Here is a 72089-nt window from a genome sequence, read left to right as displayed (position 1 = left end):
TTTTGTGAAGGGGAAGTCCATCTGCAACATGAAATGGGTAGAACTGAAGGACATTAAGCTAAGTAACATAATACAGACACGGGAATACAGATAGTTGTAAACCCTCTCTGTGTGGAATGAAAACCATACTACAAGGCATGGGATACCTCTCTGTGCATTATTGTTTAAGGATTCCTATGGGTCTTCAAAACAAGCCAGATTACTGCCATTGTCCTAGGCCCCTAGGTCATTCAACTGTGTGATAAGATCCTGTTGATGAAGACACTGCATACCTTGTCCAAAGAGCATTAGAGAAATCAATCTTAAAGGGACCAGAAATGTAGAGGTGAGGTACTAATGCTCAGCGCCCCACACACAGGGTCCTCCAAGAAATGCTTCCAGGAGAGAGGGAAAAGTGAAAGATTTCTCTAAAAATGTCATGCACAAGAGCATATGATTTTCATTCTATATTCTTTTTATTGTTGTGTCCTTATTTCTGATTCTCTTATCCTAATTGTCTATACTTTCTTAGCTCTAATTCTCGTTTCCTATTCTAATTCTTCTTTTCTTCTTCATCTTTATTTTTCTTCTTTATTCTTCTACATCTTTAGTCTACTACCTATTACAAATTTCCAAGCATATATATACTTCCAAGCATATATATATATATATATATATATATATATATATATATATATGCATTCATTAGCAACTTGTTAGTAAAGCCTACAAAGCAAACTCTCAGGGACAAGCATTCTGATAAGGGTCACACTTGGCAAAGACTTGGTTAGCTTAATTGGTGACTGTCAACATCTGTAGGTTGTAAAATGTTCTGGTTAAAGGGATAGCTACAAGGGTACAAGGAAGAAACTAAACCAATGAGATATTTAAGGAAAAGGCAAATAATACATGTACTATTTTATATGATTAATAATATCCAGATATGGTTAATCAGCTAACAGTCTTTTTCTGTTAAGCACCTGAATCTCAGGATCTAAATGCAGTTAATCTACTGAGTCTAAAATCTTGCATTAAAAACTGGTGTCAAATAAATACAAAGTGTTAATTGTTTTTTTTGGGGGGGGAATCAGAGTGGGGAGGTGCTGGTAGAAGAAGCAATAGGTGCTATTGATCTCCTGAAGGACTATGATATACCAAGGCCGCACACCTGCACTATCACTTTTAGTTCACTATAATTCTTTGAAGGGATTATATTCAACAAGGCCAGGCACCTGCAAGTCCTCTATGAAAGTTCCACAGGACATTTTGTTTGGCCAATTTACCTTGTCAGTAACTAAAGATAGAGCACAGACCTCTAACAGTCACACGGGACAATAGATCTAGTTATGAAGCATATTTTAGCATATTTTCTATATATCAAAATTATACAGTTAAATGAGAAACCATCCTCTTGACCATCCACAATTATGTGTGCCCATAAAATTGAGATGTAATCATGAGATTATATGTACACATGACATGGAAATGCATGGTAAATGGGGAGACATCAAAGCTGCTCTTAAGGAAGGAATGCAGTTCTTAGGGAAGAAATGAGGTGACACACGAGAGAAATACAGAGAAGGAGCAACTGGTCATTTATAGTCAGTAACCTCATGGCCTTGTAGGGTGGGGCTTCCCATCAAAGAGTCATTCATTTGGTGGGTATACTCTCACGGCCCTTGACACAAAAACGTTCTTTCTTGATGCCTTCCTTTCATAGTGTCAGAAGGTATATGAAGGTTTCTGGGGAAGAAATAACATCAGTGGTCTTACCTAGCACTGGACCAAGCATGCTACAACACCAACCTACTAGGAAAGACGTGCCCAGTGGTACAATAGTGGCAGGACTGTTATGGGTAACTGAGAGCTTTCTGATTAGATTTGAAGCCTTCTCAACAAGGAAGAATTTAAAGTCTTGTATTGTGACCTTGTACTAAAACACATGGCTGTGAAGTCATAGACCCCAGGGTAGAATCTGCTAATCTTATTGTGCTAAGTAGTCACATTATCAAACTTCCTTCAAAAACTTATGTATACCCATAAATTTGGGCTTCTGTCGACTTTGGTCAGAGAAAGTTCTTTTTGAGATAGGTAGCCATCAATGGAGAGATACATAACAGAAACTGACTGTGCACCCCTACATGGAACATCTATCTATATTACATCCACCCACACCAACACTTACGGGATACAAAAGAAGAGGAAGCGAAACAAATATAAGAGGGTAAGAATGGCCATCCCATCACCAGAGTAGGTCAGTCCCGGCTGTCTCTCGACCATTGCCAGCAGTCTTTTGTGGGGATATCTTTGTGGATTTCTGTGGGCCTCTTTAGCATTTTGTTTCTTCCTTTTCTCATGTGGTCTTCATTTACCATGGTCTCCAATTCCTTGTTCTCCCTCTCTGTTCTTGATCCAGCTGGGATCTCCTGCTCTCTTTCCCTCGACCCTTGCCTTTCATTGCCCCCACTCATGTCCAGGTTGTTCATGTAGATCTCAGCCATTTCTCCGTCATTGTGCCAGAGACCCCATCCAAGAACTGAGGAATCTGGATGCAGACATCCAAGGCTAGGCCCCGGGTGGAGCGCCAGGAGTCTAATTATCGAGAAAGAGGAGGGTTTATATGAGTGAGAATTGTTGAAACCAAGGTTGCATAAAGCACAGGGACAAATAGCCAAATGATGGAAACACATGAACTATGAACCAAAGGCTGAGGGGCCCCCAACTGGATCAGGCCCTCTGAATAGGTGAGACAATTGATTGGTTTGATCTGTTTGGGAGGCATCTAGGCAGTGGTACCAGGCCCTGGGCTCATTACATGAGTTAGCTGTTTGAAACCTGGGACTTATGCAGGGACGCTTGGCTCAATCTGGGAGGAGAGGACTGGACCTGCCTGGACTGAGTCTACCAGGTCGATCTCAGTCCTTGGGGGAGGCTTTGCCCTGGAGGAGGTGGGAATGGGGGGTGGGCTGGGGGAAGGGGAGGGGGCAGGAAGGGGGAGAACAAGGGAATCTGTGGCTGTTATGTAAAACTGAATGGTATTGTAAAATAAAATTTAAAAAAAGAAAGAAAATTTAAAAAAAAAAGAGGGTAAGAATGGGGAATTACGGTCTTCTGGACATGGCTGTCAAACTCTTGAACTCACAACAGCTGTGGCAATAAGTACAAGATCAAACTAATCAAAATTCTGATATATTAGGGATAGATGGTCTGTAGGCTGTACTTCTTCCTGGAGAGCTATTGGCAATGGATAGATTCTGGGGAAGGAGAATTTTCTGTTTTGAGGATATGGCCACTAGTAGGAATCCCATGTTCCAATGATGGCCCAACACCCATGCACACATGGGCAGCAAGGAAAGACTCAGTGGTTACCCCAAAATAAATGATACAGAGTTGGGAGGGGACATTTTGGAGGCCATAGTAGGAGTTGTATCAGGGAAATAGGAATATATATATATATATATATAATATATATATATATATATATAATATATACACACATATATAATTCACACACATATAATTTCATTGTAAAAACTTAACAAAAATAAAAAATGGCAATGTATAATTAATAAAAACTAAGATTAGAAAAAGATTGGGAGAATGAAGATTGAAGAAAGCAGAGAAAATGGGCAATAGGCAGATATTGAATTTTTGTTAGTCTGAAAAATAAGTTTGGTAATATAGTGATATGCATGGTGACCATAGTTAATATATTCTACAGTAAATTATGGTAATATATTTTATATTTATAATATATAATAAAATACTATATAAGCAATTTTCAAATTTTTATATATGTTTTAATATATTCATGTGGAAAAAGTGATAAAATTATGAAGTTAAAGAATATGTTAATTCATTTTGGAGGAGGGGATGGGAGGTGGGTCAGGGGAGGAAGCTGGGGGAGCAGGGGGAGAGATGAGAGGAAATCTGTGGTTGATATGTAAATTGAATAAAATTTTTTCAATAAAAAAAGAATGTTAATTAAGCCTACAGTAATGGCACATGCCTTTAATCCCAGCACTTATGAGGTGGAGGCAGAAAGATCTCTGTAAGTTCAAAGCCAACCTGATCTACACAGTGAGTTCCAAGACAATCAGAGCTATAAAGTTAGACCCTATTTCAAAACAAACAAAATAATATGCTAATTAGATTACTCTTTATGTAATGTAAATGTAGACCAAAACATCACATTTTATCCCATTCTATACAATTATTTTTTATTTGATACAAAAATAAGTGTACTGGAACATCTAAGAAGAGATTTCAATAATAGTGTTTGGAAATATTTATGGTTAAAAATTTAAGTAAAAGATCAAGGACAGAGAAATGATTTTGAGAACTTTCATATATGATTCTTCTCAAATATTTGCTATAATAATTAAATTGAATGGGTTACTATTATCTAACTGAATTTTACCATTAAGAAAGTAGTATGAAATTCTTAAAAGAAAAATGAAAGATCCCTCTCAACTCAAATAATAATTTACCCTGAAATTGTTCCTATCTTTGAAAGCATCGATTCCCAAAAATTTCCAAGAAAGTGTAATTCCATATATCCACACATATACGCACACAATCATACACACACATATAATCACATACAAACATATATACATAGTAAGAGAGACTCACACACACTGCATGTCCATATATTCTTGTATATATATTCATCTACATATTTGTATATGTTTTCATAGATTTATGTAATTTTTTTCCATGAAATTCTGAACTTCATGTTCAAAAGAGTTATATTTAAAAACCTTTAAGGATCTGTGACTAATCAAAGCACATTCTTTTCTCACTTAGATCTGTTTTCTTTTCATAAAACACACGCTTGTTGCATTTCCAAGATTGGTTGGAGGCAAGTGTAACCCCCTTTCCACTCTGCCTCCTTTCTTTTGCCTCAAAAAACAACTAAGGAGAGCAACAGAATCTTGGCAACTTGCTGCAGGATTTAACTTGGAGAATGAATTACGTTTTGTTCTCAGATGAGCTGCTCTGTCAGTGTCCATTGCATCAAACAGATGGTATGGATAACCCAAGGAGGGGAGTTTGCATACAGAATCCCAATTCTGTATTTACCCCGATTACTACAAAGAAACTATGTCCCACGTGTCCTGCATTTGAATGTTCGTGGAGGGTGGGGGCACTGGAATAGAGTTCCAAGATGACTGTTGCTGCTTCTGCCCCTTCCTCTTTGGGAAGCACCCAAAGGCTGCAAAGATACCCCACAGCTGCAGGTTTTACAGCTGCAGGTTTTAAATGGTATTTTGCAGAGAGCCATAAACACTAACTTGTTAGAAAACACAACACAAGCTTCTCTTCATCTGGTCATCAAATCTGAACACAGTTAGTGTAGAGAGATATTAGAATGCATACAAAGGTGCCTTGTCACATCCACTCTCAGTCAGCTTTTCTGGCTCTGCTAGCTCCAAATGCTTTAGGCATTCTGCCTGCCTTTGCCATTCCCTTCCCAAATACCAAATGGCAAGGGGGCACCTACCAATTGATATCTGCACTTAAAATAGACAAACTCTGTGTCCTTATCACTGCCCACTCCTCTCCACTGAATCCTTTATTTAATGGAACATAGAATAGCATTTTCAGAGTTTCATTTTTAAAGTCCTAGGTAGAGACTCCAGCCTTTCCAAATGGAGAGTGAATTCACATAAAAGAAGCAGGTTGCTAGGAGGCTCTTAGGAAAAGGAAGAGGTAATGCGTAGGTCAGGTGGGAATGCTGGCATGGCAAGAAGAGGATTCAGAGAAAAGAACCACAGGACCCAACAGAGAGAGATGGATGGTCAATCTAGAGTAAGTTGTGGTGATACATTGTGTACCCCAATAAAGCTTGCCTGGGGTTTAGAGGACAAAGACACCCATTACATTAAACATAGAGGTCAGACAGTGGTAGTACACACTTTTAATCCATGTGGATCTCTATGAGTTCAAGGCCACACTGGGAACAGAATCAGGTGTGGTGGCACACGCTTTTAATCCCAGCACTAGAAAGGAAGTAAGATGGCAGGGCACAGAAAGGTATATAAGGCATGAGTAAAGAGGAAGTATCTCTCTTGAGGCTGAGGATTTCTTAGAGATAAGAATGTGGCTGGCTTATTCTGTTTCTCTGATCTTTCAGCTTTCACCTGAATATCTGGCTCTGGGTTTTTTTCTTTTCTTTTCTTTTTTATTTATTAATAAGACCATTTAGCAATTTGTGTTACCATAAGTAGTTCAAGGAGAGCCAGATGTTAACTGCATCCAGTGTTTTCTATTTAATGGCACCTGTTACAACGTCTGACAAAAAGCTCAAAGAGCCAGGGAAGTCCTTAATGACATGCATTCAGCATAAGCGCAGGGCTCAAAAATCGTCAAAAGCAGAGGAGTGTGTGAGTATGGAGATAGACAGACTAGGTGTCTGTCTTGACTAGGACAGGGGGTAATGAAGCTCAATTGCACTTGTCCTTGTACTAGACCTGGTGGAATTAAGGCAGAGTCTCCATAGAGGGCAATGATCATTCTGCCACAGATATGCATGCACAGCTCATGCTTGAGCCGGTAGGTACACAGGATTTCCCTTCACGATGCTCCCCTTCCTGAGTTGGCATCCTCTCTTTGCATTGAATGCTCTCCACAGCTGCTAGCTGGTGGATGACACCGAGAAGGCCCTAGTTGAGTCCAGCCCCAGCCTGGCTGTAATTGAATCTGGCTGGCCAGCAGCCTTTCTCTCTTGAATGAGTTTTAAAATGAGATTTAGCTCAGAAGTACATCCTAGAAGAGAAGGCAGAAATCTCCACCTGGCTGCATCTAGGGAACAATATTTCACTCCATGCTGACAGTGTTCTGAAGACACATAAAGCTGAGCTGGGAAAGGAAGTGACCACAGGGCTCTAATTAGGACACTCCTCCATCTGTCAGGGACAGCCACCTTGGTGAGTCATGCCTGCTGGATGTTATTATTTTAGGGCTATTGGGACTCATTGTCTAGATAGGTCCATAGCAAGGGTGAAAGTGAGATAATTAAACAGTAAACTAAAGGTATGTATGCTTTGCCCATGTGCATCTGCTAATTAAAAATGCAGAATTCAATACCTATCTTATTGTACATAATTAAGTTAAAAAACAGGCTCAGCAAAATACTATTTAATACTCAGCAAATAATTGTTTTTTTAATGAGATAGAAGGATGCAAAAAATGTTTGTGAGGGAAATATATAAAATCATTTAAAATGAAAAAAATGTAATTTTTAATGGTTAATTAGTGAATGCAACATGAATAGTGGATTTTCCCATGCCTGGGAATTTTTCCCATAGTCAGACAAAGTAACAGAACCTTTTTCAGTAGCCAGGCCTGAGTTTGGCTTGTGAGTAGCTATACTTATTAAACTTGTGTCTCTAGGTAATACATTATGATGATAATTGAGATTCTCTGATTTTCCTTACATGTGTGATAGAGATTTCAACAATTGTGTCTGTTTGTTTGTTTAGCAAAAGGAGCTATAACTCTCTATATGTGGACTAAAATAATGTTTTGCTACCATATAAAGACATTGAACAAAACCCAACAAGCTGTTTTTCCTGTGTGATCAAGTAATAACCATTTAGGTTGCAAAATCCATTCTGCTTTCATATTGTCTTCTGTGTTTATTACTTATGTTGATTTTTATTTTTTTTCTATAAATGAAAATAAGCAGCATAACCACTCATATTTTAAAACAGGTTTCAACAGAGCCCAGCACACTGAGCCTAGGCAGGTCCAAGCCCCTTCCCACTACACCAAGGCTGTGCAAGGTGTCACAACACAGACACCGGATTCCAGATGCCTGCCCATAGACCAGGGACAGTTCCCGATCCCCCTGCCTTAGTGCCCCCCAAACAGTTTGAGCAAAACAACCGTCTTCCGTATCCAGAAGGCCTCGATTTGGGGAATGTGGAGTTGTGGGGTGGCTTGGAAAAGAGGGCTGAGGAGTGGGAGGAGGGAGGAGGGGGGTTGTGGATAGTATGTGGAGTGAGTAGAAAATTTCTTAATAAAGAAAAATGAAAAATAAATAAAAATAAATAAATAAACAAAACAGATTTCAAGCATTCTGGAAGGCTTGGCCCTGAGACCTAACTGGGGAGCCATAGGAATGAAGCAAGGACAGACATATGGACACATAAAGAAAAGCTGGGATAGGTGGGCTATGCTTGTTCCAATGAAAGGCACTTACTATGCTACACAGAAATTCAAGACCTTTATTATGGACAAGCCTAGATGAGCGATCTCTGTAGGGGAGCAGGCTCTGGTTGTCATCATCTGGTAAGGAGGGTTCTGTGGTCACTAGTTTTTTAAGCACATTGCTCAGTCATTCACAAGAACTCTTGTTTGGACTGGAGGAAAGCTTTGCCATGCTGCTGACCCTCACTTGGGAAAGGTTTTGCCATTTTTATGGATCTGAGGCACTGGCATCCTTGACATGGCTGTGCCCATTTCAACAACACACATGCACTCAGGACTCCCTTTGTTCCCCTAAAAGGAAGTGATTTGGACCCTAGATTGCAATTAATTAAATTTTGAATCAGGAGGTTTTGTCTGAAAAAGTGGAAATCTTTAAATACCTAAGCTGATCATATTTACCATCAAAGACTGTGTGTGTGTGTGTGTGTGTGTGTGTGTGTTTGTATGTGCACATACATATATCTATGCTTGACATAATAAAAATTGATAATTAACACAAATCAGGTATGTACAGTACTGTTTCAGTCTGATAGGACTGATTTCTACAGATCAAAAGGCACATTGACACCAGGCAGTTGAAATTTCAGGAACAATTCCAAGTTCTCAAACACTACACATTCACATACTAGACCTTGTACCCTCAGGAACTTCCATCAAGGCAACTATAAACTAGATAAAATTAAAACATGAGACTCATTTTTCTGACAGATTCTGTATTCCTGCTTCAGATTCTATTGTTGCAGAGTGGCTAAGGAGGGCTAAACATGCTTCCCCTTCACCTCTAGAGCTTGTTCTTCAATCATTAATACATCCAGAATAAGTATTGTGAGACCTTTGAAAAATGTGTTCAGCAATCTTAAAACTGGGATTTATTTATTTACTTCATGTAGGCAGGCGTTCTGCCGCATGTGTCTGTGCACCACTCGTGTGCATGGCCTGCCAATCCCCGGAGTAGCCATTGGATGCCCTGATGCTGTGATTACAGAGGGTTGTGACCTGCCACATTCAGGTGCTAGGAATTTAAGTCCAAACCTCTGGAAGAGCAATCAGTGCTCTTAACTGCTGAGCCATCTCTCCAGACCCTGTCCAATAATTTCATTCATATCCTTCTCCTCCTGACATTGTGGAAAATCAATCACATCATAGGCTGAATCATAGGATTTATAATAAAAATAAGAATGATTGTATTATGGATCTTACAAGGCATCCCCATTGCCAATATAGAGTAACATTTTACTATTACATATCACATAAGGAGATCCAACTTAGAAGAAGAATAGGAAAAGAAAAAAACAAAGTCAAAGACAAAAAGACCCTACACGAGATTCTCTAGTATCACCATTTTCTCATCAGTCACACAAACAACTTCATTTAGACTAACCCAAAATGCACATTGAAAACTTTAAAAGGAACAAGAGAAAAATCACTTTCCTTCCTTCTTAAATTGGAAAAACTCCTAAGTCACAAAATAAAACCAACAGAAAATTAGATAAAGCTGTCACAATAGAAAAAGAAAGTGTTAACACCCTTGGGATGCAGCAGTGTCTGAGTAATGATGCAAAAGGCAAAAGATAGCAGAAAAGTACAAAATAAGGAACTGCTAACTAACATTAGTAGTAATCACCTACACATGAAGAAAAGTCGTGTTGATGCCAACAGTGGTTAGTAACAGCATAGAAATAGAGCAGGATTGTATCCTCACACATTTGCAAACTTTTCTGCAGTTGGATATTTAATATTTGACTTTGTAGCAGAAGATAGACTCAGTAAACACTGAAACAAAATTGACGATTTTCTTTTCCCTTTTCCATGAAGATCTCATGAATATACAATTTGTGAGTATGGGTACAGTTCTATTCAGTGAGGGACCCTCAGGTTCTAGCCGATACCAGCTCTTGATGTCACCATTCTTAGGGAATAGCTGTCCTCAGAGTGCAAGGGGGAATTCCAAACCATGCATTGCAGAGAAGATAGTGGGAGCATGATGAGGAGCCTATGTCCTAGCTGTTCTTTCTAGATGATGTCCAGAACTCAGCAGGGGACCAGAATCTGAACATCACTAACTTGTCTGAAGTCTAGGGTTAAGTGGGTAAAACACAACAAATTCAAGGGAAGCCTACCTGATAATCAGTTGTTGTGTTCAAATTATGATGTGACAAATAATCTTACTTATTTTCATCTTGGAGAAAATAATACAGATTTAGTAAAGACCAGAGGAGATGAGATAGTTGGCACAAATGAAAGTTTTTCCATAGATTGTCCCCAAAACTCTCAAGTTCTGGAATTTCATTCTTATGAAAAAAATGCAGATTTCTTACTCAACAATTAAAGAAATATTGTTGGGATAGCAGGGAACACAAGACAACATAAATGCCCCTTAGCAGAATGTTGACTAGTGATGTAACTTGTCCTTTCTGAAATTTAGCAATGCCTTACAAACAAGATAAACACATGTTATAAAAATTAATATGTAATATGTGGCCAGGAACACTTTGATATGTGTAGAAAATTCCATTCCAAAATGTCTGCATATATATATTTAAGAATAATATGTAGTTTTAGTGCCAATTTTATAATTGAAATACATAATTTATAAATTTTATATATTAGGATTAGGTTACTAGATTGATGGACAACTTTTCGAATGATGTCTGTTGTGCAATAAATACATGTTATATATCTATATCCTCAGAATATTATTTCATATCACAGTTCTTCAATTCTTTGATACACTTTGTCTCATGATACCCTATAGCAAATAGCTGATTTTTAAAATTAAATGTAAACTAGCATGACTAGAATATTGTACATTGGAATCTGTAATATACCATTCTTATATAGACAATGACTAGAAATGAGCACAATAAAGAATCCTTGTTTGCAGAAAAACAAGAGGACTATATTAACATTAATTGTGATGAATTGACAAGGAAGTTAAATGATAATCTTCTCCTATGATGTTTGAAGAATAACCAATGAAAGAAAACCAATAAACATGCATAAACACTAAGATATATCACTGGAAGGGATCACAATTCAAAAACTTACTGTTTGCTAAGTATAATCTTTATGTTGAGCATCTTTGGATGCAGTCTAATATGACCTTCACAGTACTTTACTGAAGTAGATTTCTTTCTCCACATTGTGTTGATGATGAAAAGTGAAGGTCATGATTGTCAAATATGTCAGCATGGGTGAATACTGAAAAGAAACTGCAAACAGAGACAACTTTAAAAATATTTTAGCATATTTTAAGTTTTTTCTATTACATTTAAACAAAAAATGACCAATATTTATCAAGTCAGGAAGCATTTCTCTCAGTAATGGCATTGGGATACAAACTGTTGCTATTTTCAGACCTAAGACCGTGAGAAAATTCTCAAAGATAAAATACAGATGCAACTCATTAGAGATCCTTTAAAGCCAGAAGCACATTCATTGATCAACCACATGAGAGTACCTAGTACTAGTTGTATATCTAAATGGATATAGATAGTGGACACAATCAACATGTTACAGATGATCCTAATATCTGAACTCAGCATATTCAGTTCAGTATTTGTTTTAGAAAAAACAGAATTGTCTTAAGTGGCAATGATAGACATCAAACATTTTTTAGGTTTATTTTTGTGCTAAGTAATGGGAATGGGGAATCTCAATATTCCTCATCACTCATGTTTTTTGGCACTAGACACTTGAGAATATCTTCTGTGTGTACTTACTGTTTAAAATTCATTTGACATTATCTGTCAAAAAGCTTTAAATCAAAGACTGTGGGATATTTTTCAACATTGTCATAAGAACAAAGTTAAATACCCTATTGTGATTCAAAACTATAAAGGTATGGTTAAAAATTTTAAACTGTGAAATGAAGAGTAGAACTTGGGTTTTGAGTATAGATGTTAAAATGTTTGATGGACCAAGGAATTAAATTTGACGGTAGTATGTTCAAAGAGTGCATAGTGAATTAGTGTTGTAATCAATTGCCACCTGGTGACTGCTTATAAGATGAATTGTGCAGGGATTTATGACTTTCTGTTGGGATTTGATGAGTTGGAAGAACTAAGTATCCATAAACTCTTCTCCACAATGATTATAGTTAGATAGGCTTCCAATTCCATGCATAAATAACACTGACATGTAGATAGCATGAATTGGAATGTCAGATCCAATATTATTAACAAATTGTATCTGTTTGAAGGTAGGAGAATTGAGTAGGTGGATTGCTTATTTGAATAATGAAAAACCAATCCTACATCTTTGAAAAATTCTGTTTTATATATATAATGCTCTAAAAGTTAAATTAATTATTTTAGAAATCTGTTATATCAAGGTCATGAGAGGGAAATCTACAGAGACAATTGAACCAAGCTAGTGGGAACTCATGAACTTTAGACCAACAGCTTTAGAGCTTTCATGGGACTGGACTAGGCCCTCTGCATATCAAGACAGTTGTTTAACATGATCTGCTTAAGGAGCCCCTGGTAGTAAGATCAGGAGCTATCCCTGGTGCATGAGCTGGCTCTTTGGAGCCTACTACTTATGGTCGAACACCTTACACAGCCTTGATGCAGGGGGAGGAGCTTGGACCTGCCTCAACTGAATGCACCAGACTTTGCCGACTCCCTGTGGGAGACCATACTTTTTCAGAGGAAAGAATTGGGGGTGTGTTGGAGGGAGGAAGGCTGGGAGAGGGGCAGGAGGAGGGAAGAGAAGGGATCTGTGGTTGGTATGTAAAATGAATAAAAAATTCTTAATAAAGAAAAAAACAAAAATGAGTTTTAGTATTAAAAACAAACTGTGTGAATGCTTTTAATATCAAAACATAATTGTAACTATTGGCATTAACATTCATTTTCTAAAATGTAATTTAGAGAATTACAGAGTAAGAGCACATGCTGCTCTTGCAGAGGACCTGGGTTCAGTTCCTACCACCCACACTGTAGCTCACAACCTTTTATTATACTTGAAGGGTTCCAACACCCTCTTCTGGTCTCCTCAGGGACCACTTCTGTATGTAGTGGACATGCATACAGCACGCACTCACACTTACACATATAATTAAATAAACCAATTAAAACCCATTGTTTTTCTTAACTCTACCAGTGGCCAGTATAATACATCTCAACACTCAGTTGTACATTAGTCAGAAGTTGTCACAGCTCTTAGTTTTCCTGTTGTCTGTTATGCACTATGCTTAGGCACTCTTACACTCTGTTGTCTCTCACTTCACAATTACTCATAGATTCTGTCTTTTTTGTTGCAGGGTTTAACTTCCACCTTTTTCTGGATTAAGTTGAACAATAACTTGCTAAACAGACTTTAGGAGGGCAGCAAGGCATCCTCTTTGAGGGAGTTTTCTCTTTCATATATACATATTGTGAGAAACATCTTTCTGCTGAAATTCTTTGGAGAGTGTTGGTACTGTTGACCATGTGCAAGTTGTTGATTTCTGCCACCCTTGACCTTTTATTCATCTTTTAAATGGACATATTCAGGTGTAAGACAACCATCTACTCTTACATGAGAAGACTATATATGGGAACGTATTAAGCATTGTCACAGATATCTGACTGTCAAAGTGATTCTGAAAAATGATTTCTCCTTTTAGTCAAAACATTTTCATGTTCATCTATTAGAGTGCAATACGTTTACCCCAGTTTCATCTGGAATTGTTAAACACCTTCTTACTTAGAAATAACATTTTATTAATTAAATTTGCATCCAAAGCTTTTAAATGGTATTTCTTTAGATTATATTTATAGTCCATGCAGTTGCCATGAAATTTTTGTGAACCTGCATCATCTGTGATCAATAAGTATGACATTGAGATCTGAGATGGCTGCAACTAACCACCATTGTTACTGAAGTGGAACTCCACCTGTCCCAATCTTCAAATGCTTCTTTGGTGAACATGCTATTTGGGACTTTACCATCCACTGATGAGATCAGACAGCAGTAAACTTAATAGAACTTGTGGTAACAACAGATGGGGTCTCAAAGGAAAAAGAACCGTGAACTTGAATCACTCCTGCATATTTCTCAGAATCCTACAAATAGCTTATAAAATTGAGCTGCCTGTAGCCTTTGATCAGAATCAAAAAACCTCTTTCTCTGGAGGTCAGCAATCTGATATCCTGAGGTCATTTGTACAGTCTTAAGCTCCATCAAAGTCTGAATTTCTGCCAGAGCACTTTAGGGGGAAAATGACATTATTTTTATATTTTAGAAAGAGTTCCAGTCTGGACTATTACAGAAATAGGTTTCTAACTATTTTCAGTTAATTCTATGGTAATTTTGTAATCATCCAGGCTCTCTCTCAGATTTTAGCATTTCACAAAGTTGTCTGTATTGAATTCTTTTCCCACACCAGAATGCTAATTGGAACTGTAGAATTTGTCGATAGTACATTGTATGTGATTCACTGCTAATTTTTTAAAAGTGATTTCTCTTCCCCAGTCCCTCTGCTAATGTATGTCCTTTACCTACTGTCTCACTCAACTTTGTGACGAACACACAATAAAGGAAATCCGGTCTCTGCTGCTACCTCCCAGCCCTCCCATACTTTTCAATCAGTGCTTTATGTCTCTAGACCATAACGGAATATTTGACGAATCTCTTGCCATGTAAACTTCTATTTGATAATTTACTTATTAAACTCTAACAATTTGTGAGAATATTCTTAAAAGTTGGTTTTAAACACGTTCTGTTTTCTTCCCTATTTCACATGACTGAAACACATTGCAGTGGAATACGATTTATTCAGAGGAGATAAACATCGGTATTTGTGGCAATAATGGCCACAGGTTTTCTTAAAATTGTGCCATCATTCCATAGGGTGAACAGTACTTAATCAAAATGGACAATGAGGGATAAAATTTAGATGTAGACCCTGGATTTAAATTATGATAAATGCTATAGGTTCTTTGACAGAAGTAGTGAAAATCGATAAGAGATACAAAATTAGACACACCAGCATTAGTAACTTACATTAAAACTGTAAATAGCATTTTTCTAGATAGGTTTCTGTTTCTGAACTAAAATCATGAACAAAAGCAACCTGGGGGAGAGAAAGGTTTATTTGGCTATCAGGTGATAGTCCATCATCAAGGTAAGTCAAGGCAGGAACTGAAGCAGAGACTGTTGTGGAATTTTTTAACTAGGCAAAGACGTGTTATATTTGTTTATACTGAATTTGTTTAATTATGAAAAAATGTCTTGCTATTTCACCTTGCCTACCTAAGGCACCCAGTTGGTCTAATGAAAAGCTGAATGGCCAATAAGTAGGGAGAGAGGGATAGGCAGGGTTGGTAGGCAGAGAGAATAAGTAAGAAGCGAAATTTAGGCTTGAGAGAGAAGAACAAAGAGACCAAAGGGGAAAGAAAGGGACATACCTGGGGTCAGAAGCCAGCCAGCCACCAGCCAGCCAGACAAGTAAGGCAGGAGAGTAGGACATACAGAAAGAACGGTAAAAAGCCATGAGGTAAAATGTAGATGAATAGAAACATTAAAATCAGAGCTAAGCTAAGGCTGAGCATGCATAACTAATATTAAGTGTCTATATCATGATTTGGTAGCTGGTTGGTGGCTCAAAGGAAAAGCCTGTTATAAGAATATTACTTACTGGCTTGCCCTATATGGCTTGTTCATCCTTCTTTATTACATAACTCAAGACCGCCTGCCAAAGTCAGTTAAAGTAAATCATGAATCAATCAAATGCTCCAACAGACATGACAACATGCCAATCTGATGGAGGCAATTCTACATTTGTGGTTCCATCTGCCCAGGTAACTCTAATTGTGTCAAGTTGACAAAACTAATTAGCACATGTAGGCAATATTCTGTACCATCAAAATGGAGGTCAATAGCTCTCATTTTGCTAATATTAATTGAAGCTGGGCAGGATGTACGTTTAAATCATGTTTATAAAGATATAAACAAGGTGTAGAGAGGATGCATTTGAATGGCTTCAACTTTATATTACTGTCTATGATATGATTATCACATTGTTATGACTGAAATTGCCTCTATGCATGCACAAAGTGTCAAATTACTAAGATCTGTCCTGGGGCTGAGTTTGTGGCTCAATGGCAGAAAACTTGTTTTAGATACATTTGAGAAACAGTATGATTAATGCACAATGCTACAAAATTTTTTTAAATGCCTGAATTGAAAAAGATGACCAGTGAGCCCAGCATTGATGAAATGTCATAATATGCATGAGCTTATGTATTATTTTTCTGCCTCTCCTGTAGTGGTCTGTTCATTGTCCAAACTGACTTCCCAAATGCCAACCCCTAGGATTCACTTCTACATGACAAAGTAACCAGACATAAAAGGGTAGAACTGCCACTTTGGGCTATGGTATCTCTGCCTCTGTTCTGGTAAACTGAGCTTAGTAACAGGTGGACATTCAGCTCATGGATCTTTGGGAAGTTTTTTCTTCCTTAAAGATAAAAATGTATTTAGATCATTTGACGTGGTATTAAAGAAACTATAAAAATAAATCTTTTGGAAAAGCACATGGGTTCTACAGCACCAGGACTTTCCTAGCAAACAGATTTCATACGCTTTGCTGCCAGGTTCATGAGCCACCACATGACTGATTAATCTTTCATTAGACATTGTTGAAGTTCAGTCCCTAGAAAATCATATTTGCTACTCAAAGAAGTCAATTAATATTCTTTCAACCAATAGTCTTCCCTGAGATGGGAAATAGCAAACAAACACACAACAACAAAAAATCCAAATGCTTAGTTACTAAAATAACATTTAATTAAAAATAAGTCATTCTCTAGTAAATTCTTAAAAAAAAAATTTTATAATTTTTAACTCTTTAATGCCACCCCCACACACATTTTTGACATGCTGTAATGTTATAGCTCTTTTTGTATTCACCCACTGTCCATCATGCTGTTTTTATTATTAAATTATTGGAATATATTCTATACGACACATCCAGTATTTCTCTGTCCATTTTACTTTTCTTTTCTCTACCCAGAAAAGAGAAAATTTCTCTTGTGGACTAAGTGAGGGAAATAGATTCATGAATAAATACTTAATTCAAGTTTGCACTTCTCTTTCTGGGTCACTGATTGTGTTTCAACAGGTTGAATTGCTTCTTTGTCTGCTCTCACTATGACAGACCTTATCTGTTCTAGGCTCATCTCTTCCCACTATGACAGGCCTTGTTCATACGTATTCGTTTCATTTCTTCCCACTATGACAGACCTTATCCATACTGGGTTCATTTCTTCCCACTATGACAGGCCTTATCCATATTGAGTTTATCTCCTTTAACTATGACAGACCGTATCCATATCACTTGTGGGACTTTTCTACTTTACTTGACACCATTTGGAAGATTTCAGTCATGGGGCATGCAAAAGAATGTAAGAAGGATATTTTGAACAATTTCCAAGAAAGTGTCTCCAACTTCCTTTATGGTGACTACACTTAACCTTAGATTGTATCTCTTTTCTCTCTCAACCCATTCTAGGCTTGAAGAATAGGAAAATTTATTAATTTATCTTACATTGAAATGCAGTTAAAAAGAAATATTGGTTATTCCTTAAACAATTTACAGTTTCCATTATGTTTTTAAACATTCCTTAATTCCAAATGCTATATTTCTAGTGAAAATATGAAACAACTTGCATGTTTTCTGCAGTTGAAATATGATAACATATAAAAAAGAGTTAATTTATCAAATTATATTCACACTACACCCCCCCATATATATATATATATATATATATATATATATATATATATATATATATATATATATATATATATTGAGCCATATAAAGTTAAAATGTTTGGATTTATTGACAAAACAGTCATTACAGTTTGATATAATTTATACAAATAATCATAAAAAAGCTTATAAAAGGATCATTTTGAAAAATGCTTCTTCTTTAACTAGCATTCAAATGATGTTATATTTTATTATAAGTCACAAATGTGGAGTTAAGAACTTTCTCTGTCTTTTATTGTGCAAATTGCAGATATCTCCTTGTCCACACTGCAAATGCTTACTATTTAGCACATAACTCCAGAAATTATAGGAATGTATAATTTGCTCCAAGGTTTTTTTGAGGGAACTATAGGCAATGATTTGTCTATCAGATTCTCTACAACTTCTGCTTAATCTCCTGGTTGATGGAGAATTTTTTTTACATTCTTCTTAATGTGTCAAATACATTAGCAAAATGATAGAATATTTTAGTTGCAACTGCAGTGAAATTACCTGAAGTACTTGCTGTTAATTGGCTCTCCTTTAGTATGACATCTATACAACTTTAAGGGAAGTAAAATATTTTGGTGAATATAAACATTTGTAAATATGTGATTCATCCTGGCTTGACTTAAGGGACCCTGAATGCTAAGCTGCTTTGATTTGAATAGGATTTGCAGCAAACAATAAAAAATGAAAAACATGTTTAATGAAAGGACTTCTATACTATTCCACAAATGAAGACTTATTTGCAAATAAATAGATTAAAATATAAAAGGCTTATTATTAGTAACTATAGTACTGTCCTCTAGCCACCTTGTCAAATTTCTATAAACCTATAGGTTTAAAATTAGGGGAAATTATTTTCTCATATTCTTGGGTCACATATTTCAAAATCAAGTTTTCCTCAGGCTTCAGACCCACTGAAGGTTCAAGAACAATACCTCTCTTCTTCTTCCAAAATTCTGACATCACCTGGAGTCTGTTGTTTACTGCGTAACCTCACATCTCTGCCTGTACCATGTTATGGTCTTTTCCTTGTCTTGTTCTGTCTTCTATTTCACTCTAAAATTCCTTTCAATTTTATGTAATGCCCATCTAGAAAACTAAGCCCCAATATTTTAAAATGTAACCATGTTTATAAATGTTTCTTAAGTAAGAGTGTATTCATATTAATGCCTCATATTTTTCTGGATTTTACTTTTCTTCTCAATACACTAAGGGAAATATGAAATTCAGGGTTATTAAAGAATAATTATCTTACAAAGCTTACTTTTTATGTATTTACAAATTTGTGTGAAAATATGATTGTTCTATGCCCATGATAATGAATAGCTCAGAGTGTTTATTAGTTTATTTGATCAGGTGACGACTAGCTTTTTTAAACACGATTTTAAGGCAGGACACCTGGAGTCTGCTTGCTAGTCCTAATATGGAACAATTACCCATCGATAAACATGTCTAACACATAAGCCAATGATAATGATCCCCTTCAGCAATATGTCTCTAGAGGGTGATAGAAAATTACATCGCTGTATGTCCTTGAATTCTTAACTCCATTCTTCCAAAGACTGTGTCTATGATGGGTGGTTTGTCCTGAATATAGATGACTTTCCTGGTCAGCCTGGATTTCTTATAGTGGAGTTCACAGCAAACTCAACACTGTCCATGTATTTCCAACATTCATTGTTGTGTTCAACATCCTTTAGCACAACCATTCTTACAACTTTACATTTTCTCATACCCTATCTTACTGATCAGCAAATTCTTTATTAAATGCTTTATTTTTATCATTATATTAATTATGGCAATTTCCTAATTATTCATTATATATATATATATATATATTTAATATATTCAAATATTACATATTATTTCATGTTTCTCTCTTATATAAACCATGTATTGCTTACCTCTCATTTTTACTCTTATGTTCTCCCAAAATGAAATCTCAAAAGCTTAGTCACATTGCATAATATTTAAACTGTACTATTTGCTATGTACTGATCAGAGAATTTATCATTTTACCTTTATTTTCAATGAGATAAATTTTACTTCTAGACAGGAAGAATTTTGTAGTGAAATTAGAGAGGTTAATGCAAAATCTAATCATATACAGCTCCTCTCACATTCTCTCAGAACAGACAGCATTTGGCAACCATTTTTCTTGTCTTCCTGCACATAGAGTATACTCTGACCTTGCAGAAAATAAAACGCCAGAGGTTTCAGTACAATTTTTTTGTTGCCTAAAGTCAAATGTATAGTGTGATCTTTCTATATGATAGAACTCAATCAAAATCTAAATGATTGTGTTAAAGGCAGAAGCAAGAACAGCTGCAATATTAGGTAAGATGCATAAATGGGTGTGTGTGATATGTGTGTATATACGGCAGGAAAACATTTTACTTTCTTGTGGAAAAGTGTATTTTATATCTTCAGAGAAAATGTTTTGTGTACCATAAAGGTATTTTCATATTGCAAAAGAATTTTTTTCACAAAATTCGTGCATACATGTTTTCAAGGCATTCTAAATATATAATTTAATGTAGTTACTGTTTTATGTATGAAGTGATATTCGTTGTTTCTCAAACTGAAAATTGATAAAGAAATAAAAGCATTTCCAATAATAAAATAGATATATTTTCAGCTGTGTTTTTGCTTTAATTATCTTTTCTTTTACTCAACTATAACTGTAGGCATTTTTGTACCAGGGATTTCCAAGTTTCTTCATTTTTCTTTTTTTTTCCTGTTTTGTTTTTCGAGATAGGGTTTCTTTGTGTAGGCTTGTTGTATACCATGTGCCAATATTCTGGTCAATTATACACTTACAGGTTTTTGAAGCTAATTTTGTATATATGATATACTGACAATTAAAATGTGTAAGCTAAAAATTACATAAGGACTCTGTTCTCCGTGGTGGAAGAGAGATTAAACTGATAACATTGTCCCAGAATATTGCTAAGCTATGTGGTTAATACTGTATTCAGTTCATTAAATCATGACAAGATTGTCATGGGGATACTAATTATTCATTATATATACATATTTAATATATTCAAATATTACATATTACTTCATGTTTCTCTCTTATATAAATCATGTATTGCTTACCTCTCATTTTTACTCTTATGTTCTCCCAAAATGAAATCTCAAAAGCTTAGTCACATTGCATAATATAGACAATTTCAGTGAGGACTTGACCATAAGAATACAGCACCCTTTATCAGCACGAAGTAGCCTAGAACACTACGCCCACATTCCCAAAAAATGAATTATGTATGTTTGTCTTTGTTTAGGTTGTTAGTTACAAATTGTTATTGGTAATAGTCAATATCTTCCTAAAAGAAGAAAGGGGGATATGATATAGATATATAGGATATAAATATGATAGGATAAAAGGGTAGATTACTGAACCTACTCTTAAAAAGCAACAACTTGTTTGAAATGTTTTACATTGCTGTGGATTTTAGTTTATTGATACAAATTTAAAGTTAATTTTGTTATACTGTATGTATATTTATACTCTTGTTTAATGTATTATGTATATACAACTCATTTAAAATTGTAACGTATCATTAAGAAATATAGATTAATAGTTAATCATCTATGATAATCAAACTTATATTTATGATAAGTTTTTTAGGTATGCATCGATAGATTTCAGTTAGGTAGGTAATCTTCAAACTCTTCAAAGACAAACAGAATATGGCATTTAAAATGTTTTAAAAATTTAGACTTTCCTAGACAATGAGACATGTCTGCTCTTGGCAGCACAGATTTACTTCAAAGAGAAAAATGGGCATCAAAGACACTCCATGTGGACTTTATCTTCTTCTTGGCAAAAATAGCAATTTGGACAAGAAACTGTTCTTGCCTGGACTGCTTGACAAAACGTTATGTTGACTGGACATACAAGACCCACTGAAAGGTGATCACTGAACTTTGTAAGGCAAAAGATCATCCTTTAGGTTCCTGCTTTGCAGAGGAGACTACCAGACATTCTACAGGACACAGGAAAAAGTGACTGAGAGACTAGGCCTATGGGCTGAAGATGGATGCCCCAACATTTCAGAGGTACCTTAGATAACTGTCCAGGCAGGCAGCTGTCTCTGTTGTTTCCAGAGATTTGGAAGTTGCTTACAATGCACTTCCCACTTACTTAGATAATATTATATCCTTCTGGGGTTTTTGATGTAGTTGAAGACTAAATAGTTATAATTTTCCTTGGATATGATAAAAGATGAATTAGATATGAAACTTTAGACTCACAAATATAGGATAGATAGAATATTTTCTTTAATTTTGCCAGATACAAATATACTAGATATTATAACTGTAATTCTTGCTTGTTTACTGTTTTATTTTATGTAATTTTACTGTGTTAAAGTTAAAGCCTTCCTTTTTGATTAGACAGAAAAGGGGAGGTGTTGTAGGATGTTCTATATCCTGTGAATATGTTGTTCTGATTGGTTGATAAATAAAATGCTGATTGGTCAGTAGCCAGGCAGCAAGTATAGGCAGGATAAACAGACAAGGAAAATTCTGGGAAGTGGAAGGCTGAGTCATGAGACGTCAGCCCACCATCCAGGGAGCAGCATGGAATGGCACACAGGTAAAGCCATAAAACATGTGACATACAGATTAACAAAAATGAGTTGAATTTAAGTGTAATAGTCAGTGGTAGGCCTGAGCTAATTGTCAAGCAGTTTTAATTAATATAAGCCTCTGCGTGCTTATTTAGGTCTCAGTGGTTGTGGAACTGGCAGGTGAGAGAGATTTGTCTTGACTGTGGGCCAGGAAGGACACAGAAAAACTTTCAGCTACAGATAGAGGTTTGCCAAAGAGTTACAACCCACAGATTTTTGAACCATTGATTTAGACCCATGGTTTCAAAGGAATATTAGTCCATTGTGGTAGAAAAGGCATGGCAGAGGTAGGCAACTGTGTACGTGTGAGTGTAGGACAGAAACTGTTCACATTGTGTCAGAACAGGAAAGAAAACCAGGAAGAACTAAAAAGGTGGACTGCTGACCTTCAAAATCAGGCCCTAATGTACTTCTTCTGCCAGATAGAGCCACCTCCCAAAGGTCCCTCCCACATTAATCACTGCTCAAAAAAATGTTCCATAGGTATGTCCACAGGCCAATCTGGTGGGACCATTTTCTCAACAGAGTTTTCTCAGGTATTTCTAATTTGTTTTGTTGACAAAAGCTAACCAGGACACCATAATATTATTGTATAAGATCAAATTAATATTTTTTTCTGTAACATATAATTCAATTCTCGTACATCTTTAAAAAACAAATACATTCATTAAAGGAAGTAGGCTTTATGGGTTTATGTTTCTTTTTACTTGTACAGGAATGCTAATTTGGGTAAATATTATAGTTTAATATGTTATTTTCTAAATGCTGATAGATTTCCATTTTATTAATTTCCAGAGTGAAAAGGAAGCATTGCCCTTGGCTTTGCTCCTGCATGAGAGTAGAAGAATTATGACAGTGTTTGGTTCTGAACACTAGATTCACAGAACATTTTAATTGACCTCAGTAGGAAGCCTTCAGAAGTAGGGAATATATGGCATGGCATGGCCACTCTTTGTCTTCAGTGTGCCAGAAAGCAATACAGTAAACACCACTCATAAGAGAGACTAAAGAGATCTTGAATGTTAGCATTGGTAGGCTATGGATAACTGCAGCCTGATATTATTATTATTATTATTGCCTGTTGTTGTTGCTTTAAATGCCAACTTAAACAACTACAATTTATTCTGATATTCTTTCTAAAAATCTTTTTCTCTTTACTTTTCTATAAATCAGATATAATATTGAGCTTGTGGATTTGAACAATATGTTATGTGCTAATACCTGACTGTGTATCTCCCCATTATTCAGCCACTTTGGTTGTTCTTGAGGTTATATACATTACATATTATATATTATATCTATTGTAAATGTATGTATATTGTGCAAGTATATATATTCATAAAAGTATATGTATATATGTGTAAGACATATTTCTCACTGTAACAATTTTTTTCTATGAATAAGATCTTACACACTCATTATATTATCCATAAAAGTGCCAAACTTTGAAAAACCAGAGAAGTATGCTAAAACTTCCAAAGAGAAAGCGATTTCAGAGAAGAGACAAATGTGGAGATATCTTAAAGAATGAAATTTTGAACACCCTGTGCTACCATACATAAATAAAGTAGCACTGCTTGGTAAAAGCACCAGAAGCAGATGAGCAGATGAAATATCCATAATATAAAGTTACATGAGCAACATGAGTTCTGTGTATGAATTATTTCTTAGATTTAGACTAAGGCTTATTTTATTGATGTAACTAACCATTCACAGAGAAAATCTACATGTGTGCCAGTGGAACACAATTGTGAGATGTTACTTGAGGGAGTGTTTGATTCTTCTGAGGCCCATTCTATATGTTTGCCGGTGAGATGAAAACATTTGATCCTATGGTCAGCATGGCACCCACTGCAGGAACTGCTCTGCCTTCCCTGGTAGAACACAATCGCTCTTGGTCCTCCACTAAAGAATCCGGGTGATTGCTAATTACCTGTTTCCAAGGAAGAGTTTCTCCTCTCGCCTTCTCAGGGGAAAGAATATTCAGTGAAATTCTAGACAGTTTACAGAAATTTTTCATTCTTGTTGTTGTTTGTTTTTAACAAAGGTATAGAAAGCAGATGTTCCTTAAAGGTAGCAGGTTGTATGCTGTGTATCAGGGAGTTAATAACAAAGGAGGATTCACCTGTGCATTTAAAAATTATTTATTTTACTTTTTTGATATATGCCGCACTCACATTATTTTCCCCTTCTATTTCCTTCCTCAATACTCTCCCCAAACCCTTTCAGATGCATATCATCTTTTATCATTAATTGTTGTTACATATGTACATGTACATACATATATTCCTAAATACATAAAAGCAACCCGCTAAAAGAGATATTCTACCCTAGACAAGAGCGCTATAATTGGTTATCAAATTGCATAAGGAAGTTTTATAAATATTAACTGACTGGGACCATGTTCATGGGAATAGAGTGACCCTTACCCATCTCAAATAATGGTATGCCATATATCCCTTTGAGAATCTATACTCCCATGATCCTTTTGAAAAGCCAGTTGGGGAGTAGGATGTCAAAACTACTGTACAAATATTATAATGATCCTATGTCTTTTGAGAGTGCAGGCCCTCCATTAATATGCAAGTGTAGCAATTGGGAAGGTGATGTGATACCTTATTTCTGATATAGTTGGAATGACCAATTTGTACTTTCAAGGAACTTGATCAAATAGGATAATCTGACCATTAGAAGGTACAACTGCTGAGATCCAGCTACAGTCCCCTTGGTTGCCTCATTTCTAACTTCCTGATAAATCAAGACACACAAATACAGAGGTAAAGCTTAAATTTGTATTCTTTGTTTCTAATCCCTTGCTTACACGATATCAATCCCCTATTAAAGTTACCACACCTTTCTTTATTCCCTGTGTTCTGAGAGGCATTCAACTTCTCATATGTAATTATTTTTATTGAGTTTGGATGTGTGTGTGTGTGTGTGTGTGTGTGTGTGTGTGTGTGTGTGTGTGTTCTAACTATTGTTTTAGTCTTCCCAGAATCCTACTGGCATGCTCTCAGATGCTTCTGAACTTGGGATCTGGTGGGATTTGTTTGGACCTCTCTCCCCATAGCAAGCAACATACAAAAAATGCTTTTCATAAACAAAAAGGGACAGTGTTGAGACCATTACATTTCAATAATCTTAACCTTTCTCCTTTTGAGTCCTTTGAACATTTTTTATTTATCAAATTAAAGTGTGTATGTGTATATGTGGTGTGCATGCATACTGGCATGCATGTTCACACAGACTTATTATGTGTGGACACACCTATGTGCATATGAGTACATGTTGCAGCCTGATATGGACATTCTAATCATCCTTGATTGCTCTTCCACCATGCTCATTAAGGAAGAGTCTCTTAATAAAAGCCAGAGTTCACAGGGAAGACTAGTTATCCTAATCATCTTGCTCTGTGACGCTGCCTCCTCCTTCTAATTCTGGAATTACAGACAGACCACCATTACACCAGACATTTTTTCAAGTTCTGTGGATTGGAACACCAATATTCATGTTTCCATGGCCCCGCTTAGTCATCTCTATATCACTTGATAAATATGTTTAATGAATTCTATTCAGTTTCTTCACAGGAGAAATTTTATTAAGCTTTATGTCCATGTAGTTTGTTTTTTATAAAATAATTGCATAAAAAGATGCTAGTTAAACTCTTAAAAATATTTTGAAAATTCCTTTACCTTAGGCATTTCTAAGGAATTAGGAAGGTGAGAGGAATCTCAAAGCTCATCCTGTTAGCCATCTGCTTCATAATTTTCTGGGGGAGCTTATTAAAATGCAGATTGTACTATATCCTAATCTATTCAATATCCCTAGGGCTGGGTCCAAATTTGGGCTTCTTCAGCTGATTATTATACAGAAAAAAAATGATTGCAAACTCCTAGAGTAGGAGGAAAATGAGCAAAGAGGTGGTTTATAGTTTTTTTATGTCTCTAATACTGTACATGCATAATTTATTTATGACAATAATAGAGAAATTTATGTGCTTGGCTCTTGAGCATCGTAATTGATGATGCTATAAACCCAAACACCAGGAACCTGTTTCCACTGATTGCTAAATATGTTATAAAACATCACAAGAAATGTCATAATGTTAAAAAAAATGGAAGTTCACAGAATTAAAGAGCCCATGATATTGTCCACTTTGTCTTTCATCTTTTTAAATGTTAAATAAAGCAAGCCTCCTGCTTGTCATGGGAGTGAAGGGCTAGCAGGACTTGCTTATTCACTTAGCCCCCTGAAAACCTCTAAGCCAATGAAACATAATTTCAGGAAAGCCCTTGGTAAATTCATTCTTGTTTTCCATTTCACACCGCACCCCCAACATGCACTTCACATCTGTGTCAGGAACACTGCAGCATAAACCAGTCTTCAATATATGTTGCTAGTTTTTGATTACTTAGTCTCTTTTGATTTAATAATCAACTGCTCAAGAAGAAAAAACAGGAGGATAAACTAACTTATGGTCTGAGAAAAGCTGAGGGAGGGAAAATCATGACCAAAATGTATTGTAGGAATGAAAGTGTTAAATAAAAATAATTTTAAAAGAGTAGAAATTATATATGTAGCTATAAACATCATAAAATTTAAAATGTTCACACTGGTCCTCTAGCATATCAAAAGTTGCATTTTTTGGAAAAAAAAATGAGGCAAAGCACAACATCCCCAGTCAGAGAAGCAAATCCTGTAGTAGATGGCAATTAGCATAGAGACCCACAACTGGATAACATTCAGATAGTGAGTGACAAAGGAGCACTCTGCCCTAAATAGGGTGACTTTAACAAATCCCTCCCATCAAGGCTCAGAAATCTATGAAGAAGAGGAGATAGAAAGAATGCAAGAGCCAGAGGTCTTGGACAACTTCAAGGAAACATGATTTTCCAGGTACTTTAGGGCTGATGTACATATGAACTCACAGAGACTATGACAGCATGAGCAAGACCTGCACAGAGATCCACAGATTGTATCCAAACACTGAGAGGAGGAAGTGGACACAATTTTCAACCCTAAGCAAGAAGCTATTTTCTTTTGAAAGCTTCTGAAAGAGGAAAAACAAGTTTTCTTCAATGGAGTGTCACTGAGTATATCAACCATACTCCAGGGCAGACTTCATGTTCAAGACAAGTCAGCCAACACAATTTCAATTCCATGTTTTTTTGTTTCTTTGTTGATGATAATGATACTTTTGTTTTGTTTTTTGAAAGAGAATAAAATATAGGTGGTTGTGGAAGTATGTGGAAATCTTGAAGCTGTTAAGAGGAGAGAAAATATAGACTATAGAATTTTCAAAAAAAATAAGTAATAAACAATCAAAAACAAGGAAATCATATGAAATAACTATTTAAAGTTATTTCTGTTAGTAAAAATAAAGTATAATATATAACATACATTTTCCTAAAATATTCTCAAAGTAAAGATACATATTTTGATTAAGCTGAAAGTAAATAGTATGTATTTTCCCTTGTCGACTGAAGAAATTAAAAGTTCATTAGAAAATACATATTTGTTATTGTTTTTCCTCTTTTGTGGCTTGCCACCCAGCTCCCAAATAAATCACACATGGAGGCTTACTTTTAATTATAAATGTCCAGTGTTAACTTGGCTTATTGCTAGCCAGCTTTTCTTAAATTAGCCCCGTCTATCTTTTGCTCCTGGGTCTTTCCCATTCTCTTACTCCTGTAAATCTTACTCTTACTACATGGCTTGCTGTGTAGCTGCATGGCTGAGTGGCTAGCCCCTGGAATCCTCCTCCTTCTATGGTTACTTCTCCCCCCCCCTCAGATTTCTCCTTCCATGTATCCTCTCTGCCTGCCAGACACACCCATTCTTTCTTCTGCCCTGCTAGCTATTGGCCATTCAGTTCTTTATTAGACCTTCAGCATCAGGTATTTTAGACAGGCACAGTAACACAGATCCACAGAGTTCAACAAATGCAACATAAAAAAGTAACACACCTTAAAATAATATTCTACATCATACATTGAAACTTTTTAAGAGGCTAGAGCAATTACTTGGTTGTTAGATTCACCCTTCTTCCAAAGCATCTAGGTTTGATTACTAAGATCTTTGTCTGATGGCTCACAACTATCTGTAGCTCAAGTGTCCTCTTCTGACCTCTGTAGTCATTTGCAAGCACGCAGTATGCATATATACACTCAGGTACACACACAAGCACAAAAATAAATAAATAAATACATTAATAAATAATTAAATATTTTCCAAAATTATAGATGTGGAAAAATATGATCTCCAATCTTTGTTTCATAAATATACTTGAATAGTTTTTTTGTCATTAGAAATACTTTTGCAATATAAATGCTAAGTCACAAAAAAGAAGCAGATGGGCTATTGTGTCCACATAGTTTTGTTTTTATGTACTCTTTTGTGTATGTCATACAGAAATCATCACAGCATCATTGAATAATGTTTTAAAATAGCCACAAAGTTAATTTTTTTCTTGTTCTTCATCAACTCAACAGCTGACAGTAACCATTTCTACTATTTTTTTTCGATGAGATGTCAGCATGGAAAGAGATGATGAATGACATTCAGAGATCTGCTCCCAGCAGTATTTTTGGAAAGGGCATGCGTTCAGCATAGTTTATGTCAAAGGTACAAACTGTACCCTCATATTCTCTCTCTGAGCTTGAAGGTCAGACAATGCCAATAGACTTTTTTAAAGAGCACTTGTTACCCATGCTTCTATTTATGATTCTTCCTTATGAAAATATCACTTGAAATGGTTTTTGTAAAGAATTTATATAAAAAATAAAAGTGATGTGTTCAAAAATAGAGTCCAAATATAATCAGGTTCAATTGACTGGGTTACTCATAAAGTCAGGATAGAATTATATGGGTTGTTCATAAAGTCAGGATAACATCATTCCTTGAGAGGAAGATTCTTTGCTGAACACATGCTTAAATAAAATATATAATCATTTAACAAATAATAATTTCTAATTATAAAATATCATATTCACATATAATTTGCTGAGGTTCCAACTCTTTCTATTTTTCATTATTTTGTAATGATCTATCAATATAATTTTCTCAGATTTTCTATTTCTGCGGCGAGCTCCTCAGCCAGCGAGGAAGAACGACCATCACTCGAGGATTCTTCTCAGATCACACTTTATTGGAGCGCCTCCTGATTAAGGGAGAGCTGGAGGTGAGGGGCCCCAAGAACTAAATTGTAGCTGCTTATATGAGGATTCAAGCAAATGGGCCAGTCCGTGATTGGATCCCCCCAGAATTTGAGCACAGGGAGCCACGGGATAGGCTGAGGACATGGAGTCAATTACCATACTCACTCATGCGCGGACCTTAGGACACGTAGTCCTAGGAGCATAGCCAATTATGGAGTTGTTTACAGCTAGGCTACCAGGAAGTCAGCGCCATCTTAGAATGGCAGCTCCCTACATATTTCTATTTCTTTTCTTCCAGTAATTTAAAAATAACCCTATAAGGTGAATACTGAGTAAACATGAATATTAAGGAAGTTGTAGGAAATATTCACCAAATGTAATAATAAAGTGGTCCCCAAGAGTTCTGGATCCCCCACTTGCTTTCCATATTCTAGAACTAAAATCTTACTCTCATAATACTGCAGTTTCTCCAACCTACATATAATATATACTGGTCCCAGTCATTTTTTTTTCTTGGAATTCCATCTCAGTGTGTAGATTAACTTGCCCTTTTTTGCCATGTTTTAATTTCACATAGTTTTGTGTTTCATAAGGATGTTTTCATATAAGTTTATAATATACTTTGACCATGTTGTCAAATTCTTTGTGACAGATTCTTTGTGTCTGTACCTCTTCCTACTATTTATCTACATGGATGCAATCTCTTCCACAAAAATAATGCCTCAATAGTTTGTATGTCCATATCAATTTCCTTATTGAAAACAAAACCTAAATAGATTAAAGATAATTTTGAAAACAATAGTACAGATACTATTTGCATTGTTTGTTATTCTCAGTATAAGGAAAAACAACATATGTAAATACACACATGATGTGTATATTTGTGGCAAAATAAGAATTAAAGCTAAATAAATTGGTTTTCCACAAGCAGTTGTGGTTTGGTAAAGGATGGAAAGAAGTGAGGCAGAGGCTGGGTAACAAATATGGGGAGTTCTATTCTTTGAATATGTCTTTGTGGATAGTTCTTGAATTCTGTTCCTTATAATTTCGACATATCAGAAAATGAACAAATAAAACCAAGAGTTATGAAGAAAATACACAACATGCTATAAATGAGAAGTAAATCCAAATAAACAAACCTAATTGTACTAAGAATGGATAATATAATCACACTGGCAGGTATAAAGAAAATAACAAATATAAATAAATTTAGAAAATTACACCTTACTCAGATAATATAAGAATAAGGACAAAATGAGCTTTTAATAAGATTTTCACAAGGGCATGTGCTAAAAATTCTCTAAATTTTATTTTATGGACAGGTTTAATAAACCAATATGGTGTAAATGGAAAAAGACATTTTATCATGATAGAAAGGGAAAAAGTTTCAAACCTAGAAAAGAAAAGAAAAACTCAAGTAGTCCTGTAGTGTTAAACAGGAAAGAACAGATCTGTGGATTTTGCATTAAATAATGATGATATGATAGATAGATAGATAGATAGATAGATAGATAGATAGATAGATAGATAGATAGATGATAGATAGATAGAGATAGACAGACAGACAGACAGATAGGTAGGTAGGTAGATAGAGTGGTGGTTTGAATAGGAATGGCCTCCATAGGCTCAAATATTAGAATGCTTGAAAGTGCTACTTGAAAGAGATTAGGAGGTGTGGCCTTGCTGAAGTGGATGTGGCCTTATTGGAGGATATGTGGCACTAGCCCAAGACAGGCCTAGTGGCTCTTGCTCTTTCTGCTCCTATGGATCTGTATGTAGAAATCTTAGCTCCTCCTCCTGTACTATGTCTGCCTGTCTGCTACCATGCTTACCACCATGCTGATAATAAACTAAACCTCTAAAACTGTAAGGAAGCCCCAATTAAATGCATTTTTTAAAAACAAGAGTTGCCATAATCATGGCATCTCTTCACAGCAGTAGAACACTAAGATAGGAGTTGGTACCAGAGACTGGGGTATTGCTGTGACAGGCCTGACCATGCTCCTTTTTGGTGGAATGTAGACTTTGTATTAGGAAAGCAGTTGAACACTTTAAATGGGGCTTAATGAACCATAGTAGTAGAGGCAGGGAAGACAATGGACCTGAGAGCAGTGTACATTATGACAATCCAGCTCAAGAGGTTTCAGAGGAGAAGGATATTAGTAAGTGGCCTAGAGATCATTCTTGTGATATTTTGGTAAATAATGTGGCTGCTTTCTGCCCTTGTCCAAAAAATCTGCCTGAGGTTAATTTGAAGAGTTTGGGATTAATGACATTGGCAGAGGAGATTTCAAGGTAGCCTATTACTGACTGTAGTGTGAATGTTAGTGGTTTCTCTTATGTAGATTTATAATGAAAAGGAACAAACTGAGAAAGGAATAATACAAAATGTACAGTTGGAGGAGAAAATTAACACTAGGATGTATAATACAGCTAAGTCCAGTGCTCAAGGAGATAAAAGGTTTAAAGAAAAGTCTAATCTTAAATAGAATAAAGGGAGTAGTAACTTCAGGGAAAGACTCCACCTAAGCTTCCAGCTTGTGGAAAGGAATTAAAGAAAATCTTAAGCAATGAAGAAACTTTCTAAAACAGAGAGCTGATGTAGATGTGATTGAACAAGGGGGTTTGTTCCAGCCCTATCAAGTAGTAGAACCTGGCAGTTTTACCCCCAGAGTTCTGGCTTTAGAGTCAAGGATTCAAAAAAGGGGTCATGGAATCTGCTTCTACAACTAAGGAGAACCACTGAGGCCAGGTGTTATATCAGGGGTGTCACCGCATAGCAGCCCAGAAATGCCATTGTATGAAGCTGTGAAGGTGAAGCCTTGTTTTCTTTGAAGCCCCCAAGATGTTGAGATGCCAGAGCTGTGGAATACCTGCCAAGAAAACAGTAGACTGGGAATGAAACTAGCCTCAAAGAAAGAAGTGTGTTGCAGTCAACAAAGCTGAAAGGAGTTGGAGAGCTAAAGAGAACTTTGACATCAGACCTGGAAATACAGAGTATGGAATTTGCCCTGCTGGTGTTTAGGTCTGGCTTTGGTCCAGTATTTCCTCATTATGCTCCATGCCCTTTCTTTTGGAATGGTAATATATATTCTGTGCTATTGTATATTGGAAGTATGTGATCTGATTTTTTTTTGGAATTTACATGGTGTGATGGCTATTTTTGGTTGTCAACTTGACTATATCTGGAATGAACTATAATCTAGAAATGGAGGGTACACTTGTGATCCACATCTTGAGGCAAGAAGACAACATGCCTTTGATCTTAAGGCTGGATGACACTCACCTTTAAATCAGATCTTGAAGGGGGGAAGGCACACTTTTCATCTTGGCCACACCTTCAGCTGGAAGCCTATAAAAGGACATGGAAAGAAGTTTTGCTCTTTGACTGCTTGTCCTCACCTTGATAGCACATCTATTCCTTTACTAGCAATGGAACCTACTTCTTCAGAATATGAGCATCTGCAGAAGACCAGATGAGACATCCAGCCTTGTGTGACTGAGCAGCTACTAGAATCTTGGACTTTCCATTCACAACCAGTCATTGTTGGACTGCAGCCTGTAAATCATCCCAATAAATTTCCAAATATATATTTGGAGGAAAGGAGATTCATCCCATAAATTCTATGACTATAGAGAACCCTGACTAAATTACATGGGGGATTAAAATTATGAGATTGTCTTGAATCTCAGAAAAGACTTTGAACTTTTAAACAGTGAGACTGTTATAGATTATGGTGACTTTTGAAGTTGAACTGAATGCATTTTCACATTTTTATATGGCTAAAAGCCTATAGGGGCCAGGGTATGTAATGTGGTGGTTTGAATAGAAATGGCCCCCATGGGCTCAAATATTTGAAAGCTTGGTTATTAGGGAGTGGTGGTACTTGAGAGATATTAGGAGGTGTAGCCTTGTTGGAGTGGGTGTAGCCTTATTAGAGGAAGTATGTCATTCAGGGTGGGCTTTAAGGTTTCAGAAGCCCAAGGCAGGCCTAGGGGAATCTCACTCTTCCTGCTCCTTGTAAATCTGGATGTAGAACTCAGCACCTCTTCAGCACCATGCCTGCCTGTGTGCCACCATGCCTCCCACAATGCCTATAACAGACTAAACCTCTGGAACTGTAAGCAAGTTCTAATTAAGTGCTTTTCTTTATAAGAGTTGCCATGGACATGGTGTCCCTTACAGCAATAGAACTCTATGATAGAGAGGTATATAAAGAGATAGACAGACAGACAGGTAGCTAGAGTTATGACAGACTAAATATAAATGTCATGCTTATTATCTCTTAATTCTGAACTACCTATAACTAGTTACTTTGCATAATTAAAATGTCCTGTGCTGGAAGACTCATATCTATCACCCTGAGTTTCCTAATTAAATATATGAAGGTAGGTAGAACATTAATGCTAGATAAGTTTATTTCATATATTAAGTTGATTCAGTTTGAAATATTTAACAAATAATCTATCGGCTCTAAATCAGTTACTATTGAAAAATTTAAAATTTAGCCCTTTGTCCTACTTAGTTATTATTCTGCGACTTCCACACCCACTGTGCAAGTCTCCCTCGTTGATAGAGCTCTTGTCCTCTTTAGAGGCTGGGAATTTCTGATCCATCCTTTTGCAGCTTCCCTGGCAGTTGGAACATGATATGATCCCCCAAAAAAGAACCTTAAAGAATCTCAGAAATGGGCTAGAATCCTAGCCCATTGAAGACTAAGGCAAGAGGACTGCTATAAGTTTGGAACCAACCTGGGCTCTATAGTGAATTTTAAGCTATGTTGGGCTACATACTGAAAACATGTTTCTAAAAACAAATGGAAAGAACAAATGAGGATCTGAGAAAAGATAGGGCTGATTGAAACTTGTTTTTCAGTAGAACAAAATGGGAAAATCTGATTCATCTTGTTTGGTCATAATGTCATGTAATGGTAAATGTATTACCTAGAAAAACTGTATTCACATTGTAAATGTGAGTGAGGGTGGCAGAATCTAGCAAATCAAAAACTGATTCATTGAAGTTTGTTGTCAGCGAATAAGCCCCTCCCATTGCATTGGGTCTCCATTTCTTATATGAGAAGATGTATGCCTTCACAATTGTTAATAAAAAATAGTATGCTATTTTCCATTAAAAATTTCCTATCTGATACAAATCCCCTCCACCTACTTCATAGCAGCTGCCAGTGTTTTACGCATTTAATAAATGTTTCTTTATTAAAAACCATATACTCAACATATAATAATTATTAAACTAAAAACTTAATTACTATGAAATTTCCATTTTAATCCTTGAAGAATATGACATAATTTAAATTTTTTCATTGTAAAATATTTCTTCTTGGACAGACTAAAGAGTGCAGTATCATAAGTTACACTAAAGGAAGTAGTAATACATTACCATGAATGTGCGCATTAGTATATTGTTAAAAGATTACAACTTGAATAAACAAGTTTTAAAATTATAGCATTGGTGCTATCAAAAATGAGAACCTCAATAAACCTAAAGTTATGAATTAATACAAGGTTCCTCAGCTGTGATATGACATTAGCAAAGTAAAATTCCATAGTTTCATGACACCTTTTCATTCCCTTATTATCAATAGTATACAGAATCAGTTGTCTTCAATGGAGTGATACTGGGTATATCAACCACTCCAAGACAGGCTTCATGTTCAGGAGTAGTTGATCAATGTGGGAAATCATGAAGTTGGCCTGGTCTAGCTGCCTTCAGAAGCATGCAGAATAGGTTTTTCAGGTTAGAGTCCATGGTTCCTAGGCCACTATGTGCCTTCGAGTTCCTGAAGGACCCATACACTCCCTCAGGCAGCTAATCTTTCAGGCCACTTTGTTTCTCTGTATGTTCCCTCAGAAGTCAAGGAAGCAAAGAAGCTTGACAGGACAATTGGTCTTAGACATTAATCTTGTGTACCCTGTAAAGTTTGCAAACGTCACTGTATTCTGGCAACTACAACTGTATTGATCCTGGAAATTGCCATTATGTTCTCTTTCTGATAGAGGTATAAAATGTCTGATTGTTCTCAATAAAATTGTCACAGCCTCAGTCTTGCTGTGGCCCCTCCACTAACCTGGTTTAATTCCTTGACTGGCCATATCAGGTGACTTTGGCCTGGTAAGTGAGTGTGGGCACCTACAGGCCAACATATAATAGACTCCATAGTTTTTTATGTGCTTTTATTTGGTGTTTTGTTTTCATTTCCATTTTGGTGGTTGTTTAATTTCATTTTCTTGGTTTTAAGAGGTTTTGTTGTTGCTTTGTGTTTTTGGAGAATTTAAAGTTGGGTGTATAGGGAGGAGGAGAGCATCTAGACAAACTTGTGGGAGGGGAATAATATGATCAAAATATATTCAAATTTAAAAGTAGTTTTAAATAACAAAAAATATAGTAAGAAAAAGAAATAAAAACAACAAAAAATAAATACCATTCAGAATAAAGCCACTTGTGTTCTTTCTTGCTTGAGTATCACTGTTTTATAAGTTTAGAGACAATGATATGAAATATTTTAAGAGACTGGAAATAAAACAGGATAGCTGATGGTATTTTTGAAGAATAAACCTTAAAATAACTAATGGTTGTTACTATAAACTTCTGTCATCAAAAGAAAATACTTTGTCAGTCCCTGAAAATGTTTAATAATACATACCCCTGATAGAATGATATTAAACATGATTTTCCAAGTGAAAAATCATATCTGAAACATTACTTTCCAATATTAAATTGGTTGTCTTTCTAGATGTTAGACATGTATATATATTCTAATATATGTTAATAATATATTATAGTATATATGATATATGTATGTTAAACATAGTCTATATGTAATATATATATATGTAGTAGAGGATCTTGGTGTATTGCTGCGCTACATTTGCCTAGGTTGCTGGTACTTCCACAGCTAAAATAATTTTATAATACACTGAGTTGCCCAGGAACATTGAAGCTGTCTTCAGCATCTGACCAAACTGAGGCTTCAATTTACAAACACCATTGGAAGCCTTTGATAGCAACTTTCAGATGCCACAGCAGAGGTCTTCCAGATTCTGAATAGCTTCTGTCAACAGTGATGACTAGGAAACAGATACCCTCTGCCTGTGGGAAATCAAGCTTGTTTCTCATTTTGTAGCTGCCAGCTTCAGAGGTCTCATCAGCTAAGACAAAGGCTTGTAATTATAAATCAATCCTCTGTGATCCTAGTGGTGACACATTCTGATGAATGTCATTACTGCAGTGACTCTCTCACTCTGCTAATACAGTATCATGTGGGAACCCATAAGTATGCAGAGGTATCAGGCTCAAACTCAGAGATATCAGACTCCATACACTAGAGCAGAATCTGGAAGTCGGTCACTGTGACAGACACCGCAGCTCTGGTGCAGATAGCTGCAAAGTTGGGTGATCATCTGTTTATTAGTTATTAGCAGAGCCAAAATATTAGTAAACTGAAGTTGGGGAGAATTCAGGTCACCAAAATGAGAATTCACTATGAATATATATATATATATATATATATATATATATATATATATATATATATATTCAATATTTTATTTTGCATAAAACATTCTAGATGACAAAAAAAATAGCTTTTAAGATCATGGAATAGAGCATATAAAACATCTTTTAGGGCATGACAATATAGAATCAACTGTTAAAAAAATGATGGTTGTCAGGGACCAAACATGAACCATGGAAAAGTACTAGCTAGGCCAGAGAACAAGCCAAAGGCCCTAAACCAGATGCCCTCAAAGATAAAAAAACATTCCGCAGTCAGGTAGCATAGCAACAGAACAATGGGCCCTGACCAGTGCTTATCACCTAGCCTCACTACTTGCACATCCTCCTTCACCTGCATGCCCCCCCTCAACTGCATGTCCTGCACCCCTTCTCTCCTTCCTGCCCCCTCCCCGTCCCATGCTATATAAGCCTGGCTAAGGAAAGTAAAATTTGCAGCTTGATCAGAACCCTGTCTTGCTGTCTTCCTTCGTGTCTCCTGTCCCTTTCATTCTCTCCAGCAGTTGGGTTGCCCCGTTGACACCCCGCTGGCAGGGGCAACTGGCGCCCAAAGTGGTGGCTCGTCCCTCGCCTGGTTGGGAGCTGAACGTCCTTCTCCAGGAAAGTCCAGACATCTAGTGGAGATATTTTGGTTGATCATCTGTTAAGACCGCCTGACTCGACGCACTTTCTTGACGATCCAGAGGTGAGCGAGAAGGACAAGGTTAGTCCAAACTTCAGATTTAACCATGGGACAGGGAAGTTCTTCCCATGATCTTTTCATTAAGGGCATTAAAGAGGCCCTCAAGACACAAGGGATAAAGATTCCTAAAAAAGACCTCAACAAATTCTTTAGTCACTTAGAGGACTGTTGTCTCTGGTTTCCCCAAGAAGGGACGATTGATGAAAAACGCTGGAGAAGGGTGGGCGACTGCCTTACTGACTACTACTGTGTCTTCGGCCCAGACAAAGTCCCTGTTGCAACCTTTTCCTATTGGAACCTTGTTAATGATATCCTCAGGATCCAAAGGACCTCCCCCTCCCCTGACATCAAGTCGGTTATTTCTCAGGGACAAAAAGTCATGAAAGAACAGTCTCGCCCCCTCTCTCGCACTGATTCACATCCTCCCCACTCCCCCGACCCCCTTTCACTAGCGCCTTCTATACAGGAGATTAAAAATATGGAAGAAGGAGCCAAATCACCCCCACCTCAGTCTATCTACCCTCCCTCCAGGGTCTTGAGAGAGATAAACAATTTTTTTTTCTTTTTGAGACAGAGTTCTTCTGTGTAGCTTTGCACCTTTCCTGGGACTCACTTGGTAGCCCAGGCTGACCTCGAACTCACAGAGATCCACCTGGCTCTGCCTCCCGAGTGCTGGGATTAAAGGTATGTGCTACCACCGCCGGGCTTAAAAATCTCTTAATAAAAAATATACATAGGCTTGGGAGAAGAAAAGAAAAAGGATAGAGAAAGTCCTTAAAAATATAATTAAAAAAAAAGCCATGATGAAAAATACACAGAGTCTGGATATATTATTTTGTTGTCTTGTAGGGGCTGCTATGTTAGACGAAAATATATTTTAAAGGAATCTTGACTTCAAAATTTTGGTCTAAGTATATATTGCTTTGGAAAAGAGGTTCTCCTTTTGTTTCCACAGAAGAAGAGAACCTGTGGATTGCTTCCAGGCTAATATGGTTTATTATTTATGCCAGACTGTAAAAACAGACAACTTTAGACAATCACTGCTCTCTACAGACACCACAATACTACCATAGCTGCAAATATGATCCATGACAGCAAATACCAAAGATAAGTCTCAAGTTCTGCCCACAGATGACTATTATGAGGTGCCCCCAACAATCCTTCTGGAATGTTGTCAGAATAGGTGAGTTGGAAGCCAAGTATTCATCCCTTCAGAGAGGTATTAGTCTTTCATTCTCTCAAGTATGTGGAAACCATTCCAGGTCATAGGATATCAAACAAACAACCTTGACTTTGATCTGCAAATTACAATTCTGAAGTGTCACCCATGACCCCAGGGAAGCAATGTCACAGACAACTATCTCAAATAGAAAGTTCAGGTTATATCTTGTAACACAATAACCACATGTCCCGATCCTAACAGACAGCAACTCTTGACACCATGAATCAGAAAGATCACAAACTAAATAGGAAAAAAAAGACAATCAATACATGTCAGCTCAAATGTTTGATAACATGATGATGCTTTCAATGAAAGGATAGTATACAATAACACTTTAGTAGATGAAAGACAAAACTCTCTGTTATAGTTACAAAGCAAGATGCTTGCCACATAATGTCCCTCAGAGGGTTGTACCCTGGATCAGCAGCAAACCGGAAGCATGTAAAACAGCTGTACAAGGAGAGCAGGTACAGTTAACTCTGTTTCTACTGGCTTAGTAACCATTGGCTAATTTTAATGATGTAAGAGGTCTTGGGACACAGGACCTCATCCTGGTTGTTGCACCAATGGTCCTGATATGTAAGAACCTGAGAAGCAAGAAGCAGGTTAGAGACTGTATTTGAGGTATATGTTAACTAGCCCTGTAGACTAGGAACTAATGATGAGAACACATTACTTTGGTGAGATACAGTTTAGCAAACTCTCAGCAGAAGGGAATTGAAAGATTTCAGCCATGTCTTCAAAGCTAGATCATGGCACATGGGAGTACTACCCTACAAGACCTGAAATTGTGACTATACTTTAGACCCTGAGTTGAGCATATCTTTGAAATGTTCTTGGAACTGGGTAGGTTATCAATAAATGTCAGTGCACTGATGAAGTCATTTCAACTGCATATCTGTTGAATGAATCCAGCTTTGAATCTGGGTCACAAACAATAGTATTGGCACTCACTAAATCACCTCTGTGTTCTTTAGCTTATGAACTGCTAGGGGCAAGACATGGCTGATAATTGAGCACATTAATCTTTTGGTGACAGGCTGCTGTTACTTATTACTTACTGTGTCTCCCAAGGACCATTAAAGGCTGATAAACGTAAGAATCTCTCCTAAAATGAGATAGGAAGTAAGTATATTTTATATGATAAGGTCAATATTCTCTTGAAATTAATTATAAAAAAAAAACTATAGAATGCTCATAGACTTAAGGGAATGTCTCCAAAGGATCATTAAAGGTTGATGAACATAAAAATCTCTCCTAAAATGAGAAAGGAAGTAAGTATATTTTATATGATAAAGTCAATATTCTCTTGAAATTAATTATAAAAATAAATATAGAATGGTCATAGACTTAAGGGAAGATAACTTTAAAGATCACCAGTGGCAATTTATCTTAATGAAAGAATTTGGAAAGGGAAGTGAGTCTAGATTCCAGAGCACACACTTGGACCTGGTCCTATTGGTGTTTATTTGTACATATCAGAGAGAGCTTACTGCTTTTTGCTTGTCTGCTTTGCTTTTTTGTTTTTGTTTTTGTGTTTTATTTTCTCGGTTTAAAGATTTATGTTATTTTTTATTTTATGCATATGTGTGGGCCTGAGTATATGTATGTGTACCACATGGTTGCATGTGTCCACAGAGGGCAGTTGGTTGTGGCCCTGAGTATATAAATGTGTATCACAAGAGTGCATGCACCCATGGAAGGCAGGAGGTTGCAGGATGCCCAATGTAGGCAATGGGAACTAAACCCAGGTCCTCTGAGAGTACTTTTAAGATCCAAGCCATAATCCCAGTCAAACATCTCCCAGTTTTTAAAGCTATATCTTTTTTCCCCTGGGAGAGATTGCTAGGCAGTGGATTAAAGTGAATTAAAGTGAAAAGTAACTTTAAACAGGAGATAACTAGTAAATGTCTTCAAGGGAATGCCTAATTCCAGCAATTAACTACACTTTTATAATAATCATAGACACAAAAAGAGGATATGAATGTATATATTTTGTTTAATTGAAAAATAGTGGAAAAGTCCTCTGACAATGGCATGCATACACACACACACACACACACACACACACACACACACACATATATATATACATTGAAAAGCAAAAATGTTAATTATCTAAGAATTCCTTTTTTATTAAAAGATTATTAGGGATGGGAAGAGATATCACAATTTATCTAAAACTCCTCAGCATAAATCTGTTTTTAATTCTTTTTAAGTTGTTTATTTGAAACAACTATTTAGTATTCATGGTGTTCTTGAGAAACTGAGCATCAAAGAGGTACATACATAACTAAACAGCCTATAGATCTCTTCTTTCAGGATGATTAAAGTATGTTAGGGGAATAACACTCATTCATAAGTAACTATAATTTAAGGCAGAAAACGTAAAGATGGCACTTCAGGAAAGGAAAATGATAGGCTGTTTTTTTATCATGCATATATATTAAAAACATCAACATATAAAGGAATATATATGATACACACACACATATATATATATATATATATATATATATATATATATATAACTCATATACTTGAATTAAGCATTAAAAAAGGGTAATGTGTCATAGCCAAGGTAATTTCATTTCAAGGAATAAAAATTGGATTACATTTTAAAAATTATTGGAATTCCACACATAATTAAAGAAACTGAAGCAAATTCACAAATCTTTTGTACATACAAATCCAGATTTAGTGAGATGACTCAGTAACCAAAATTTTGCTATGCAAGCATGAGGGTCTGAGCTTGATTCCCCAGAACACACATAAAGTTGGATGTCATGGAGAGTGTCTGCAAGCCCAATGCTATTGCCAGATGGGAGGGAGAAACATCATGAGAATCTTGACAAGGCTGTGAGTAAGTTATCTTGGCATTCTCAGTAGTGAAACAAGAGATTCTGTCTCAGAGTAGGAGGCAAGGGCATCCATCCAAGGATTCTCCCTGACCTCAAGACAAGTGTCTTGGCACACATGTTCCTGCACTTAGACACATAGGTGCTTATTTCATATATACAACCACTGAAATACATGAAAAGTTCAAAATAAATTATGCAATGTAATGAACAAAAAATACAGGTACCACTGTTCTCAAAATATAACCAACAGAGACCAGACAGACATATTGCCATACTCCTTTCCTACAGCATTTCAAAGACTGAATCAGGAGTCAAGATGTTATAACCAACCTGTGCTGAAGAAATAAAGACTCCATCTCAAGATTATAAAGCAAACATACAAATGAAGAGATGACTAATCTATCCCCAATAATCCCATTAGGATGGATTGCACAAATATGCATATGGTAAATGTTTTCGATGTATATTTAATCAGAGGGAAAGAACAGAGTATTATTAACTCTCAAAAGAACATAACAAATACTGTTTCGCTCTAGTGATAAAGATAAATATCCACAGTTCTGTTAATAATCAGAGTCCTGCTTCTGGCCTAAACCCATTCATTATTTTTAAGGTCCAGATATGGATGACAAGAAAGGCTTTATACAGCAGGTCTAATGTGGAGCATCCACTCCGCACAACTGATAGATGTGTAAATAAGATATGGTAGTCTCTAAAAGCCAAGAACTCAAGAGTTCTCATAGAGTCCCTTAGAAACAACTTTTGAGTAGGTGAGAAGTTCAGTAAATAAAGAAACCACTGTGAAGCTGATGATCTGAATTCATCTCCAGAGCCCACATTATGAAAGAGAATAATCGATTCTTACAAATTATTCTCGGAGTTCCACACATTTGCTGTGGCAGATGCCCAAACACACACACACACACACACACACACACACACACACACACACACACACACAGAGAGAGAGAGAGAGAGAGAGAGAGAGAGAGAGAGAGAGAGAGAGATAACTGAGAAACTATCATGTAATATTAAAAGAAAACCAATCAAGGATAAGCACTGTTTATGAGCTAAACAACTCAATAGTTAAATACAACCTTTTCCTCCATGCAATTATAAATTCAATGTACAGCTATAAAAATCATAGAAGATATTATTTTCTTTGTAAACTTTAATATTGTTTCCTTGGCATATGTCTTAGTTTGGGTTTTATTGCTATGAAGAGACACCGTGACCATGGCAACTCTTATAAAGGAAAACATTTTATTGGGGTTGCTCACTTACAGTTTCAGAGATTTAGTCCATTATCATCATGGTGGGAGGCATAGTGGCTTGTAGGTAGACATGGTGCTGGAGAGGTAGCTGAGAGTTCTACATCTGGATCCACAGGGATGAGGAAGAGACAGTGAGACCCTGAGCCTGGCTTGACCATCTGAAACCTCAAAGCCTACCTCTAGTGACACACTTCTTCCAAGACCACACTTACTCCAATAAAGCCACACCTCCTAATAGTACCACCCCCTATGGACCTATGGGGGCCATTTTTATTCCAACTACCACAGCATATTTGAAATATAATGAAGTTAGTATAATCAACAGAATTTTGAAAATCTTCGGTATTTTCATACAGATTACAGCAGTTGTGGACACAGAAGGACAGAGGGCAAGAGAGAAGACAGTGCTGGTCAAGTCATTCAGAAGAGGTAAATACAGTTATTCAGTATGCAATATGTGACCCAACTTAATAATTTTATTATGTATTGAAAAATAACGAACACTGAGAGTTTTCAAAGTCTGACTATGGAAAAATGATAAATATTTGAGATAACAGATGTGCTAATTTGCCTAATAAGATTAATCCATAGTGCTGATGTAGCAATATAACACACTGCACTACATAAACAAATTCTGTAGATATCTATTAGGTCCAATTGGGTCATGACATCAGTTAAGTCTTTTTTTTTCTCTGTTAAGTTTCGATTTGGGAGATCTGTCCAGTGGTGAAAGTGGGGTGTTGAGATCTCCCACTATTAATGTGTGGGGTTTTATATGTGGTTTAAGCTTTAGTAATGTTTCTTTTACATATGTGGGTGCCCTTGTGTTTGGGGCATAAATGTTCAGAATTGAAACTTCATCTTGGTGGATATTTCCTGTGATGAGTATGTAATGCCCTTCTTGATCTCTTTTGATTGATTTTAGTTTGAAGTCTATTTTGTTGGATATCAGGATGGCTACACCTGCTTGTCTCTTAAGACCGTTTGATTGGAAAGTCTTTTGTAGATGTAACAAACCGTCTTATTAAAATAAGAAACACAGAACCAATGTAAAAGAGAAAGCTAAGAGGTCAGAGCTCAGAGCTAAAATCTTACCTCCTGCAGTGCTCCTAGCTTCCCCAAAAGAGAGCTACTTCCTGTTTGTCTGTCTTTAAATAGTCTTTCTGTTCTGCCTTCTCATTGGTTATAAACCCAAACACATGACTGCCTTGTCACTGCATGTAAGTACCTCCCTCCATGTCTTAAAGGCGTATGTCTCCATTGCTGGCTGTATCCCTGAACACATAAAGATCTACCTAGCTCTTCTACTAAGTGCTGGGATTAAAGGCATGAGCCGCCACCACCACCACGCTCTTGCTATGGCTCTAATAGCTCTGACCCCTGGGCAACTTTATTTATTAACATACAATGAAAATCACATTTCAGTACAAATAAAATACCACCATAGTCTTTTCCCAGCCTTTTATTCTTAGGTAGTGTCTGTCTTTGAATTTGAGATGTGTTTCTTGTATGCAGCAGAAAGATGGGTCCTGCTTTTGTATCTATTCTATAAGCCTATGTCTTTTTATAGGTGAATTAAGTCCATTGATATTAAGGGATATTAATGACCAGTGATTGTTCATCCCTGTTATTTTTGGTGGTAGTGTGTGTGTACTTCTCTTCTTTGGGGTTTACTGCTGTGGCTTTATCTATTGCCTGTGTTTTCGAGGCTGTATCTGACTTCCTTAGGTTGGAATTTTCCTTCTATTGCTTTCTGTAGGGCTGGGTTTGTGGCTAAGTATTGTTTAAATCTGGCTTTGTCTTGGAATGTCTTGTTCATTCCGTCTATGATGATTGAAAGTTTTGCTGGGTATATTAGTCTGGGCTGACATCCATGGTCTCTTAGTGTTTGCATTATGTCTGTCCAGGTCCTTTCTGCTTTCAAAGTCTCCATTGAGAAATTGGGTGTTATTCTGATGGGTTTGCCTTTATAGGTCACTTGGCCTTTTTCCTTTGCTGCTCTTAATATTCTTTCTTTATTCTGTATGTTTAGTTGTTTAATTATTATATGGTGAAGGGACTTTTTGGGGTGTCTAGTCTGTTTGATGTTCTATAGGCTTCTTGTATCTTCATAGGCATTTCCTTCTTTAAGTTGGGAAAGTTTTCTTCTATGATTTTGTTGATTATATTTTCTGTGCCTTTGAGTTGGTATTCTTCACCTTCTTATCCTTCTTATATCGCTATTATTCGTAGGTTTGGTCTTTTCATGGTGTCCCAAATTTCTTGGACATTTTGGTTCATGACTTTGTTGGCTTTAGTGTTTTCTTTGACTGATGAATCTATTTCTTCTACTGTATCTTCAATGCCAGATATCCTCTCTTCCATCTCTTGCACTCTGTTGGTTATACTTGCATCTGAATTTCCCGATCTTTTACTGAAATTTTCTATTTCCAGCATTCCCTCTCTTTGTGTCTTCTTCATTTTTTCTATTTCCCTTTTCAGGTCTTGGACTGTTTCCTTTTTTTTTTTTTTTGTTTCATTGCTTTTTCATGATTTTCTTTCAGTACTTTATTGTTTTTTTCCAGGACTTTATTGTTTTTCTTCTAATTTGTTTGCCCTTTCCTCTAGTTGTTTACAGCGTTCTTCCCATTTTTTTGTCTTTTCCTCTACACAAGCCTCTACCTTCCTCATGATGTTATTCATAAGGCTGTTTTCTTCTGCTTCTTCCAATTTTTGATGTTCAGGTCTAGATGTTGGAGGCAGGCTAGGTTCTGGTGATGTTTTATTGCTCTTCATTTTGTTGTATGTACTTCTGCCTTGACATCTGCCCATCTCCTTGTGGTTTGTTCTTGGTCTTATCAGCGCACTTGGTTCAGACAGAGCTGACAGATTCAGGAAGTCTCTCTCTCTTGCCCAGATGGGAGCTCTCTTGTCCAAATGGGAACTCTAGGGCAGGATGGAAGCTCTTATCTAGACGCGAAGTCCAGAGCAGGATGGGAGCTTTTGTCCAGATGGGAAGTTCGGGGCAGGATGGGCGCTCTTGTCCAGAAGGGAAGTCCAGGGCAGGATGGGAGCCCTCTCTCTCTGGTCCAGAAGGGAAGTTGGGGGCAGGATGAGAGCTGGGGGCTGGTCTCTAAGTCTCAGGAAGTGGCTGTGGCCTTGGGCAGATGGGCAGGGTATGGAGATTGCAGGGTCTGCCGGGGGACTTGGAGAAGGGGATCTTTCTTGGTGGGGCTAGAATGGAACCTGCCCGGTGGCCAGAACCTGGGGCCAAGTTGGGCAGGTCTTCCCCAGAGTGGCTGGTGCCCAGGGATGGGGTCTGGGCTGGGTCCAGATACTCACCTCTGGGGGTGCTGGCAACAGAACGTAGGTTGCCTGTAAGTACCCTTTACAACTGAGTCACCTCTGTAGCCTCCACTGTTCCTATATTTAAAAGTCAAAATAATCAAGTTCTTAAAAATAACAATGAACAAAATATATGTGGTTTTAAAATATAGGAAACTGATAAATGAAATCCCAAGGTAAGTACTAAGGAAAATATCAATAGAAACCAACGTGATAAAAAAACAGTTTTGTTCAAGAAGATCTAATGTGAGAGGACAGATCACATTTCAACAAGTCAGATATTTGCTGTTCATTCATTCTACACAGTCCTGTGTGAGCCTGAAGTAGCAGCTCCATGGTAGCAACCTTTCCCAGAGTAGACATGATCCTAGAATGATCTAGCACAGATATAAAGGTCTGCATTAATACACATTTCTTACATTTAGAAAAACACGACCAATTCAAGATAATCTGATATAAAATAGGCATTATTTACAGTAGAGATATTTACAGTAGAAAATATTAAAATGACCTATACAAAACCAAAAAGAATTCAGTGTGTATGACTATTTTTCTGTTGTTGTGACCAAGGCAACTTCTAAAAGAAACCAGTTAATAAATTACTTACAGTTCTAGCAGGTTAGTGTCCAGAGCCACCAGAGTGGGGAGCATGGCATCAGGTAGACAGGCATGATGCTGGAGCAATAGCTGTGAAATCACATGTCAATCCACAAGCACAAGGCAGAGAAAGCTAATAGGGATGGCATGAACTTTTCAAACCTCAAAGCTTGACTCCAGTGACACACTTGCAACAACGTCACACCTTCTAATCTTCCCAAAAGATTCTACTAAAGGGGGCCAAGTTTTCAAATACATGAGCCTATGGGATCCATTCTCACTTAAACCACAATGACCACAATCAACACAAATAAAAATCCCATGTTTATGCCACCTGATAGAGCCAACTCCGAAACAATACATTTTATTTTCAAATTAGGCAATGATTAGTGTTTGCAATGTTAGTAGATGGAAAAGTTCATCTTTTACAGTAGAGTTGTAAATATTTATAAATATTATGATGATGTATAATGGAATTAGACTCAAAATCTGTGAAATGGAGTATGATATGGTGAAGTCCTGACATACCTGTTCCAGCATCTCAGACATGTGGTGATATTTTATTTGTGCAACCCAATACAGTTTATGTGAGGATCAGAGGGAAAAGCCAGTTACTAAAATAAACATAGAAGTCAAGCAATGGTAGCACATACCTTCGATCCTATTTCTCCAGAGGCAGGGATCTGTCTGGATCTCTGAGAACAGAGCCAGGCTTGGTGGCACACACCTTAAATTCTAATACTAGTTAACTATGGAGGTCTGGAGGTCTGTATAGACAAACAGGAAGTGACAGAGCTAGGCAAGGAGAGGAAGTGATGTAGCTGGACAGGAGACCAAATGAGATAGCAGAACAGAAAGGCATATAGGCATGGGTATACAGGAAGTAGGCTGCTTTAGAGACTGAGGTGTCAGTGAGGTGAAATTAGCTATTCCTCTGATCTCTCAGATTTTCACCCCTATGTCTGGCTCCAGGTTTTTATTTAATAAGACCATTTAGCAATTCAACTACACAGACACATTGAGAGAAGAGTAAAATTTTAGGTAGAAAATGTGAAAATGTACAAGAAGAAAATAGACTATGAAAGGCAAGAAATTGTGATATACTTAATTATGACAAATGTTTAAAAAAATAAGTAGTTCATATTGTGAAAGTTAGGTAAATGTTCCAGAATATAAGAATTAAAGTTATAAAGAGAGAGAACTATGAAGATATTATAACTTTTTTAGATGTGGATTTTATGAACAATATAGAAAAAAAGTAAGAAAGTTTGATGGCTAGAGATGGCTGTCTTGCTGCTCTTGCAGAGGACAAGGTTCATTCTCCAGGACCCACATGACAGCTCACAACCATCTATAACTTCAGTCCCAAGAACAACATGCTCCTTCAGACATGCACATGGCACACAGACATACATGTAGGCAAATACTCATATTTATAAAAATAAAGATAAATGTAGCTGGAAGTTATCCTGTGTACCACCCAGGCCCTGCAGTCAGGACAAATTTCTTCCACCCACATCCTGCAGCCACTTGGTCCCAAATAAACACACAGAGGCTTATATTATTTTCAAACTATGTGGCCTAATGGCTCAGGCTTCTCCCTAGCTAGCTCTTATATCTTAAATTAACCCATTTCTATAAATCTATACTTTGCCACATGAATTGTAGCTTACCGGTACTTTTACATCTTGCTTCTCCTAGTGGCAGCTTACAGCATCTAATCCACTCTCCTTTCTTTCTTTTTTCTTTTTTTCTTTCTTGGTTTTATTTGAGACAGAGTTTCTCTGTGTAGCTTGGGTGCTTTTTCCTGGAACTCGCTCTGTAGCCCAGGCTGGCCTCTTATTCATGGAGATCCGCCTGCCTCTGCCTCCAGAATGCCGGGATTAAAGGCGTGCGCCACCACCACCACCCAGCCCACTCTCCTTTCTTTTCTTTTTTTGGTTTTTCGAGAATCTCCTTTCTTATCTCACTTTCTCTCTGATTTTCAAGCCTAGCTCCATTCTGCCCTGCCATAGGACAATGCAGCTTTATTTATCAACCAATCAGAGCAACACATGTTCACAGCATACAGAAAGACATCCCGTAGCAGATAAATATTTTATAAGAAATGTTTGATTTACTAATAGGAACAAAAGTAACACATACCATATGCAAAGTTCATCATTTTCATTCATCTTTTTATAGTAAGAAACATATGAACACAAGTGAACAAATTCAGCATTTCTTTGAACAAATTTCATGGGGTTTTATTTATTTTGATCTTAACTTCATTAAATAAGCACAGTATACATTTTTCCTTCCTAGCTCCCTGAATGAGATGGTCCAGTGTTGTTAAATATGCAGATTGTTGTTCAGCCTACCTCCAGAACTTTATACCCATAAACAGCTCTCCATTTGCTTTCTTCTCACATCTCATCACCATTGTTCTACTTGCTGTTGCTGTGAACTGGACTCGAGACAGACTTCAGAATAACTCAGAGTCTGTCTTTTTATGAGGATAATTTTACTTTGATAGTACTATCAATATTCATCCATTTTGTAGCATGGGTCAGAATTTCCTCACTTTTATAGGCAGAATAGCTCTCTCTTGTTTGCTTATACCTTAATTTCTTATCATTCACCCTGAAAAGGATACTTGGATTGCTTCTGCTGCCTAAGAACTTGTGCATTTATATTTCTTTGAGATAGATATTCTTTTCTGTTACGTTGATTCTATGCTCATAATTAGAATCACAGAACCTTTGGAAGACTGAATTTAGTAGTCTTTGCTATTCACAGAGTGGTTAATTTAGTAGTCAAAATGTTAATTTAAAAGGTTTTTTTTTTTAACACATACCAGTGTTAAACACTACCAACATTCTAATGAATGAGCATAAGGTACTATTTTTCTATATTCCATAGTATCTCACATATTTTCTTGGCACTGGGTGTTTCAGTTTCTTTATATTACTACCCAAACTGTCATTTCTATTTATAAATTATAAACACAATTACAAATATATTTACCCTTAACAAAATCTAATTTACTGTGGCAGAACTATGACTCAGGTTTTATGAGCACAAACTTCCTGAGGACCAAAGTTCAGGATCTAGCACCTACCCGCAGCTTGCTATAACTCCAACTCCAGGGTATCTGATACATTGTTCTGGTCCTATTTAGATACCTTTACTCAAACACATATACCCCATTTTAGTCACACATATATACACATAATTAAAAATTAAAATTAAAATCTTAAAAGAAAAACTACTTCATTGCTATTTTAACATTCAATATTTATTGTGAAATTACTATCAACTCTTTTAGCATGTGCATATGTGGTGTGTGTGTGAGAGAGTGTGTGTGTGTTTGTGGAGGGCAAATGTTGATTTTGGGTCTCTTACCCAGTTCCATTCCACTTCATTTTACTTTGCAGCCAGAGTTCACTGATTCTGCCAGTGTAGCTACTCAGCATGCTTCTGGGAACCCTGTCTCCACCCCTCAAGGGCTGGGGTCACAGGAAGGCTGACATACTCATGGAGCATTTACATCGATTTTGTATTTCCAGGCTTAGTCCTCACACTTGAGGGACAAGCTCCTTACCCCACTGATGTACCTCTAGCCCCAAATCTCAAAATAACCATTAAACACAACAAACACAATTCCATTAGCAAGCTCAATATACATAGCTAAATGAATTATTATTTCTTTTGAGGGAAAGAATAAAATCATAGGAACTTTTAATGTGGTAACTGATCCAAGCCAATCATTGCTTGCATTTTACTTTAATTTTACTACTAGGGAAGGTGTAAGACATGCATTCCTTCATTAACTTTCCATTTATCTCTGTATAATTTTCTCAAAGGAGCGTACAAATACAGTTTTACAACAAAGACCTAGCAACTCGTTTTTTATTTAATCTTTTAAAATACAAATGTCCTTTATAATACCTCTGAGTGTAAAGTTGACAGCCATCGTTTTGGATTTCCATTTTGTTGTGTCATGAGAATACTACAAAATTGTGTAGTTCAAACAAAGATCAATGATTAAATATGTTATTTTAGTTCTGTTCCCCTTTATTGAATATTGTGATAAAATTTATCCTCCAGATAATAAATCTGTTTATCTTTGGTTCTTCCTGAGGAGAGTATCTAATACAGTAATCCCAAACCTTCCAAAGGAATGTGACATTTTATTAGAATTGAAGAAAAGATTAAATGCCGATTTCTTTTTCTTCATTAAACTTTTTTTGCTTATTTTGCATACCAACCACAGTTTCCCCTCCCTTCTCTCCTCTCATTTCCCCCACCTTTTTTTCATCCACCCCATCCACTCTTCAGAAAGTGTAAAGCCTCCCATGGGAGTCAACAAAACAGGGCAGACCAAGTTGAAGCAGGACCAAGCTCCTCCCGGCTGCATCAAGGATGAGTGAGGTATCCCACCATAGGGTTCCAAAAAAAACCCAGCTTGTGTGTCAGGGGCAGATCCTGGTCCCACTTATAGGAGCCCCACAAACAGACCAAGCTACACAGCTGTCACCCACATGCAGAGGTCCTGGGGCGGTCCCGTGCAGGCTCCCTAGCTGTTGGTCTAGAGTTCTTGAGCACTCAGCAGCTTGGTCCACTGACTCTGTGAAGCAGGACTGAGGCAGTGCACCTAACATCTGCTCTCATCCCTCGCTAAGAGCTCAAACCTAGACATCTGCAAAGCCACTGTGATTCTTAGTATGTCCCTAACTGATATTATGTTTCTCCTCTGACTGACAATATATATATATATAATTTCTGACTGAAGCTTCCTGGCCTCCATTTCTTAGATGCATATTTTAGAAAATTTGCAATTATAAATTTTCTCTCTTTCTCTTTGAGTTAGAAACTCCCAGGTTTCCATTAACTCTTAAAAAAAAAAACAATTTATTTTTCTTATGGTCTCAATAGCAATAATTATTAAAAAGTAATCTCCAAGACAAACATTACTCTCTTTTCCAGTTTTTTATGGAGGGCTAGAGGCTAAAATCAAATAAATATCAAATATCAAACAAAGGGAACCTAATTTCACTGATCAGAGTCTCTCTCACATCCCTAGAACTTTCCCACTGGCTTATGCTGGGACATAGAATCTTTCTCCCCCTTTTTCATTGAGTTGTGTTCAATCTCTCCATTATAGTTCATCAATCTTGATTTGGCTCATTTACTTATGAACTTATTTTGACACTCGATCCAAGACCTTTCAAATCTGAGTTCAGTGTAAATCTCTTCTTACGGATTTATGAGTCTTAAATGCAATGGCCAAGAACATAGCCACAATTCACAAATAAAATTCTTCATGGCTGCCTCCTAGTAGCACAGAATTTCTAATTCACAGAACTTGACCAGTATGCCCTGCCCTAAATTTTATTAAAGGGAGGAATAATGTATGCACACTTACTGGTCATCTCCTTACTTATGAATGAAGAAAAATTCTCAATGAGCGATGGTAAGAAAAGAGATATGATACTGCCATGTGAGAGACATTTGCTCACCTTCTTGTCATAAATACCCATATTTAATGACTGTAATCACTAAATGAGACATGTATCATCACCTCTATTTTGGGATAAATTAGGTAAGACTGGAACACAGAAGACAGAATTAAAAGTCTTACCCACAATTGACTGAACCAAACACTTGAACATTTTTCATTATTTCATTATCACTCCTTCGTATCTGAATGAGAAACAGATACAATATGGACTCACATTTTGGTTATTTAAATATAACAATCATCATTAAATACTCTAGATAAACCATATCACAGCCTTTCCTTCCCAGTGGAAGAAATACTTTGAAAAACATCCTTATGCTATCCAAATTCTTATTCATATGCTTACTCAGGGTATATGTCTTTCAAACAAGTTAGTGGCAATTTTCTATCAAAATTTTATGAAATGATGAGTAGAGAGGAAACACAATTGACCTTGGTGAGCAGGAGTTATATTCAAATCTTGTAATTAGTTGAAAATCCTCCTAAATGTAAGAAGACAGAGTTTGACATTTCAGAGGAAAGTGAAAATAAGAGGTGATGCAGAAGAAGATGTAGTGATCATGGAACTGTAACAAACAAGGAAATTTCTCCTATAAATATTTTATAAGCCTTTTTCCCATGCCACCATTAAAATAGCTCTAAAGCATTGACTAACTGTATTAGATTTTCACATTAATTTGATAACCTAATATCGGGTTGTCTCATAGGATTTTGGGAATGACTGGACCCAATAGTATGATTTCACTAAGCTCTACACTAGGTAAAGAGGACTAGGGCTGTCTCAGACCTGAGCTCATCCATCTCTTCTTTCTCAATGTGTTAATCTGTCCCTATGGGGAGGTGATGGGTTTCAGGGTCGATTATAACTGATTTAAACTATGTCTCATTCAAAACCAATTGGTTTAAGATTTGACACATAATCTCTATTATTCTCATTACAAGTTCTTTTTGTATTCAAGTGCAGAAACAAACTCTTCATGCTAAAAGTGCTGTAGCTCTCAAGGTGAGCTTGGCTGAGGCACTTGCTGAATACTTCATAAAGTCACCGAAGGTGCCTGCAGCGAATCAAGTGGGAATGGAGTTCAGATATGACCTAGGATTCTGACATTCAGTCCTAGGATGAGTGAGCTGATGCTATGTTCAACGTTTCACCTGATATCTACTTCAAGTAATTTGGCTTTGTTCTTCTCCTATTTGAGTCTAAAAACAAATGATTCTGGTCTCATTTTTAAAAGCCAGACTACAAAAACTTAAAAAAAAAAAGCTAAACTTAAGAACGTCACTATTATAGAAGAATAGTACCAGCCATTTGGGGTGTGTTGTGCTTTTGAACCTGAATGTGAAATTGCCTAAGAACTTCCAGACCTGAGTTGAGTGCAGAGTTCACACTCAACATGTCTTTATACTCCTAAAGGAAGGTGATCAAGCTAGAAAATCATAGACTTGGAAACACTGTGCACAAAGAGTTAGTCAAAAGAAATAAAAGTCTTCTTATGACTGTATGAGAAGGGGGAAGACCAGCATTGTGGAACAGGTTGTAGGAGGGTCAATCAGCAAAATCCTGCCAGTGGTGTGGAAATCAGTAGAGCATGATAGGCTCAGTATGTGGTAACATTGGGGATCTAAGGCCGGTAAAACAGTAGCAAGTGCAGAGTCTGAACAGAAAGTCTGCTAAAAAAAATCCACTGCAAAGTGACTGGTTAAAGACATAAAAAGTACAACCTAGCTTCTAGGTGAACTTTCAAGTCTTGCTTTCTGGAAAGCATTTAAAAGTGAAACTCTATGTAGTGCTGTATTTTCCATTAATCCAACTGTGAGTCACATATTCATCAGCAGATGAGGTCAGAGAGCTGGAATACAATTATTCCTGGGCTTCAGATCTACTCTGTGGTTGGCATACCCCCAAGTTCACGTTTCTCACTCCTGTTGGGTAAGACACTAAGCTTTCACTTATAATTCTTTGTCTTTTTGGTGCATATAGGTTCCTGTAAGTGTGCATGTGTGGGCAGGGTTAATCTCGACATCTTCTTTAATTACTCTCCCCCGTTTTGTTCCTTATTTACTTTTATTCAAAATTTTCAACTTAGTATGGGTTTCATTATATCAATTTCAAACAAAATTTCTTCTCCTTGATTTTCATAGCTCCTCTTCTGCACCTGCCTTATCCCCCTCCCTTTCTTCGTCTCTTCCGTCAGTTCTCAATAATTTCCTTTTGGCTTTCAGCTCACTTGTGTCTTACTGTCCTCACCTCTACCTTAGTTTTTTAGGAGAAAGTCTCTCATCAAACTTGGTGCTCACTGATTCATCTAGCCTTGCTGGCCGGCAAGCAATATGCATCTTCCTCCTCCCCTCTGTGATTGCAAGCACTAGCCATCTCACATGAATTTTAGAGGCACAGTGCTGCCTCCTTGCCTAGGTTCCTACATTCATGCTTGTGGTGATATTGTGTTCCCCAATACATTATGCACCCTAATAAACTTATCTGGGGTCAGAGAACAGAACAGCCGCTAGATAGACATAGAGGCTACAAAATGGTGTCACACACACCTTTAATCCTAGCATTCTGGAGGCAGAGATCCATCCAGATCTCTGTGAGTTCAAAGCCACACTGAAAACAACCAGGCATGGTGACACACGCCTTTAATCCCAGGAAGTGATGGCAGGAAGCAGAAAGGTATATAAGGCATGCGGACCAAGAACTAGAGCCTGGTTAAGCTTTTAGGCCTTTAGCAGCAGTTCATCTGAGATTCATTCAGATGAGGACACAGAGGCTTCCAGTCTGAGGAAACAGGATCAGCTGAGGAATTGGAGAGGTGAGGTGGCTGTGGCTTGTTCTGCTTCTCCAATCTTTCAGCATTCACCCCAATACCTGGTTTCAGGTTTGATTTTATTAATAAGACCTTCTAAGGTTCATGTTACACATGCTGAGGACCTAACTGAAGTTGTGTATCAGTCACTTTACCAACTGATTCATCCTCTCCTCCTCTCAGTTATAAAGTCTTTGAAAGATGTAAATATTAAAAATATTATACGATCAGGCATTTGTTATTGTCAACCACACTGGGGAGATATCAACAACCACTGCAAAGTGACTGCTTGAAATTGCAGTGGATTGGAGGTAGGTGACACAAAGGTGAGGTCGGGTGGGCAAAATTGTTCAGAAAACCAAATTGCAATTCATTGATCTTAACATTAATTGTGAATACCCTATTTTCTGATACATTTTTTTAAATAGAGAAAATGACATCAGGCAGCAGCTACTCTCTAATCTAATACTATTTATAATCTTGAGAAATATCTCTAGTAGAGATGCTGATGTGGCAAACAGAGTTAGTACACCCAGTCAAGCATGTAAGATGTGATTTTTGCATAATTCCCAATCAGTGCGTGTTGCTGAATATGTTTCTGCTGATAAATGCTTTCTTATTTTAGACTACAAATGTACAATTTCCCGCTGGGAAAGACAAATATATTTTATAGAATTTGCCTTTTGTGTTATATTTCCACTTGTGCTCCAAGGCCTAAATCTGCAGTTATTAGAAAATCCCCATACTTGTTAGTTCTTATTACCTACATAGTTTTCCTCTTTTTGCATACACATTTTCTTCCCATGCCAGCTATAAAATAAGTTTATTTTAATCAAGTGCAGTCAAAATATTACAAAATCCAGTTTTAATAGAAATAGTTTTTAATATTTGTACAGATTAAATATTAAACAGTGCATAATTGAAGTCACACATTTTCAGTCCTTCAAAATATGTGAAAATGTCCTTATGGGTTTTTTTTTTGTATTTGTTTAAGAGAATGGATCCTTGATACTGAGTTCTTCAGCTATTCAGTGCAACAGGGAAAACTGCATAGGAAATACTGAAACTCAACTAAAACTAAATACAATAATACTTAGTATGTCTTTATGTTAACATTTAACCTGCTTCATTCCTAAAGAAATATTGAAGATATGAAAGTGTTTTCTTGTATTGGGACTTAGCAATATTAATCTTACACCATTTGATAAGTATTCCATCACTCCTTCTTTGTTTTTTAAGCTTAATTACACTGTTTTCAAAATTCTGAGGGACATCAAGGTTGTTTCCAGTTCTTGGCTATTATGAATAAAGCTGCAATGAACATGGGTGAGCAAGTGTCCTTGTGGTAGGATGGAGTGTCCTTTTGGTATATGCCCAAGAGTGGTATAGCTTGGTCTTGAGGTAGATCAATCTCTTATTTTCTGAGGAACCATGTTATTGGTTTGCCTAGTGGTTGTACAAGTGTGCACTCTCACCAGCAATGGAGGAATGTTCCCCTTACTCTACATCCTCACTAGCATGAGCTGTTACTTGTGTTATTGACCTTAGCCATTCTGACAGGTGTAAGGTGGAATCTCAGAGTCATTTTGATTTGCATTTCCCTGAAGGCTAAGGATGCTGTACACTTTTAAGTGTTTCTTGGCCATTTGAAATTCCTCTGTTGAGAATTCACTGTTTAGATCTGTACCTCACTTTTAAATTGTATTATTTGTTGTTTTTTTCATATTTAGTTTCTTGAGTTATTTATATATTTTGGATATTAGTCTTCTGTCAGATGTGAAGCTGTTAAAAACCTTTTCCCATTCTGTAGGCTGCCACTTTGTCTAATTAACATTTATGAATCCCTCCCTCAACTGAAGTGTTATAGATATTGATAGCTGGGTGGGGAAGTGAGAAACAGTTTTCTTTAATAATCTGGCCCACGATTGTCTTGGGAAAGAGAAATAAATGAGATCTCTGTGAGTAAATGATGAGAACATGGGATGGTCAATTGTGGAGCCATGGAGTCAGGGAGTAATGAAAGACATATCTTGATAGAGGGAGACATTATGAGGGTTAGGAAGAAACTTAGTGCTAGGGGAATTCCCAGAAATGCACAAGGATAAATGCAGATTAGACTACTAGCTGTAGTGGAGAAGGTGCCTGAACTGACCTACCCCAGTAATCAGATTGGTGAATACCCTGGATCCTTCATCCAGTAACTGATGGAAGCAGATGCAGAGATCCACACCCAAGCACCAAGCTGAGGTCTGGGAGTCCAGTCGAAGAGAGAGAAGAGGGCTTATATGAGAAAGGGGGGTCAAGATCATGATGGGTAAATCTACAGAGACAACTGAACCAAGCTCTTAGGAACTCACAAACTTTAGACCAACAACTATGGAACCTGCATAGGACTGGACTAGGCCCTCTGCATATGGGAGACATTTGTGTAGCTTGGTCTGTCTAAGGGGCCCCTGGAAGTGGGATCAGAATCTATTATCCTTGTTTTATGAGCTGGTTTTTTGGAGTCTATTACTTATGGTGGGACACTTTGCTCACCCTTGATGCAGGGATCGGGGGCTTGGTCCTGCCTCAACTGAATGTACCAGACTTTGCTGACTCCCCATTGGAACCCTTACCATATTGGAGGAGGGGAGGGCAGATGGGTTGGTGGGGGAAGACTTGATACAGGGGAGAGTGAGAAGGGATGAGAGGGGGGGTCTGTGTTTGGTATATAAAATGAATAAAAACATTTCTTCATTAACAAACAATAAATAAAAAAAAAGAATGTGGACCCTGATAGGTCTACACATACTCTAGTAGATGGTCTTACCTTTAGGAGTACATGGTCAGCCTAAATTGGACTTGATGGGTTATGAAAAAAAAGTAAATAAAATAGGGTATTAAATTTTGAGGCCATGATGTTTGCAAGTGGTTCTAAGAGGAGTTGAGAGTTGTGGGAATAAGTATGGTCAAAATACGTTGTATGAAATTCTCCAAGGCTTTTTTTGTGGGAGTAGAGGAAGTGTTTAATTCATTGTATAACTTACAATCCCTCACTGAGAGAAGTCAGGGCAGAAACATAAGCAAAATCTGAAGCAAAAATCACAGAGCAATGCTGCTTATAGGCTTTCTTTCTCTGGCTTTCTCATTTACTTTTCATATATGGCCCAGGCCCAACTAGCTAAGAATGAAGCTACCCACGGTGGGCTGGGCCATCATCACTCAAGAAAATGGCCACTAATATATGCCCATTGGCCAATCTGATACAGACAATTCCTGTAAACAGATGGTTCTTTCCTGCCAGCCAGTTCACAAATAACCATTCAGAAGCTTATATTAATTATAAATGCTTGGCTGATGGCTCAGACTTATTCCTAGCAAGCTCCTATGTTTAAATTCACACATATTTCTTATCGATGCTTTGCCATGTTGTTTGTGGCTGATTACCTCATTTTCTACATGTCTTGCAGTCACAGCTGGCTGCCATCTGCCCCAATTCTGCCCTACTTCATTTCTGTCTTCAGTTTGATTGTACCACCTAACTTTATTCTGCCTTGCTATTGACCAAACAGCTTTATTTATACCAATGAGAACAATACATGTTCACAGTATACCAAAAGACCATCCACAGCATTTCCCCTTTTTGTCTAATCAAAAAGGAAAGTTTTAACTTTAACATGGTAAAATTACATATAACAAAACAGTTATTAAGCAAGAATTATAGTTACAATATCTAGCCTATTTGTATTTGGCAAAATTAAAGAAAATATTTTATCAACTATCCTATCTTGTGAGTCTAAAGTATCATATCTAATTTACATTTTATCATAACTAATGAAATCTATAATAACAACTATCTAGTCTTCAATTCCATCTAAGTCCCCAGAAGTATATAATATTATTTGAATAAACAGGAAGCACATTGCAAGCAATGTCTAAAATTCTAGAAATGAAAGAGACATCTGACTTTCTGGACAGTCACCCAAAGCTTTCTTCTCTTTTCTTTTTTTATAATGTTGGGGCATCCATCTTCAGCCAATAGGCCTAGAGTATCTGGCAGACCTTTTAGTGAAACAGGAAATTTGAAAGACTGTCCTGCCTATATTGGCAATTTTCATCAGTCACTTTCCTCTGTGTCCTGAAGAATGTCTGGCAGTTTCTTCTGTGAAGCAGGATCCTGAAGGTTCCATCTTGTTTTGGCAAAGTTTATCAGTCACTTTCCTGTGGGTTCTGCATGTCTAGTTTATACAGAATACTGTCAAGTTGTCCAGGCAAGAATAGTGTCTTGATCAAATGGCTAGCCTTGCCATATTAAAAGCAAATTCCATAAGGAGTTTCTTTGATGCCCATCATCCTTTTTGAAGTAATTGGTGCTGCCAGGAGCAGATGTCTCATTGTCCAGAAAAGTCTAAGTTCTTAAAACATTTTAAATGCCATATTCTGTAGGTCTTTGAAGTGTTTGAGCATTACCTATTTAATTGAAACGTATCTTTGTAAACCTAGAAAATCTAACTAATATGGCTATAAGTTTGACTATTTCAGATAGTTATCAATCTGTATTTTTAATTATACATTATATTTTTAAATGAGCTGCATAAAAACAATACCTTAAGAAAGAGTATAAATGTAAATATAGCATAACAAAATTGACTTTAAATTTGTATCAGTAAACTAAAATCTCTACCAATGTAAAATACTTTGAGATTAATAGTTGTTTTTTGGATTAAAGTAGCTTTAATAATCTACTCTTTTTTATAATAATCTACTCTTCTCCCCATCATTTTTATATCATATCCCCCTTTCTTCTTTAAAAAGAGATTGACTATGACCATTAACAATTTATAACTAACATCACCTAAATGAAAACTAACATCCATAAACAATATTTTGGAAATTTGGACATAGTTTTCTAGACTAATTGCTGCTGATTGGGGGCACTGGTAATCTTATGGGAACCCTGAGAAAATTTGGAATTATGGTCATGTCCTGACGGGGAATTTTATGCAGCTGGTCCATCTCAGCCAGCAGCCTTGAAGCTGTTGGATGCAGAACTCAGAGGAAACTGTAACAGAGGTACACTGAAATGTTGGATCATCTGGGCCATCCATTTTTATTGGTGTCTGGTCTCCTTCTTCTGAAAATATATAAACTTTTAAAGGAGATATACTGTGCATTGTACACAAGCCAGTCAAAGATATTTTTTTTTGTTTTATGTTTGAGCAGGTAAAATATATGTCACATGTCTTGTAATTATTTTAGCTTTATTTTTCCATGTCTGTAGTCAGGATTTTGGTGGGGCAGGGGGGTCTTCTTCCATCAAGCCTAATCTTTATTAACCTGGAATGAATCCATAGCCTCTCGTTTTCTGTGGAAATAAAAGAAGAATCTTGCCAGGTGGTGGTAGTGCATGCCTTTAATCCCAGCACTCGGAAGGCAGAGCCAGGCAGATCTCTGTGAGTTTGAGGTCAGCCTGGTCTATAAAGCGAGTTCCAGGACAGGGTCCAAAGCTACAGAGAAACCCTGTCTTGAAAGGAAAATATATATATATATATATATATATATATATATATATATATATATATATATATATCCCAGACTCAAATTTTGAAGCCAAGATTTTTCAAAATATAGATGTTGGTTTAACCTAGCAGTCCCCACAATCAAATGTCTCTCAGCAGTTAGCTCATTAATGGTCAAAAAAAAAAAAAATCCAAAGAAAACATAATAGCATACATAATCCAGATTCCCTGTGTATTTTCCATCCTCACATGGCTCATTTCCTTTATATTACTTTACTCCCCTTTCTAAGGACTTTATTTTATATTTTAAATCTATATTTTTAATTTAAGGCTGTATATATATATATTTTTTCTTTTTTAAGCCTACACACATTTTTAAACATACTGTAACCCACTTAGAGATTTTCTCTGTCTGAATCTGTCTTTACTGTGTATCTGTAATCCTTTTTGTCTGTATGAGCAAAAGCTACATCCACCAAGTAGTTCACTGTACTGTTTGGAGATGCCTCTGTGTATCACAGCAGGAATCCAACATGCTGTATCTCAAGCGTGCATACTGCTTACTGAGGACCACATGAGAGACACAACTAGGAAGCTGTTTTAGGCTCTGCTTATGTGTTCTAGAACAACCCCCACCCCCCATGTTTTAAGACTGAGAAATCTTAAAGGCTTTATGTGGCTGTAAGGGTGGCATCTCTCATACAATATATCCCAAACACAGTTTCCCCTTCCTCTAGTCTGACTAGATTTTTCTCACCTCCCCTCTCCCCCCAGATCCATTCCTCCTCCATGTCCCCTTCAGAGAAGAGCAGGTCTCGAAGAAACAGCAACCAAACAGGACAAAAGAAGATACAATAAGAAAAGGTTGGGGCTGGAGAGATGGCTCAGAGGTTAAGAGCACCGACTGCTCTTCCAGAGGTCCTGAGTTCAATTCCCAGCAACCACATGGTGGCTCACAACCATCTGTAATGAAATCTGGCGCCCTCTTCTGAATACATAATAAATAAATAAAATCTTAAAAAAAAAAAAAAAAAGAAAAGGTTAACACTCTCATATCGGGATTGGACTAGGCAACCCAATAGGAGGAAAAGAGTCTAAAGAACAGGCAGAAGAATCAAAGATACACCTGTTCCCTCTGTTAGGAGTCTCATGAGAACATCAAGTTAACAGTCATTACACATATGCAGAGGACTTCATATAGACCCGTGCAGGCCCCATGCTTGCCAGTTCAGTCTCTGTGAGACCATGTGAGGCCTGCTCAGTTTATTTGGGGGGCCATGTTCTCCTGGTATCCTCCATCCCCTCTGACTCCTATAGTCTTTCCTATCCCTAGTCCATGATGTCCCCCAATCTCTGATATGAGGGACCCAATGGAGACCTCCAACTTAGATTCTCTTTATACAAATAATGTCTGGTTGTGGATCTCTGGACCCATTCCCGTCTGCTGATGGAGGAAGCCTCTCTGATGAGAATTGGACAAGGCACTGACCTATCAGAAGTATAGCAGAATAGCATTAGGAATTATTTCACTGTTTTTGTTTCTGCCAGTCATGTTTGGTTCTACCCTAGGTATCTGGGTTATCCAGTCTCTGATTCCTGGCCATCCAGGCATGTTGGACATGGGCTCACTCTCCTGAAATGAGCTATAAGTTAAACCAGCAGAAATATATCCAGTAATACACACTGATTAGGGATTAGGCAAAAATCACACCTAAGGTGCTGGACTGGGCATTCCTCTAGCACTTGGGAAGCAGAGGCAGGCAGATCCCTGTGGGTTCCTGACCAACATGCTCTACAAAGTTCCAGGACAGCCAGAGCTATTATACAGAGAAACCCTGTCTTGAAAAACAATGGAAAAACAAAAAGACAAACAAACAAACAAACAAAAGGAATAGGTATTCTGAAAAGTTAGGTATCTCAATTATTAGTTAACACTGCCATTAAAATTTTCTTGATAATTTCCTGTTCTTCAATATCTATTTTTACAAAGGCTTCTAAAACTCTCCTACTTTAAAATTCTAGTGAAAATGTTCTGCTCAATTATCACCTTTTAGTTTCATTGCTATTCAAAGCATGTAAATGAGGGGGGGAGGATCTCAAACATCTCCCATTTTTTTCTTTAAGTATTTACAAGGAGGATTTCCATAAATATACATATAACCAGATGGAGTACCAATTAGTAATTTCTCTTCTCCAAACATTCCCTCCATCCTTAAATTTCTGTCTTTCCATGTTGTGTCTTGTTTTTTTCCTGAGCTTGTAACCTTTTTTTTGCATCAGACCGACCGAGTAGATGTGTCATGGCAACATGCAACAGCCTATAAGAAGCTCAAGACAACATACTGTACTCCTGTATTGGAAGAAAACTTCTTGGTTAGCTGTAAAGAGACACACAAGTGACAATCATACAGCATCTGGACTCACACATTTTCCTCAAATGTGTGTGATAAATTCAAGTCCCAGTGGGAGGGAAAAACCTTGATGTGACATGCAAGGAAGATATACCCCAACTTAGCATGTAAACCTGACCCGTAGCACAAATCCCTCCTATAAAAGGTTACACTCTTAGAGTGGAATGATAAAAAGATATAGTTTTTATAGGAAATATGACATTTCTGAGATTTTAACACAAAATACGTGTTTTTCTCCAACATCTCAGATTTTAAAAGGAAGCAATTATCTCCCCAGAAACACCATCAGGTTTAGGCTTTCATCCCATATTCCTACTGCTTTTCAGCCCCCTTTCATTTGAAAATTGCTAAAATTTGTATAAAGGAAAAGTTTTATATAAAAACTCTGTTCTTATTTTCTTATTTTTTATAGACCTTCAACTTATTATGCTTTAAGTGCTGATGTTTTGCTAAATTATATTGCTACTTAACTGAATAGTAAGGCAGGGCTTTTTGATTATTTAAAATTAAAATAGAGTACATGTTTCCTAAACTGACCAAATTCTTTGTTTATACTATACCAGTAGGATATGGGTGGTGGCATACCTAATGGCCAATAGCCTGAAGAAATCAAGACATCATATTACTAATGTTATAAAAAAAAAAATCACTCTGCCTTGCACTTGAAGGACACTTGTAATATCTACCATATTCTGAGTTGATAAGTGTGTGGAACCTGCCCTCATTTCTGTTAGAAAAAAAATCATCAATTTTTGAAATAGAAACATTCACATCTTCAGTGTTTCAGTTTCATAAGTGTGATAACAAAATTGTGAACAGGTTTTAGGACTCCAGCCAATGTCACACCCTGGCCAAGTGTGAAGTAAGCCAACTTGGACAGAAAGGACTACTTGGAAAGTCAGAATGGACCTCAGAATCAGATTTATCTGTTTGGACATGTTTGGCATAAGTGTGAATACAATATACAATTAATGTAATGTAAGGGACCTACATTTTCTGTAAGGTAAAAATGGTAATAAAATGCCTTTCCCATCAGTCACAGGACTCAAACAGTGGTATCTGAAATACAAGACAATGTTTTCAGTTCTATTCTCTCTCAGTCAGTTTTAAGAATGGAGAAATATATCTCCCTCTCTGTTCTCCCAATCTGCTCCTGATCCAGTTGGGACCTCCCTCTCTCCTAAGCTCTCTTTCCCCCGACCCTTGCCCTCCATTACCCCCCACTCCACCCCCAGTTTGCTCATGTAAATCTCATCTATTTTTCTGTCGTTGGGTGATACCTGTGTCTTTCTTAGGGTCCTCTTTACTAGGTAGCCTCCCTGGAGTTGTGAGTTGCAGTCTGGTTACCCTTTGCTTTATATCTAGTATCCACTTATGAGTGAGTACATACCATATTTGTCTTTCTGAGTCTGGGTTACCTCACTCAGGATGATTTTTTTCTAGTTCCATCTAATTGCCTGGAAACCTCATGATAGCATTGTTTTTCTCTGCTGAGTAGTACTCCATTGTGTATATGTACCACATTGTGTTTATCCATTCTTCATTTGAAGGGCATCTAGGTTGTTTCCAGGTTCTAGCTATTACAAATAATGCTGCTTTAAGCATAGTTGAGCATGTTTCCTTGTGGCATGATTGAGCATTCCTTGGGAGAACACAGAGGGAAAAACCATGATGAATGAAAACCCCAGGGAAATAGGAAGAAGCAGAGTGCTAGAGAGGTCCCCAGAAATCCACAAAGATACCTCCACTATAGACTACTGGCAATGGTTGAGAGAGTGCCTGAGCTGACCTGCTCTGGTGATCAGATGGCACCCTGGCTGTCATGATAGAACTCTCATCCAGTGTCTGATGGAAGCAGATGCAGAGATCCACAGAGGAGCCCCAGGTGGAGCTCCGGGAGTCCAATTGGCAAGAGAGAGGAGGGATTGTATGAGTGAGAGATATTGAGACCATGATTGGAAAAAGCACAGGAACAAATAGCCAAACTAGTGGAAACACATGAACTGTGAACTAATGGCAGAGGAGCACCCATGGAACTGGACCAGGCCCTCTGGATAAGTGAGACAGTTGATTAGCTTGAACTGTTTGCAAGGCCCCGAGGCAGTGGAGCCAGGACCTGTCCTTAGTGAATGGGCTGAATTTTTGGAGCCTGGGGCCTATGCTGGGACACTTTGCTCAGCCTTGGTATAGGGAGAAGGGGACTGGGCCAGTCTTGGCTGAGTCTACCAGGTTGGGCTGACTCCCCAGGGGAGACCTTGCCTAGGAGGAGGTAGGAGGGGATGGGGGAGGGCTGGGGGATGGGAGGAGGGAGGACAGGGGAATCCATGGCTAATATGTGAAATTAAGTTATTATTAAATAAAAATACTATAAAATGGAGAAATGTGTTTATTATCAATTTCCTTTACTTTGCCTTCCTTGTGAATAAATACAGTTTGTTTAACTATTCTGGCTTACTAGACAGGTATCCTTTCTCTCCTTAGAGTTCTGATACTTCGTGGTGGTCTACCCAAGTGGATGGCTTCTGCCCAAAAAGAAGATCTTATTTTATCAAAAGGGTTAATATTCATATTCCCATACCAGCTTTTAGTTTAAGAAAATGTGTGTAAATATCTTGTTGCTTATCTTCATTTTATTCTTTTTTAATTTTATAATTTAATTTAATTTTACATATCAGCCACTGATTCCCTTGTTCTCCCCCCTGCGTCCCCCCTGCCTTCCCCCCAGCCCACCCCCCATTCCCATCTCCTCCATGGCAAAGTCTCCCCTGAGGATTGAGTTCAACTTGGTAGATTCAGTCCAGGCAGGTCCAGTCCCCTCCTCCCAGGCTGAGCCAAGTGTCCCTGTATAAGTCCCAGGTTCCAAACAGCCAGCACATGCACTGAGGACAGGTCCTGGTCCCGCTGCCTGGATGCCTTCCAAACAGATCAAGCTTACAGCCTTCCAATATAAAGACTCTTCGGGGGCTGGAAAGATGGCTCAGATGTTAAGAGCACCGACTGTTCTTCCAGAGGTCCTGAGTTCAATTCCTAGCAACCACATGGTGGCTCACAACCATCTGTAATGAGATCTGGCGCCCTCTTCTGGCCTGCAGGCATACACGCAGACAGAACATTGTATACATAAAAAAACAAAAGTAAAATTAAAAAAAAAAAAAAGACTCTTGGTCTCCAGTTCAGCTAGGCTGTGGATGATAAATAAATAAATAATTTAAAAAACCTGTCATTTTCTATTGCTCCCTGTAATTCTCTAAATTCCAGGAGTAGCCTCAAGCTAACTCCCTACTAGTCAACTATACCACATGTCTCTGAACCCTACTGGTGTCCTTCATGTTGTTTTATCATAAAATTGTTTTCAGGCTTCAGCGTTGATCCATTTTCTCCAGCCTTGTTTAATTTTTCTCTGCTGAAATTAGAATGTGTATATCACACTCCCAATAAATAGATCATTAATGCTCTTCTCCTAGTCAAAAATTGAGATTATATATATATTACTGTCTGTTCTCCCTCTTTTTAATGACTGCTTTTCTTACAGGGTGGTTATTTAACTTGGGCTTCATCTATCTGCAAACTGATGTGTCCCCCTATAATATGTGGACATTTGTTTATGGTAGGAAGTTTTTTTGTTTATTTTGTTTTTTTTACTCAACCATATATGTAAGTTAAATTTAAAGACCTGTTCTGTTAAGTTCTCTGGGTTTTAGGAAGCTATTATGATGGTGTCATAAAATAGGTTAGCTGATGCTCATGCTGATTGCATCATATATATATATATATATTTTAAAATGCATCATGTACTATAATTAGAATTTGATTCATTAAATATTCTGTTCAAATAAAATGTTGAATGTCTAGCCCTCAGTTTATCAAAGTGATATCCTCACTGACTGAATAGCTGTCAAATACGTGAGATTCATTATCTTTATATTAACTGGTCAAAGAAATCTCAAGGATCTTTGCTATGACTTATGTCATTCTTTCCATATATATCAATAGTTTACTTGTCTTTAGATAATTCTTCTGTTACCTGACATTTCTATAAGTCTTTCCTGAAGGTACCATTATAAGAATACCTTTTAATAAATGTTTAAATTTATGTTTATATATCACTGTATTGGAGTACCCAAAAAGCAAATAGTCTATCATTTATAGAGTACAGGATTCTTAAGAACTTAGGAGACATTGGCTTTGACCTGTTGATCTCCATCTGGATGAGAAATAGACTATGCCAACACCATCTGACTCTCTATTTGCCTGGATCTCACTAGTTGGCTGTCATTACCTACACCATCTCCCTAGGGACTTCACAGAAGTATTTGAATTGCTAATGACAGAAAAGATTATCAAAGCAACTGAAACCCAGATGGTGGTCAAGTGTATATTGAGATGGACCAAAAATCAAACTGAACTTGCTATTCATGGAAAAATAATGCAAGAGATGTCAGCCATGGAGGACATTGAAATAAGTCACCTTTTGAATCCTTTAACATTGTACTAAGCACAGGCTAATTCTTCCCAGAAAGTATCTCCTCACTGTGTGTCAGAAAATTCAATATTATTCACCAGCAAGGAATGTACTAAATGCAGAAACCACGAGGAAACAATTTAAAGACTGACATACTCATTGCATGTGTATTTTTTTATTCTATGACAATATATTTAAGGTCTATCATAAAACAGCCCGAAGCTTGGCTGTACATCATGATGAAACACAACCTCTACAAAACCACAGAAGGACTGGAGAGAAGACTCAGTAGGTAACGTATTTGCTGCCCAAATGTGACACTAGTTCAGATTCCCAGAATCCAGGTATAGGTGGTCACAGTAGTACATGTCTGTTATTTCAGCACTGGGGGAAAGAAACAGGAGAATCAAAGAAGCTTGTTGGCCAACTGATCTAGACAAAACTGCAAGTTTCAAATTCAGTGAGATACCCTGTCTCAAAAAAGGAATGTAGAGGAACTATTGAGAAATATATCCTGACATCAACTCAAGACTCCAAAGGCAAGCCACATGATTGAGCTCATCCCCCCCCCCCCGAACCCCTGTATAGGTGCATATAGCATATACGTACACAAAGTATGTAGTAGAGATAGCTCATTTGATGAGTAGTGTGAAAGTAGTTTCTTTAGTAAACATACATACTTTAAGACTTATATAATACTTAAATTCCTAGAGAAATGGGTTATCTGAATCTCTCTAAATCTCATGCTTATTTCAGAAAGCAGCTATAATCCATCATTTCATGAGGATTTACAGAGAACACAACAGAAGTTCTACATGCTGATTGAATATTAGATGACATATGGCTTTCCCAAGCTCCCTCTTAATAGATAACCACAAATCAATAAAACGTGTGGTTTACATCCACACATTAGATGCTGCTGATGTTTTTATTGCTTCAAATTCTTTAGAGACTTTAATGTGTTAGAAACTGCACTATCTTTTAGTTATTTTCTATGTTTGTCAAAATGTATTTGACAGATGTAATGGCAGGCACTTCCAGCCAACAACATATAATAGAAATAAACGAAGTATTCTTAACTAGCAAGAACTTCAAAAGTGAGTAGATGAGGACCAACTAAGCAACTGTACAAATTAAGCATTGCTATCCTGCCCCCCAACTTTCTCAAACAACAGAGCAGGCTTTCTCTCTAGGCAGGAGAGATTGCATCATCCATGAGCATTTTCTCCATAAACTCCCAAACTAACTGACCAATATCCAGACATTTATTCACAGAAGGTAACAATCTTCTCAAAGTATATCTTATTGATTTTGTATTTTTATTAACACCAACACCAACCTTTTTTTGAGGGCAGGGTTGAGACAGGTTTTCTCTGTGTAGTCCTGTCTCTCCTGGAACTGGCTCTGTAGATCAGGCTGGCCTTGAACTCAGAGATCCACCTGCCTCTGCCTCCCAAATGCTGAGATTAAAGGCACATACCACCACTACCCAGTTATCATATCAATGATAACTTGAATCCCAGTACTTGGAACATCATTTTGATTTGTTTGGTGAACATAGGTGATAATTAGTTTTAATCATCAATTTGACAACATCTAGAAAATCTGGGAGGAGAGTTTTGGTGAAGGGCTATCTAGATAATGTTGGCTATTAGGCAAATAGGGAATTGCCTTGATTATGTCAACCAATGTGAGGAGACCCAAACCACTATGCACAGAATCATTTCCTGGGATGGGGTTCTGGACTTTGTAAATGTGGAGATGAGTTGAGTGATAAGCATGCATGTTTTTATTTCTCTGTACTCCTGACTGAGGATGTGATATGAGCAGATGTTTTAAACTCCTGCTGCCTAGACTAGCACACAATGAAGGACTGTAATGAGTATTGTAAGCTAAAAGAAAAAATTCTCCCCTAACTTTCCTTTTGTCGGATATTTTATAACATCAGCAGAAATTAATCTAAAATATCACCTAATGATCTTTTTCTATATACCAAGCTTTGAAATATTTCTGTTGTAGAAACATTCATTTCATGGCTGAAGAGATATCTCAGTGGGTAAGAAAATTCCCAACACTCAAATAAAAAGCCAGGCTTCTTATGGCCACCAGCCTAGATCCAGGGTAAGGGAGAGTCCTGTTCTCAAGGGAATAACAAAGAAATTGATAGAGCCAGTCACATGATACTCTATTCTAGCCTCAGCATGCAAATATGACTTACACACTTGCACACACATGTACAACTATAACACAAATTAGTACACAGAAATAAAATAAAATCCTAAATAAAAGGTATATCAGAAGTTATAAGACAGCCATATATAAAATATTTGTGAAAACAAATCTTGATAATGATAATCATTTCTCTATTAGGCAGTTATGACTCTGTTCCCACTCACTCATGTTCACAAGATGTTATATTTTCTCTAAGCTGAAAAATCACTACTCTCACACATGGCTGTTTTAAAATTCAGAAAGTGTACTCTTAGTGTCATCGTTGGAAGAAAGAGAGTTCTATTTTTATCCTCTGTCAGTTCAATTATGAATCTAAGTGCTCTGGCCATAACTATATAATTACAGATTTGACATTTGTCTTTTATTGCTTGATGAATGAATCTTTTTGACACAAGATTTCAAAGGAAGAATAGACAAATATCCCAGGGTGATATGATCAATCTACAAAAGTTTATTCTGTTTAATAATACAGAGAACTTGGAAAATCTTTCTTTAATTACTCACCCTATGACTAGTTTGATCCAATCAGAAGACAGAATTTGTACAGTAAAATAACAAAATGAAGATAAAATGTTTAATTAATATAAGATCTTATCTACAATTATGTCTTACTATAAAGGAACATGGAAATACACACATATAGACAGATGGACACACACACACACACACACACACACACACACACATACATACACACTCACAGCTTCAGACCTCCTGGGAGAAACTGTAATTGTGATTGCTCCATAAATCTGTGTCTAGATAACCCATACTGGTACACAATAAATACTCCTTAGTATCAACAGAAAATTGAGGTTGGTACCTGTAACAAGAGTCTTAAAAGGTCTTATTAAATAAAAAGCACAAAGCCAAATATAGGGGTGAAAGCCTTAGATCAGGGAAATAGGGAAAGCCATCAGCCAACCTTACCTCACCAACTCTGCAGCTTCCAAATGCAAGTTGCTTCCTATCTACTCACGCCTTTATTGCCTTGCTGTTCTGCCCTCTCATTGGCTCTCTTAGTCCAGTTACCTTACTTCCTCTTCCTACACAGCTCTGTCACTTTCTGTCTGTCTGTACAGACCTCCAGGTCTCTGTGGTTGGTACTGGGATTAAAGGCTCGTGTCACCACGCTTGGCTCTGTTCCCTAGTGTGGCCTTGAACACACAGAGACCCCTGCCTGCTAAGTGATAGGATTAAGGGTGTGTGCTATCACTGCCTGACTTCTTTGTTTACTTAAAATGGCTTGCTATTTCCTCTGATCTCCAGGCAAACTTTATTAAAGCACAAATAAATATCACCACATTTCAGCACAAATAAAATATCACTACAGGTACCCAATCACTGCACATATGCAAGCCTCACTGATAAGTCAGGTATGACACCTTCTGAGTGTCAATGAGAAACATTTCACAGACTGCTGCCCAGGTTTAGTGAGGGTCTCAGGAATGTCCTGAACCACACATATGCAGAATATAAACAGTAACTAGAACAGAAAGAGGAACCATTTCTCTCTTATTGTCTGAAGAGTTACTAATAGCAAGCTCAAAGTCGTGTCAGCTTCAAGAACAGATGTATTTTTGAAGAGTTTTGAAGATAACATAAAGACAGATCAATTTTTCAATTCACTGATAACCAACACAGCTTCCATCACTAATCAATTTGTTCCCTAAATAGAAAATGCTCTTAAAAAAGAGGTGAAAAGGTATGAAGAAATGCATGCAACTTAAAATTATAGGTAAAGCTGAAAATTACTTGTCTTTAATTAAATATGACATCAAAATTAAAAGAAGGATTCTCAAAGTGGAGAAACTTAATCTAAACATGATTACCTGACATTTTAGGGATTTTTGTTTGTTTACTTGTTCATAGAAAATAAAAGTCTTTTCTTCCTCATTTAAAACAATAATCTTTGTCTAACTAAGTCTGTTTGGAATTCAAATTCAG

The 72089-nt window shown here is 37.0% G+C and overlaps 1 long non-coding RNA gene across 2 annotated transcripts; it reads left to right on the top strand.

Moving 5' to 3' along the window:
• Nucleotides 1-37577: 37577 nt before the first annotated feature.
• Nucleotides 37578-62025, top strand: LOC143270047 (uncharacterized). 2 transcript variants are annotated; one of them, XR_013046921.1, is made up of 4 exons: nt 37578-37972; nt 40213-40298; nt 43665-43737; nt 61815-62025. It is a non-coding gene; the product is annotated as an uncharacterized LOC143270047 (long non-coding RNA). The 2 variants fall into 2 exon arrangements; XR_013046920.1 differs by lacking the exons at nt 43665-43737; nt 61815-62025 and adding an exon at nt 42323-42474.
• The last annotated feature ends 10064 nt before the right edge of the window (nt 62026-72089 follow it).

This window comes from Peromyscus maniculatus, chromosome 21 (assembly GCF_049852395.1).
Source record: "Peromyscus maniculatus bairdii isolate BWxNUB_F1_BW_parent chromosome 21, HU_Pman_BW_mat_3.1, whole genome shotgun sequence".
Lineage (NCBI taxonomy): Eukaryota > Metazoa > Chordata > Mammalia > Rodentia > Cricetidae > Peromyscus > Peromyscus maniculatus.
This window is presented reverse-complemented; position numbering and strand designations above follow the sequence as displayed.